The sequence below is a fragment of the Meriones unguiculatus genome, chromosome 8 (genome assembly GCF_030254825.1).
Source record: "Meriones unguiculatus strain TT.TT164.6M chromosome 8, Bangor_MerUng_6.1, whole genome shotgun sequence".
NCBI lineage: Eukaryota > Metazoa > Chordata > Mammalia > Rodentia > Muridae > Meriones > Meriones unguiculatus.
Genome location: NC_083356.1, coordinates 6,480,378 through 6,545,000, shown reverse-complemented (window position 1 = coordinate 6,545,000; position 64,623 = coordinate 6,480,378). Strand labels below are relative to the sequence as shown.

At 39.9% G+C, this 64,623-nt stretch overlaps 1 protein-coding gene across 3 annotated transcripts; it reads right to left on the bottom strand.

Moving 5' to 3' along the window:
• Positions 1 to 6,839: 6,839 nt before the first annotated feature.
• Scaf11 (SR-related CTD associated factor 11) lies at positions 6,840 to 53,888 on the bottom strand. Of its 3 annotated transcripts, none has more exons than XM_021632835.2 (15): positions 53,640 to 53,888; positions 38,682 to 38,763; positions 35,840 to 35,997; positions 28,069 to 28,146; positions 25,813 to 25,913; positions 25,205 to 25,269; positions 20,014 to 20,072; positions 19,788 to 19,894; positions 18,481 to 18,582; positions 16,741 to 16,847; positions 12,963 to 15,602; positions 11,725 to 12,065; positions 10,610 to 10,828; positions 10,150 to 10,269; positions 6,840 to 9,913 (listed from the first exon to the last, which is right to left on the bottom strand). In XM_021632835.2, the coding sequence occupies exons 2-15, from the start codon at positions 38,740 to 38,742 to the stop codon at positions 9,767 to 9,769; spliced, it is 4,305 nt and encodes a 1,434-aa protein (XP_021488510.1). In that variant the 5' UTR covers positions 38,743 to 38,763; positions 53,640 to 53,888; the 3' UTR covers positions 6,840 to 9,766. The 3 variants fall into 3 exon arrangements, with proteins under 3 accessions (XP_021488510.1, XP_021488511.1, XP_060244729.1); XM_021632836.2 differs by having other exon boundaries at positions 10,658 to 10,828; XM_060388746.1 differs by lacking the exons at positions 35,840 to 35,997; positions 38,682 to 38,763; positions 53,640 to 53,888 and adding an exon at positions 31,763 to 31,900.
• Positions 53,889 to 64,623: the final 10,735 nt, after the last annotated feature.

Sequence of the window (64,623 nt, the reverse complement as noted above, 5' to 3'; positions counted from 1 at the left end):
TTACGATCAGCCACACAGGGCACCTCACACTTGGTTCTTGGTTACCTTACAATGCAGTAAGAGAAGCGAAAGGCAGCCTTTCCAGCCAGCTGATGTTAGTCACTCTCATACTGGACAACGCTTATCTGAACCTAGGCACTCAAATACTTGGAATTAGCTTCCTTTCAAGGCCACAGAACGGGGACTGCATCGCCGGCTGATTCCATCAGGGCCAGTAAACTTGCTCTAGCAAAGATTCCCATAACTTACTCCCTGCACTGGTTTAAGAAAAGTACAAAACCCAGTATCAAGTATGCAGGTAAGTGGATTCATTTTCCTTGATAATGCAACCACACTTAAACATTAGGAGGGTAGGATAGCTTGGTCTGAAAATGCTTGCAGCCCAAGCATGAAGATCTGAATTAGAAGCTCAGAACCCGTGTTAGCAAGATGGAAGGTGAGGACTAACACCCAAGGTTGTGCACACACAGAAACTAGCAGGTGTGTGCCTGCACTCCTAACATGCCGTGGCATGCACACACAGGAAATTCACTGGGTTTCCACCTACACCCAGCATTTTAAATGAACTAGGACACAACAAAAACCGTAAAACAGTTTCCACTTTACAGCAAACTGGAATCCAAATGCTGTTCACAGGAAGGGGGATTGCAGTGAGAACTCTGGAATTTTGTTTTTTTTTTTTTTTTTTTTTTGGAAACATTTTAATCCCAGGTGTGGAGGAGGACTGATTTGCCTTTGCCTTGTGCTCTAGCAGAGGTGTGGTTTTGCCAGCTGCAGAGTTTCTGCCATTGTGTGACCTTTGGAATTCTGGGAACTTTTCAGAGGGTATATAATTGCTAGAGCCCTGAGAGGTGGGGTGGTCAAAGAAGAAACAAGAAAATAGATTTAAAGATCTCCCTCTCTCCACCTGCCCCCTAGCCTTTCTCTGTCTGGTAATAATGGGGGAAATGGGTGTTGGGGGAAACAGGGTGGGGAAAAACCCACAAAGTAGCAAAGACCAGTCACACAGTCAATCTTAAGAAGCTTCATATCACCCTCTGCCTCAGCATTCTCATTACACCAGCCGGCCACAATTACCCTGAATCACTTGGCAGCGTAAGTATTTATCTCTAAATACTATGTTTTTCGCTTTATTAATTTTTGAGTTTAAAAGACAATAGTATGACTCGGCAGTTATGCTGAAGTATTAATACAGCAGCTGAGTAGTTCACTCTTGCTAGTAGAGTTCAGGCTGTTTCTTTCTGTCTAATATAAAGGATCCAGTGTATGCTTTCTGGCACGCTTGGGCATGTGTTCCTACTGGGTAGTTCCTTGGGAAAGGACTGATTACTGTCAAATAAATTACTGCCATGGAGCAGTTTGATAAATTACAGAGTCCAAATTGGCTTCTAGGCACTTACGATAGCTAATGCCAGAGCAGTCCTTACCCCCCTGAGCAGATCATTGCTGTCACGGTTAAAATTTTAAGTTCCTTTGGGAAGCTTATGACGGCACAGGCCTTTAATGCCAGCACTTGGGAGGCACAGGCAAGTACGTCTCTGCATTTGACGCCAACCTAGACTACATAGTGAGTTCGAGGACAGCCAAGGCTACAAAGAGCCTGACTCAAAAAAATGAATGGAAGGGCATTCGGGCAGTCGTGTCCCAGGACTCAGTAACAAGAACTGATGATCCCTTTAGCAGACTAGTTCTGGGGAAGAGTGTGGTAAACAGGAAGGCCATTGGATCTGCTCATGTGGGATTGTTCCTTAGCCACAGCCTAAGGCAATGTCACTGTGCAAGTGACAGATCTATCTGTGTGCTTTGAGATGACTGAGAAGGAACCTAGCCTCAAATTTTTCCTATTAGGATGCTGATAAATGGAACCTACCTCTCTCTCAGTAAGATGAAGTGGTTACAGGGAAAATCTCAGCACAAAGGCAGTAAGCACGCAGACAGGCAAGGACGATGTGCCATGGCCCTTACAAGATCTCAGTACATTGGAGGGTGGGGCCAAAGGCCTGGAGTCCAGCACTCAGGAGGTGGTGGCAGGACAATCAGAAGTGCACGTTCATGTTCAGCTACATACCAAGTTGCCAGGTCTGCGTGGAACACGAGTCTGTGTCTAAGGAAAAAAGTGATTTGCAGGTATAATTTTAGAAGCAATGTTGCAAGGATTTTAGAAGGTAAAACTCCTTTAGACAAACATAAAAGTTCAATTAGTATACACACCCTAACGCGCTTCTCTACAGCAGTTACGTGCACCAACTGTTCAAATACCCTGCAAAAAGTTTGCCATCACTTCTCTAACCATGTTCTTTTTAGTGCTTAGTGGGGTCTAAACCCAGGCAATTAATGAGATTAGAATTTGAAGAATTTATGTGTGTGTTCCAACTATCAGGTGTATGGCTGCCATCTAGAGCATCTGCAGAGGACCCAACCAGGTTCCATTTGGCTTTGCTCCTTGGCTGCACACCGTGCTTGCCTTGCACCCAACAGGCAGATTAAACTGATCTGTCTGGGGTGAGCTTAACAACTGCACTCTTTTAATTTTTATTTTCCTAACACCTAGGTTTCAAAGTTATATTTCCATGCTTGTGCAAAGGGATGAGAAAACCTGTGGTGATTACACAAACTGGAATTTTCCAAGGAAATGTCAAGCCACACCATTGAGTCCTCACAGCAACTCTGCAGGGCAGGCAAGCAGCGCAGACACAGAGCTGGGGGGCTGGTTATGCGCTGCACTGGACCCTAGGTTCCTAGTTGTAATGCCAAGATTCCCCACTTACCTTCACTCAATGTGATGCCCTCTAAGACTCACATGGCTGAGGATAAACTCCAGCTGCTTATGACATGGAACCACCTGACCAGTAACAGGTTTCTCAGCCACAACCTACTGAGTCACAACCACCAGCTGCCAGGTCCACCAGGGAGTTGCAGGCTAAAGGACAGGCCTCTGGTAGGAGTGGCCAGCTCTGCAAAATGCCTCCCCTCCTTTCTTCCCTGACATTCTGACCTATACAGCTTGTACTTTCCCAGGGGGAGGATTATATTTTGATCCTATTTTTTTCCACTACGGTAAATGTAGAAACCAAGGAAAAGGCATGAAGGGTACCATCCCAGAAGTAATGTGTAGTTATGGTTTGAATGGGGAGTCTTTTCATGAAGCTTACACTTGTAATCCAAGAATGTGTGAGACTAATGCAGGAAGATTGCTGAGGTGAGGAGAGCCTGTGAGCCTGCAAAGTCCTGTCTCAAACAAGAGCAATGTATATTGTTTGTACCCTTTCTCCATTTAGTGTTACAGAAGTACCAATCTTTGCCTTTCCTGCAAACACTTAAAACCATTCCGAAAGAGCTTAATAAAAAGAATCCACGGCTTCTCTTGACCCTACCCCCCAATTTCCCACTACCTAGAGAGGAGCAGGTGACGTGGGGGAGGAGGTAGCCCTGGAAGGAACCATAACCTCTGTAAGGCTTATACTTTCCACCTGCCTTACAGGCTTGCTCCCACCCTCCACGCTTATGCTGCTGCTGCCAAAACTAAACCAAGGTGGATGAAATTTAAATATTGACTTGTAGAGGATTTTACACTCAGAACATGGCTGCTCTGGCAAGAGGTCACATCCAAATACCTTCTAGGTCTGTGTGATTCAGCTGGAATACAAATATGTCTTTAATCCAGAGCAAACAGATCTCAGTTCAAGGGCAGCCTGATCCAGAGCAAGTGTCAAGAAAAGCTCCTGTCAAGGTGTGATGGTACATGCCTTTAATCCCAAACAATGAAGGTACAGTTAGTTTGTAGAAGGAAACACCTATGTTTGAAAGTGATGTCTAATTGAGTGGCAAAGAAAGTGACAAATCAGAGATTTGGCAGAACAGGATGTGCCCAACTCTTACAAACACAGAGTAGAAAGGGAAGCTACTTAAGGGAGCAAAACAGAAAATGAGAGAGGCAGTTTTACCGAGAGAGGTTGAATGAGAGAACATGCTAGGCACAGGTGAAGACCAAGTGCGCCAGAGAATGAGCCAGAAGATCAGAAAAGATTGCTAGTGTTAGTTTGAGGCCAAGAAGCCAGATTGAATAAGCAAGCTGGGAGAGGAGGTTGAGCCAAACAGTTGTGTTGAACCAGCCAGCCCAGAGTTGAGTAAGAACAAGGTGAGCTCAAGTCTCAGAGGCTGAAAACATTCTAAGCCTAAATTAGATTGTACAGAGGCGAGAAGCTTCCAGGACTAGGCCTAGGTTAGCAGACAGAGGCAGTAAGCCTCCCAGAAAACTTAAAACAGGTGAATAAATGTTCCTTTTCACATGTAAAAAGGACATGTAAAGTTGAGCAATTTGACTAACCCACTTCTATTGAGTACTCAGGGATGATTATCCACGGTGGTTTCACCCCGACCCTCAGTGTTGCAATTCAAACCCCAGATGACTTCATGGCTGCTAGGCCAGCCTACCACTGAGCTCAAACTCCAGCATGCTCGTTCGTTTGCTACCTCAAAGGGGAACTCCAACTTAGAGCCACTTCTTACAGATCTTCATTGCAGCCACTTTAGGCTTGGGATTATTTGATATATTTGGCCGGAAATTCTATGCCACTCCAACTCATTGTCACTGCCTTGCTGTCTTCTGGCACTTTAGTAGGGACTTGCCCTGTCTTGCCCCCCTTTGGTTCTAATTAACCCACCAGGTACATTGAGAGACCACACCACCTCAGACACAACACACACACAAGCTAGGTACTAGTTCCCTTCCAACACACCATCACACAAGCTAGGTACTAGTTCCCTTCCAACACACCATCTAGCTTCTTGCTCAGTCACCTCCACTGCTTATTAAAGAACTGTATAGTACTAAGTTACTATTCCACTGCCTAAGATGAACTGCACTATCAAAAGACAGCACGTGGAAGACAGAATCACGTCACAATTTTGGAAATTAGAGGAGCTGGATTACTGCAAAATCTAGACAGATGGAGACAGCTATTTTGAGAGAACTGAAACCAGTTTCAAACACCTAAACCAAGGGGCCTGTACTGTGACCAAGAAACTGGTCCTTAACATAGAGGGTTTTCAACAGCAGCTATGGCTAAGCAGATGAAAAGAATTATCTTGCAGGGGGCCAAAGGTAGGGGAAAGGTGGCTTTTAGAATCTGGAGAAAGGTTACAAAAGACTCTTCAGCCACAAAGAAGTTTGAGTAGTTATTCCTGTGTTTCTCTTTTCCTTTCATAAAATGTAGATGCTATCTGGTCAGTAACAGACTTCCTAGAGTATTAGAAGACAGCCCACATAGCAGGGTGCCTTCCTCACTCACCTGTGCGAATCGAACTGCATCCTCTTCTACCTCATTCACTTGTTGCAGCTGGTCTTCCTATCTTGGCATTACATAGCAGTCAAGCATACACTTCAATGTCTACAAATCTGAATCTTGCCTCCATCACTAGGTAACCATGAAATTAGAAAACGGTTCATTTTTATAGTTCAATTTTCATAAAAATACAATTGGCTTTATAAATTAACTACAAATTATAAATTATATGAATGCTGCAGGCTAACACAAGTAAAAGGCAATAAATACCTGTTAGTACACTGTGCCAAGATCAAATTTAACAACCTGTGAACAATCAAGGAAATACTGACACACAAGAGATATGTATGTGATGATGAATGACCAAATATTCATAAGACTCTTATGAAGACTTAATTGTATTCAGTACCAATAGATTTAGGGTCAGGAGAGAGAGATGGCACAGAAAATGCTTTCAGGACTGGGTTTGGAGTCCTAGCACCCATAGATAGTTCATTACCAACTCTTAACTCCAGTTCCGGGAGTGTGATGTCCTCCTTCTGGTCTCCCTGAACAACAGACATGCATATGGTGCATAAAGACTACAGACACAAACACAGAGGAGATTCAGAGAAGTTAACCCAGACTTACAATATGAACGCACCCAGTACATAAAAATAGAAGGTACAGTGGACAAAAAAGGTGTTCCCTAAAACTGTTAGAAACCAACTGTACATGACGTAATGCTGCTTTAACAGAGAATACAGCATACACACAAACTGGCTCCAGGATGCACCTTTGTCCTATGAGGAGGCAGGCACTTAGCAATTCAAAGCAGTGTACACACCAGGGGAGGGACATGAAACCTACTTTGCCACGGCCTTACAAAACTAATTTAACAATGGAAAGAAACACTTTTCTGGTAGCTCTCTATAAACAGAAACATTGCTTTAAGTGAACAAGACTTATACACTAGTAATAGCTGAAAATATACAAACTTACACTTTTTTAATCTTTAAAAAGATTTTTTAATCTTTAATAAATCAATAGCCAATTCTTCAGGAAATTATTCATAAATAACAATGTAAAGTAGGTTTAAAAGACTTCTCCACAGAAACGTTTTCCTACAAACAGCTTCGAGTTGTTTTTTGTTTTGCTTGTTCTTGAGAGTATCTTGTAACCCAGGCTGACCTCAAACTCTGCTGATGATCATGAATTCCTTACCATCCTCCCTCTGCCTCCCAAATTCTGGGATCAAAGCTTCATGCCCTATCCCTGGGCATAAGCATCTTTAAGTTAGTTAAACTCTGCACTGCGCCAGTTTACTTTCTCTTGATGTCCAAACCACCTTGGATGGTTGTGCACACCTTTACTCTCAGAACTCTAGAGGCAAGGCAGGGTCTCGTGAGTTTGCGCCAGCCTGAGCTACGTAAGCAGGGTTAGGGTAGCCAGGGCTACATATCAAGACCTTGTCTCAAACAAACCAGCAAACAACACACACACACACAAATCCAACAATAAGGGACTGTTTTCAAAGTACATCTATGCAACAGAATACTATGCAGTCACCAAAAGTCATGCTGTGAAATTAATTTTTATTAAAATGGAATTTCTCAGTACATTAATTGTAAAGAATAGGTTATAACATAGCAATGTGCATTGTAGCCAGCCTTAAAAGTTAACTTTGGTAAAATTACAAGTGATTTTTTTTCCTTTGCTTCCCAGTCTCTTCCATCTTTAGTAATTATTAAATGTTTTAAATTTCCTACAGTGATTACATAATTATGAAAACTACTATTAAAATATATGCGTATAGCTAACTCTGACCTTGTCTTATTGCCTGGATATTAATGTAATCATGATGCTCATTACTTTGGTAAAAATCCAAGAAATAATTCAACACATTTGGAAATGGTTTAAATGATATAAAAGACATCATTTCCCAAAAAACTTAATAAAAATTTAAAGACACTAATTTGTTTAGCAAAAAAATTTATTAGGATATATTACAGACCACAATCTGATTCTTTCAGAGTGTTGTTTCAGCAGACAGCACTGCAACTCATACTTCAACGTCTCAAACTCAAGGTAGCCACTATGCTTCTGAGGCCACATGTCTTTGGGTGGAACGGTCGGCAGGACACAGCATGGCACTTAAAGGCAGGTAATGGAGAAGATGTGGTGGTTGCTACCAGCAACAAACAACTACAAAACCTCTGGAATGTTAAAATAATGAGTAACTACTACTGGGCATTTCTACAGCCTGGAATACCAATCAACGTGACTAGCAGGGTAAAGGGCCCACGGTTCCAAAGGTCGAATCAATACCAAGTCCCGAGCAAGAGGAACCTACAACTCCATAAACTTACACATGCAACTTATGTGAACTTTTGATAAAAAGAAAAAGCAAGAATGTAAAAGCAATGCTATTTCTTAACACAAAGCATGCATTTTCTAACTCATTCTTTAAAAGTGTATATTCTAATCCAGTTAGAATATATCCTAATACTAGAATATATGAGAATAGTTAATGTTCATTAACTATTCTGACGCGCTCTAACCAGTACCCTACCAGATACGGAGCACACACGTTTACTTTCAAGAATAGTGCAGTTCATCCAAAGACATGAGACCTTAACACCTCACTCATCACCTTTTTCTTTTAAACTTGTTTTGAAAGAGACAAATGGTATACAACAAATTTTAAAATGTCCTCTACTCCCCAGGAGTCAGCGGAAACAATGCCAGGACAGCACACGCTGCATTACTGATGAGCACAGAAGTATCTCTGCCATACAAGCTAAAAGCAGGACCACAAGTTTAGACCACTGTTCATGGGATCCTGTACTGAAAGGAACAAGGTGTGCCACTGGTATTTGAAATTCTCTTCCAAACTTCTGACATGATTAACCCAAACACACTTTAACTAAAAATTTCTGTAAGACACTGCATCATAAATGCCCAGAAATGTAGAAATGAAAATAAAAACTGTTTGAAAATATTTTAGGACTGTAATCATAACCTAACAAAGCTGATTACCTATGTAGTGCAATCACTATGAGGTTAAAAAAAATCTCAAAATTACTCTATCTGTCAAAGCTAGATGCAGAACTGAGAACTGAGAAGCAGGCTGCCTGTATCTAGAAACACTAGCTCCCACAGAGCTCTGCTCTTGCTAAGTTAGTGAATGGGTCGGCCTCACTGAGCGTGTGTACATCCTAACCCATTGCAATTTTATTGAATCGCCTTTTCAGCTATTTCATGGGTACTGAAAATTGTAACTGGAATCAGCTTATCCTAAAGAAGTTTCCTTTCTAGATGCCAAAGAATATAAGTGCCATAAGCACTCTGAATTTACCTTTCATAAACATTTATGTATCTCAGTGCTAAAAAACAAAAACAAAAACAAAACAAAACAAAACAAAATAACCCTCTAGTCCCTGATAACCTAAGCAAAAATATCATTACTTAGTTTTTCTCTGCTTCTGTCAGACACATTATAATACCTAGATTCTGCAGCTTGGCTACCAATCACCAAATTAAAACTTTCTTTACTGTAAACCATTAGGCAACTTCTGAAGTGCGAGAATTTCACTATGATACTACCACAGATGAGTAACAACCTGAAGCCGGGAAATTAGGTCTTGTATTGAATCTTAGTCTCCAAAAAAGGTAGGTCACCACTTACTAGCAAATCTCCAATTGGCACAAATAATTTACCTTCATGGACAAATAGACAGTCTAATGAAAGAATATAGTTTTTGAAAAGCTAGCCTTTTCCGAAATTGGTCTTCTAAATTCAACAAAGCTTTGAACTGGCAAAGTTGTGATGTAGCAAATCAAACTACTATTTTTTTTTTTCCTAGATTGAGAGAGAAGAGCACAAGAGCAACACACACAGTGTGACCTTTTTCTGTGATACAACAGGTGAGGAGCACCTGCAGGTTTGAAGCTAATTCTTACTCATGACAACTTGCTTTCTATCTAAGCAATGTGCTTCAAAAATATACATTAGGGACCTGCACTTGCCATGTTCTATTAATATCAGAAATATTTAATGGCAATACATTGCTTAAACTTCTACAGTCAAAAGGGGGAAGGTCATAAAGATACTTTGTCAGACAGACAGACAGAGCAAATGTATTATACATAGATATAGATATGTCTTCCAAAACCAGCACTTATAAGAAGTTTGATTTATGCACTCCTGTTCTCTTACAAAGCTATACCTCTTTCAGTATCCACATCAGAGCACATTTCTGATAAAAATGCACATTCCATTCCACCCTTGATTTCCCTTGAATTTGTTTTATTGGGAGTGGGGGTTAGATATAGAAGTTGCAGTGCACAGCTATATTTAGAACAAAACATTATATCCTACAATAAAAAAAATAATTTTATCAAAACCAGACTTCAATCACAGTTGTGTATTTTTCAGTAAGGGTACACGTTGAATTGCACTTTGCAGATTTCTTGACAGTGTCTTTTACAGCGCTCCTGAGTCAGCCTACGTTTTTTTCGGTAGACACAGGTTCTTCCGGGGCTTTCTTCTGGCTCCCCTTCCGTGAATACTTGTACTTGTCTACATAGGCTTTAACCAGATTTGCCACTTTAGTAGAATTTACTTCTCCACTCTTACTATGACAAACCTAAAAGAAAGAGGGGGAAATGTTTTTCATGCTCAATGCCAAATGATAGCCCGATGAATGAATGAATGCCAAATGATAGCCCGATGAATGAATGAATGCCAAATGAAAACCCGAAAGAGCAGCCTGTTCTCATGTGCACATCTCGTATGACCCCCTCAGGGGTAGAGGAGCAGACTAACAGGTGTTCTTTGTTACAGCAGCAGTGGTTAAACACTCCATGCTGGAGCGACACTTACTTTGTCCACAGCCTTCCGCACAATCTCTTTGTATTCTTCCTTGGTGATGTCTTTATTTTGGTAAAATGGCTTAATAGCCAGTTTCACCTCCTGTGCAGCTTTCTCCTGAATTTGCAATTTCTGACGAGAGGAAAATGTGTGGTTATTATCTGCCAGTCTTATATCCTCAAAAACTTTCTAGAATTATGAAGCTGAACAGTGTGCTTTGACACTATAAAGAACTTTTCAAATGCATAAACAAAAATTACATTTAATAACACAAACACTTCTAAAAATGATCATGCAATATTAGCAGCAACTCACCAAGAAACAACACCATCTAGACAAATTCCTTCAGATAACATTTGAACTTCAAACTCACAATAGTAAATGCCCTCCATCTCTCATAAAAGCAAAGCTGTTATTTGTTCATCTTTATTACACACAGAACTATGTAGGTTGCTCTCAACCTTGAACTTGCCTTGTCTGTCTTCGAGCTATCTGCGCTGGCTTCCACTGTGACACTTACTTTGCTTTCTGCCAATCTGACAGCAGCATTAGAGGCTTGGGCGTGACTGGATGACGAGGCATTACCAGAACTTGGTCCCTGAACTGATCCCGGGTTTCCTGGGGCTGCTGATGGAGCAGGCAAGACTTGTGCAGTCATGTTATTACTTACATGAGAAGCACTGGGAAGGCCCTGTTTTAAAGAGTTAACATTTGTCAGTTAAGAAGAAGTATTTACGTCATGTATCAGGCATGACATTAAAACACACAGTGATTCATTCTACCTTATTCTTTGGAGAAGTGCTTTTTTAGGAAATGTATACCTAAAGATCCAGTTGAAGGAAAGTGAGTACATTCTTAAACACAGGCTTTAAATTATATAAGTGGAGACGGCAAGATGACCCAGTGAGTAAAAGTGCTTGTTGCACACGCCTGAGAACCTAAGTTGAATCACTGAAACCCACATGACAGGAGACTCAGCTCCTAAAGTTATCCTCGACATCCACATGCCCACATGGGTCTGCACCGTGTCTCCACACACAAACACATAACAACAGAAAGACAATCTAGGCAAAGCTATAAGCACCACAGCATTTGCAAAGCATTTTTTGTCTCCCACAGGGATTCATCTCTTCTTACTGCAGTAAACTCAAAATGAAAATAAAGCAGATGGTAATGGATAACATCTTCATCCAAGGTTTACCCAAGCAAGACAGTAAGCGTTGGCACAAGTATTTACTAGTTCCCAACCACCTTGCTCCCAAAAGCCTTTAAAATTTTAGGGAATTACTTAAAAGCAAACTCAAACTCGATTCTGACTTGAATTCACTAATGTGACCAAGCCAAACAACATTAAGAAGAAATGCGTTAAGATATAAATAATGGCGAGCATGTAGCTTGCACTTTATAATGTATTTTCTTCTCTGGGGATGGGAATGGGATAGATTAGCAGAGAATAATGAAAAGGGATTATGATGAATAATTAACCAAACATCACTGTTTCTAAGCACCAGAAAGCCCTTTCTTAAACATCTGCCCCTGCTTTGCTGAATGTTTATAAAGACTGTTGAACTCAAGCTAAGAACATACCTGCACTTGTTTGCCATCTGGTTGTGAGGCGACGTAGCTGACCTGCTGGGATGGCGGGGGTGGGGGTGGTGGTGGCGGTCCCTGAGGTATACTGGCAGGGGCAGCTACCTGCATGAGAGGCACTCCTGTGTGGAGATGCAGGGGCAGTGGAGGGTGCATGGTGAATGGGTTCCGCTGCATATTCATCAAGGGGGCGTGAACGCCCACTGGGTAAGGGAACATCCCCATAGGCTGATGCTGGGCATTCACTGGTGGCTGAATTACACCCATGTGTGGCTGCATCATATTTACAGGTAGCTGAGAACCATCTACTTGGTTTGCTTGGTCCTTTAAGTTAGAGTCTGTCAAAAGAAAAAAGGCTTTGTTAAAAAAAAAAAAAAAGTTACACTTACTATAAACACAGAAGCAAACAGCAATAGGCTCAGAACAACAAAGCCAAAAGCTACTTAATGTTGTCATTTCTAAATAATATGCAATCGTTTTCTAACAAAAGAAAATGCTCAAATTTCCTAACGTAAGGTCACATAACATACATCAAAATTAGCAAAGAAAGCTAGGAGTAGCTCACAGTTTTTGTTTTTTTAAGACAGTGTAACCTTGGCTGTCCTGGACTCGCTTTGTCTGGCCTCTGCCTCCCAGCAAAGGCATCACCATGCCTGGCTCACTACAGTTTTTAGTCCCAGCACTCAAGTGGACTCTCTCTGAGTTTTGAGGGCATTCTTTTCTACTTAGCAAATTCCAGGCAGGGCTACATCGAGAGATGCTGTCTTTAAAATAAATAAAAAAAGAAAATTAAGAATACTAATTCAAACAATTAGTTTAAAAAGATCACATAAGTTACAGAAGTTATTCCAACTGAGTATTTAACAGCTTTTTATTTTTTGGAAAAAAATGAAATACAAGTTAAATTATGTGTAACATTCCAAACTCAAGTGCAGCAAACGCCACATAGCATATTTAAGCCTTTGGTAAAATTGGTGCTAAAGAAATACTGATATAGCCAAGTATAATGGTGCATGGCTTTATTCCAGAACTCAGGAAGCAGAGGTGAGTGGATCTCTGTTAAGACCAGCCTAGTCTCTGAGAGTCACTTTTAGGTCAGCCAATGTTACACAGCGAAAGCCTGTCTTTAATTAAAAGTGACATAACTATTGAGTTAAAGATCATTTCAATTCAAGCTGTTACACTCACAGCCTTTTCCTTCAAGTGAAATATTAAGAACAAGCAAAAACTGTTACCCTGTTCAGGTGTTTCCTCCTCTTGTCTCATCCACCCAGACTGTGGACCTGAAGAATTCCGCCCGCGCCGAGAATAATAGTTTTGCACATCTGCTGGCAGAGTCTTTCTTACAGCCCAACTGGATGCAGATGTCCACCCTGACCTGTCTGCAGCCGTGCCAAATGACGGCTCTTGCTCACTTTTCCGCTTAGAGGGCTGTTGCTCCACAGACTTGAAGGAGTCACTTCCTGAGAGTGGTGTGCGGCTTTGCCACCTGTTCTCACTCTGGTCACCGTAGGCAAAGTTACCTCTGTAAGCACCTTTCCCACGGCTTCCTCGACCACGGCTGGACATCCAGCCTGGGCCAAAGTTTTTAGTCCAAGAATTCCCTGAATTTTCATTTCTAGTTTCTTCCCAATGAGAATCTTTTAATTTTTCTGGATTTCTGGTCCTTGGATCTGGCCCAGAGTTTATTTTTTCTGTTACCCAAGTAGGACAGTCATTTCTATGCTTATCTGTAGAATTTGGATCATTAGTATCTGCAGAGATGTCATTTTTTTCTTTTCTTGTATTTTCGTTCTGTTTCTCTGAGTCATTCCTTCGGTACCGGTCATTTCCTCGCGGACATCTCCAACCATCATTTGTCCATCTTTCCTTCCACCGAGGAGGGTAATTATCTCTTTCATTTCTACCAAACGACGAACTCTTACTTTTGGTTCTCAATCTTGATGGGGATCGGGAGCGAGATCTGGACCGGGACCATCTTCTGGCTCTCCTCTCTCGATCTCGATCTCTCCTCTGCCCATCTCTATCGCCTTCTCTTTCTCGGCTGCGGGACCTAGATTTTTCTCTTGAGGAAGAATCTTTCACTCTGGACTGAGATCTCTGGTTCTCTCTAGAAGTGTCTCTTCTTGGGGATCGTGACTCAGACCTTTTGGCTTCCCTAGCATTCTCTCTCTTTGGAGACCGAGACTGCCTCCTTTCTCTTGCCACATCTTTTTTTGGTGAGAGAGAACGAGATTTTCTCCGTCCTCTGACAGACTCTCTCTTGGGTGATGGTGAGTGAGAATTCTTGCTTTCTAATACAGTCTCTCTTTTTGGCGAAGGAGATTGAGCCCGCCTCTTTTCTTGTGCAGCGTCTTTGTTGGGAGACCAAGTTGTAGATGGAGAATGGAATCTAGATCTTCGAGTACGGGGCTTTGTGGCTTTATCTACCAGGCTTTCAGCTGGTTGAGCTACAGTTTCAACCTTTGCAAATGCAGGATCAGAAGATGGCTTGTTGTCAGAACTCTGAGTCACAGAATTTTCACTTAGTTGTTTAGAGTCAGTATTTGCAGATGATTCCATTTCAGACTCATTCTGGTCACTGCAAAAGGAATCACACTCCATGGGTATTGTTTCATTATTATCTTCACTAAAATGTTTCTCACTCTGTTCAGTCTGTGTGTTTGCTAACTCTACAGGTTTGGGATGTTCAAGTAGAGGTCCTGTCATTTCTTCTGAGGCTTTGTCCAATTGGGTGTTGTCAAGATTATGTTTTAATAAATTGTCTTCACAATCTTGAATAGCACCAGAACTTTCATTTTCTGAAGTGTCACATGTTGGAATTATTCCTGTATTTTCGGTTTGAACATGCTCAGGCAACTCAGTGTCTGAGCTGGCAACACAGTGTCCGTCCAGTGTGTGTGTAAGTTCACCCTCAGAAGATTCCACTTTGGGGCTCTCTACAAATGCTTCTATGTTTACTGCAGACTCTTTCAAGTCAGTACTTTCTACTGTGAGACTCTCCTCTATTTTCTCATCATTAACCACTGACTCTGTATTTTCAGGTGTTTCACCCAAGGGACTGGACACTGGCTGGTGCCCATCAATGTCAGAATGTGAACAGGAGAGAAAGTCATCAGGAGGGCTGTCTGTACACACAAGTGCCTGTTCCACTGGCTCTGAACTTCCAGGCACCTGCTCTTCATTTTCTAATGAATTACTTACATTTACAGCAGTATCTGTAGGACTATCATGGGCTGCACATGACTCCTCAGCCTCTATCCCTGTATCCTCTCCAACAAGTACAGGAGGCTCCTGAGTGCAAGATTCAAAATTTAAAAATTCTACTTGTTCCTCTACGTCATGATTCTTCGTTTGTTCACTTTCTTCTGTTTGCTCACTGCAACTTTCCAAGCAATTAGCCAAATGCTTTTCTCCGTGTGTTTGAACAGAACAAGCTGCACCGGGCTGTTGTTGTTCTTTCTCCAACGTGGGTGGGTCGCAGTCTGCCATTTCTTCCTCTACAGAGTCACTTGATGTTGTTTTCTCAGCAGGCACACATTTCCGAACTTTCTTCTTCAATAAAGGCAGTTTTCTTCCTCTCCTTACAGACTTCCTTTTTGGAGCCTGCCTTGTTTGCTTTTCTGATTCAGCTGGAGGGGAAATACTGACAGAGGAATTACTATTCCCTGGGGCATCACACTCAGAATTATTTGACACTGGGGACTTCGGGGGCTGGCTGACTGTCTCAGCTTTTGTGTTTCGTGTGGACCTCCTTGTAGGAGCAGTTGTTGTAGGTTTTCGTCTTGATCCTCTGGTATTTGATGTGCCAGAAGTCTGCTTTTTTTCTCCTCCTCCTTGGGTATGTGCTAATGCACATCCCTTATGAGAAGGACCTGACAATGTTGAAAAATAAGTTTTTTAAAAAATGTATTTCAAAATATAATTTGATTATAGCTAGTTTCAGAATAGTTAAGTGTATGAAAAATAATAAAACAATATATTGTGAATTACATTATTAAGTGTATCTCTAATAAATGAACAATAGGTGGTTTCATCATTATTTGGGGGACAAGAGATTGAGATAATATTTTGTATGCCAGGTTAGTCTTCAAACTCTTATATGATCAAGGATGGCCTTGAACCATTGGCCCAACCTCCAACCTCCCAAGTACTAGGATTCCAGGCACATGGCACATGACGCCCAGCTGGTCATCAGCATTTTAACGCTGCTAAAATAAAGTACAGCCAGAGGTGTTGCCTTAGGTACAAACTCTTTACGGACTCTTACTCTCTAGGCGAAGGGAACACAAAATGTTCCCCATGAGTGCGCGCAGACCACCTGTCATAATGAACTCACAGATGTTATTTCTAAAGAACGATGAGCCCTAACAAAAAACTTCTAATCAGTTTCTCTAAGTCTTACAAATGTAGAACAGATTTTCTAGTTAGAAAATTAAAAACCTTTGTGAAGCTATATATATTTTCCATGTACAACATGATATTTTAAAGAACATATATGAAATGATAAAATTTATCTAATTAACTACACACCATTATCCACAGTTATCGTTGTGTGTATAGTGTGGACATTTCACACAATAGCATTTTCCAAGATGATACTATTAAATCACTAGAATCACCATTTACACACTAGATCCTTTGCCCTTATTTCTTCCTCAACCGTTTAAACACCAGCTCACTCCACTTCAAGATAACTACACGGTACCCTCAATTTCATAAGCGTATAATTATGTTTGCTGTCATTCTATGCCAGGATTATGTCACTCAGCATAATGCCCTCCAGATTCATCCATTACAACAGATGGGATCCCTCCTTATCATGACTGCATGATAATCCATGGTGCACATAAACTATAGTTGTAATAATTTTAAAGTCAGACACACATTTACAGAAATATCCAAGAATCCCTCTAACTTACAGCTATTCTAAATAAACACTCACATGTTTATGTAGGTAAAAATGGAGCTAATAATTATTTTTATAACAAAAAATAAATCCACAAACTTTACCAAAATTTTCTAATGACATAGTACTTGCTGGAAAAATAGTCGTTGGCAACACAGAGGAGATCAGAGGAAGGACTGTTGTTTCAACACTCCAGGGTACAAAACCAACTCTGAAAGTTTAAACAAAGACTTCTTCAGTTATGTGGTCTAAATCAATTGAGCTAGGAATTAAAAGGTACTATAGTCTCCAAATTAGATTAGCAATATTAACATATAGTTCTTATGCTTTTTTGGCTCAGTAACTAAACATATATGCTCAAGGTTATTCATGACCCAAATACAGCTAGAAATTGTTTGCAAACAAAACAAAAAATTCTTTAAAAGGCATATTTTATGTTACTATAACAGCAAACAAGATGAGTAATCTAGAACACAGGCATCTCTCTTTTCAATAATGGAATATTGTATACAGATTGTTGGGAGTGAGCACAGTGATGGCTTAATGGTTAAGAGCACTTGCTGCTCTTTCAGGACTCTAGCTCAGTTCCCAGAATTCATGCTTGTGGCACACAACTACCTCTAACTCCAGCTCCAGGAGAGAGATGCCCTCCTCGAGCCTCCAAATGCACCCACACAGATGAGTACATACTCACACATGGACATACACACTTAGACATAATAATACATCTTCAAAAGACAAAATAATTTAGTCTTAAAAAAAAAAGATTTTGGCCAGGTAGTGGTGGCACACACCTTTAATCCCAGCACTTGGGAAGCAGGCAAGTTTAAGGACAGCCAGGGATATACAGAGAGACCCTGTCTCAAAAAGCAAAAAACAAAAAAAAAAAATTGAAACTTTTTTTTCTACTACTATTAAAAATTAACAACTCTAAGGTAAAGCTGATGTAAAATATAAGTTCCTTTTGAGTATACATTAAATATACAATGTGATAACTTTTGACCAATATGTGTATATGTGGGAAAATGTGTGTGTGTGTAGAGGAAGGGAGGGAACGAAAGGAGGGAAGGAAGAAGGAGACAGACAGAATATTCTCATCTTCTCAGTGAGCTTCCTCTCACCCTTCTGAACCCTTCTCCCCTCCCTCAGGTTAACTACCGAAGGAATCTTTATACTACATTTACACTTTAAAGTCCTTAAACTTTTCAGTTCTCAGTAATGGTGTGGACCAAGTAAAGTCTCCAGATTTTCTTCATTCAAGCCCAATCCACTTCTCAGGCATTTTCTAAATAAATTTAAGTCTCCTAACACAAGACAGTTTTAATCAGTATCAGGCTAGATTCTACAGGAAAACACTTGAGGGAAAACTGGTCTGAGCTAGCAGTATGTGGATGTCAGAATTTTACTTTAGTCCATATCCTGTCATCTGCATGAAGGTGCTGCACACACCCGTCACGCTGACAAATGAAGCCTACACTGTAGAGAATGGACACAGCGCTCCAGGGACCCCTGCTCAGTATAGGCAGGGCTTAGGGCAGCCATCTGTACTTGGCACTGCACCAGCTTTGGGACTACTAAAGAAGGACCAGATTATAGAAGTCCTGAAGTCCATGGCAGAGCAAGCATTTGACCAAATCTTTACCTAGAAGAATATGTTTGAAAACAAAAATACAGAAATAATGCTTTAGCATATAGCTCATAGTTAATCTTCATTAGGCATCTGCAACACCACAGTTTAATTTATACATTGTCTCTTTAGGAAGTATAGAAGAACCTATACTTAAGAATTTGATGATATTTTGTGTTTGTATTAGCATATAAATTTTAGTGAACAATTTTTTTACCTTCCAATTCCAGGTAATGTATTAGGAAACCAGGACAACTCCAGTTCCTGTCGTTTCTGCCTAATCAATGCACTGATTTCACTGACTTCTATAGATTCTGTACTAAAAAAATAAATGTAAACTTTCATTAGATTTCCAGAAATAGCAAGTGTAGAGTAAGAACTGAATTATGACAAGAATGGCAATAGTTTCCACATCCAGGATCATAGACAACACTTTCAAAATAATCTTATTCCTACAATAAGTAGAATTCTTTTTTTACACAACAAAACTGTATTTAAATACATACTACAAAGAATGCTTGGAATTCTGTATTAACTGGCAGGATGTTGTTGCCCTTGTGAGAGTCACACTAACCATATAGCTCAAACTGACCTGCTGAACTGCTAAATTACAGACATGCTCCATTATGTGCTAATTCTGACTAGGGCTGACAAAGAGACATGGATGCCAGGGCAGAGTGGGCACTTGACTGAAGACTTACTGAGACAACTTTCTATTCACACATTAACTCCTACTGCTGAGAGAAATTCTTACTTGGGTCAATCATGTTCTGCATTAGCACAAAAGAAGACAATAGGAATGGGTTTGCTTATCTTAACAAAAATAGATTTAGCTCAGCTTTTCAAAAAAGTATTCAGATATAATTTGTTTCTTGAGTACTCTGCCAAGCCCTAAAATATCACAATTCTGTTCTACTTTGTTGGTTCAATTAAGTCTGTATGACTTTAAAACCTCAATATTTAAATCACACAAATATATATCCAACAACTACTTGTCAATCACTATGTATTCAAAGATGACAGAATTAGCTCTAAAACAGGTCTGCTTTAATAGGTACTACTCTTATGATTTCACGTATACCTTATTTCCCCTGAATAAAATCAAAATTTTACTCAGCAATTTTCTACTAGCACAGACAACAAGCATTGTAAAATAAAAAATAACTCACAAAAAAATAACAAATTTTCTCTTTGTTGGAACTAGTTTTTTGTTTTTTTGTTTTGTTTTCCAAAAGGAATAACAAAATGAGTTCCATCACTTTTATCGAGCCCAGTTTAAGTTTCTACCAAAAGTTAGTAACAATTAAAACATGATGTGTAGGCTGGACTATGGTGGTACACTCCTATAATTTCAGCACTCAGGAGAGAGAGGCAGGTGGATGTCTATGAGTTCGAGGCCAGCCTGGCCTATAGAGTGAGGTCCAGGAAGGCTACACAGAGAAACCCTCTCTCAAGAAACAGGAAAAAACAACAAATATACACACGATATATGAAGACCATCAGCTGAGGGCAGAAAGCACTAACCAGGAAGCTCTATAGGTTTGAGGTCCCCCACTGTTGCTGCCACATGAAAACACACCAGACATGTCGTTTCTGATACAAGGATCTGTACACTGATTTGTTCTTTGAACCTAAAAATATGAAAAGTTGTTAATGAAAACAGAAAAGTATTTGTATTCACCTTAAGCAGCAAATCACTAACTATAAATGTTATTATCTAAGAAAAATGTATATCTTTACTTTAACAAACCTTATTTGTCTTTACTGTGGCATTTTTCTTTCCACCCATTTTATTGTTTGAAAAGTTTCCTATAAAACAAGCAAACAAACAAAACAGAGCCTGGTTACTTGCCTCAAATTTTATTTCAGAAGTCTGTACACCTTTGACACTGATAAAGAATGTCAAAGTATCAAGGAGTGTTGCTTCTCTAATAATATTTGCATTAAAAACTTCCAAATTGCTAATTGCGTATCATTTTAGACCACAGGCGAAAGCAAAACAAACATATAAGGTTACAATAAACAGAACTGTTCTGCTCACAGCATTATGGGTATAATTCCAGTCAACACTTTCTATCACCTTAACTAAATGTTTAACTTGTAAAAAATGTTACATATAAGCCATTAAGCTTAAAGTGCAATTAACATATTTAGGGTTTTTTATACAGCTATTACTTAAGATAGTTAGGAGCTGCCCAAGAGAAAGTGGGGTCTTTGGCCTGGATAGCCATGTCACGGTCAGCCACTAACCTTTCAGAGCCAAGTACCCATTCTTCCTCAGACCTTAGTGCTACTGGTATTGCTTCTGCTGCAGCAATGCTACTGCCATGTTGTTACTGCTCTCTCTCTTTTTTGCCTCATATGGAAGTTATTTCTGTGTAATTTAATGTAAAGCATCTATTTCTTGTATTTAAAGATTTATTTTATGATTTTTAAACACATAAAATACTTAAGAACATGAGTGGGTCTATGTGAATGGGTATGTGCACATGAGGGCTGGTACCCAACGCTGGAGTTACGGCATATGGAAGCTGAATGGTGGGAGCCAAACCTGGGTTCTCTGCAAGAACAGTACACAATCTTAACTGCTAAACCACCTCTTCAGCCCTTTATAAAAGATAAATTCCCCTAAAAAGATACATTCTATGACCATTTTTATAGCTTATTGTACTTAGTTTTTGTTTACCTTTAAGCCTCATGTGCCTGTGTGTGAACGTGTACAGAGACTCTGGAGGATGTCAGGTTCTTCCTCTATTTCTGCCTTATCTCCTTGAATCATGCTCTCTCACTCAATTTGAAGTTCACCATTTCAGCTAGGCTGTTTGGCCACTGACTTCCCAGGACCTGCCTATCTCCACCCCACACAGCAAGGAATACAAGCTACACTGCCAGGATCTTGCATGGCAGCTAGAACATAAACTCAGGTTTTCATGTTTGCACAGCAAGTACTCTGACCCACTGAGGTATCTCCCCAGGCCATGAGACATATCAATGTGTTTATGGCTCATCATAAACTGTGGAGGTAAATGTTCTAAAATATCTACTTTGTAACTGTAATCTAAGGTTTGCTTGTTTCACAAAAGGTTTAATGATCATCCCATCACCAAAAAAACAAACATAAACAAAAGCACAGAGACAAAGTAAGAGACCTCTTTCCTGCTCAAGACCATTCCTCAGTTTTCTTCTGTTAATACTGTTGGATAAAGCGTATTTCCTACTGAATAGTACAATCATTTCCTTTCCCATTACCATCAACATGCTACACACACTGCTGGTATAACAGATGTAATAAGGATATAGGGGTCAATGGAGCTGGCTAAGATTTATCAACTTACTATTATGCAACTTGATGTATAAATAAAAGATATATATATATAAATAAAAGATATATAGATATAGATATAGATATATAGTTTTTCAAGACAGGATATTTCTGCATAGCCCTGACTATCCTGTCCTGGAACTCGCTCTATAGGCCAGACTGGCCTCCAGCTTAGAAATCTGTGTGCCTCTGCCTTCAGAGTGCTGCAATTAAAGGCGTGCGCCACCACCATTCAGCTGAAACAATGATTTTTATATTTTTTAAAAAGCTAACAGTAAAAACGCTAACTGGGTATTCAGCTGCAGCTTGCAAATAACCATGTTTGTTCAACCAGATAATAGAATTGCTATAGTGTAGTTACACTCATGCCCTAACCGTAAAGGTGCTAACTTGTTTTGATGCATTCACTACTTAATGAATATGTATAGTTTATATAATGCTGTTCTCTTGGAAGCCTCCCTTGGAAAGCTGTCAGACAAACTGCTCTGTGGAAAAAAACTGTTCCTTTTCTACTAACACTAAGTATTGAGACTTCTAATGACACTCTCATTGGACTCAACGCTGGTTAATCTCTCTGAACTGGGGCTGGAGAGGGGGCTCAGTGGTTAAGGGCACTAGTTGTTCTTGCAGAGGGCTCAGGTTTGGTTCTCAGCACTCACATGGCAACTCACAATCAACCAAAACTCCAGGTCCAGGGGAACCAAGGCTGAGCTTCAAAACAAAACAAAACATAAATACACATAAAATAAAAACAAATCTAAAAAAATTTCTAAATGGTCATTTCCTAGAAATATTTTCACATATCCACTCAATTTCTGCTCATCAAAAACATTTATCAAATTGTATCATGTCTTATGCAATGTTTATTTCATTATTTTGTCTTGTTTTGAGAAAAAATATCAACTCTGTATCCCAAGCTGACCCTGAACATAAAATATACCCCATGAGAGCGTAGAATGTATAGCAATTCTCCTGCTTTGGTCTCCGAGTCCTGGGATTATAGCTATGAAGCACCTCAGCTTTACCTTTCTACTTCTAAACAACATCCGGGTCTTGGTTTCTTTGTGCCTTTGTAATCGTGTAAGACGCACACCTTTACTGCTCATGCCCCCCCACCCATCCCCTTTGTTACCTTCGCTTTACCCTACCTGATATGTCAACACTTGACACTGCAGGACAAACCAAACAATTAACAGGCACACCAGGAGCTGACTTAGGATGTGATACTTTCCTTTCTCCTAATGAAGTACACATATCCTCCAAAAAATGTAGATGTGTAGAAATTAATGTAGAAGACCTAACATATTTGCTATGTATTTTTATTACTATCCTTGACAGATCACAGCAAAATTTCCTAGATTACTAATTATTTTTCTCAGAATTTCCAAGGTATAACTCCATTATTACGGACACTCTCACCCCTAACCTTTTCAATTTTTTGGTGATTTTATTTATTTGTTTGGTTTTTTTTTTTTTTTTTTTTTTTTCCGAGCCAGAGTTTCCCAATGTAGCCCTGGCTGTCCTGGAACTCACTTTGCAGAGCAAGCTGAACTCAAATTCAGAGATCTGCCGTCCCAGCCTCCCAAGTGCTGGGAATCAAACACATGCACCACTACTGCCTGGCCAAGGAAAGAAGATTTTTGTTGTTTTTAAGTCGGTTTCACTAGGCAGTCCTAGCTGTCCTGAGCTCTCTGGTCTGGAACTCAGAGACCTAGTTGACTGTTTCCCAAGTGTTGGCATCAGGTGTATGCAACTATGCCTTGCCTGTTTAACAGTTTTTAAAGGTACTATTCATCATGTCGATTCTACAGAGGGAGCTCGAGGCTAACCAGAGCCACACCCCCACAAACAACCCATCCCCCAAAAAACAAAAACTAAAACCTGTTTCTTGTTACTACAGCTCATCTGTCTTTTTTTAAAATAATTTATTTAGTTTTATTTTATGTGCCTTAATGTGAAGGGTGTCAAGATTCTTTGGAACCGGTATCACAGACAGCTGTGAGCCGCCATGTGGGTGCGGGAAGTAGAACCCAGGTTCTCTGGAAGAGCAGCTGGTGCTCCTAAGAGCTGAGCCATCTCTCCAGCCTCCCTCACCCGTCTTTAAAGTAACACAAGCCTCCAAACCTGTAGCTGACTGAATCGTACTCCGCAAGGCTGAAGTCTCTACTAGGACACTCTGCCCAGCTCTCTCAGAAAATCCCTTTCAAGCTTCTGGCTGCTTCGCTTCTTAGTTACCAGTGTGTATAAACAGGTGTTCAACCTGCTGTGGTAAACACTAATCCCAAAGGCTTTTTATGGAAGCATCCATCTGTGGTCTTAGGATATAGCTCAGTGATAAAGTTCTCTCCCAGCCTACAAAATTTTCCTGGGTTCAAATCCCAAGCATTCTGGGGAGAGTGCAAAAAAGCGTCCTTTGGTACAATATAAACTACGATAATAAAGACTCTGAGCTCAGTGCTAAGCAGGCATTCAAAGTCTGACTGACTGATTCCAAATAGTGAACTCATAATGAAAAGACAGCGTGTACTTAAATGCCTGAAAGGAGCTGGGGAAATGGCTAGGATGGTAAAGTGTCTGCTGTGCATGGGGACATTTGGATCCCTAGAGGCCACACAGAAAGTGACCATGGAGTAGATGCCTGCAATCCAGAGCGGAGGAGGCTCCTAAGGGACTACTGGCCAGCCAGTCTAACTGAACTGATGATCAAGCTGCAGGCTTACTGAAAGACTATGTCTCAAAAACTACAGTTGAGAGCGATTAAAGAGGAGACCTAACATCAACTCCAGCCTCCAGGAAACACTCATGTACTGGCACATTTTAATTAATACAAAGCCTTAATGTGTATTAGCATAACCCTCTCAGATCCTCTCAGTATCAAAAAAGAAATAATCAAGACTGTCACTTGATTATTTAATACTATCAATTTAAGTGTTAAATTCACATTTTCCTTCTATTACTGAGTCAACAACTTGGGAAGCTTTTATTTACACATTTATTTAAAAAGGTACTCTGACACACATGCTAACACACATCTATACATACACATTATACATACGCATTCACAATCACACATATCTGATCTGTATGTGCCATATACATACACCACCACCGACCCCCAAAACAGGGAGATGCGTGAGACTTTTCTTATAGACTGTAAATGATGAAAACAAATGATGTCACCTCAAGAGACAAAATACAGGTAAAACATCCCTGAGGTGATACTCAGACAATCCATGCAAATACTCCAGACCCCAATGTCTGAGACCCACAGGCACTTTACCACCTCCCCTAGATTCTTGGAAGATGACTACAATATAGGCTATGAAACACCAGGTCATCAGGAAATGTTCTTTCTCTCAACACATGCTTCCTTTCCTTCCTTCTCCCTCCAAGCTAAACAAAAAAAAAACAAAAAAAACCAAAAACAAACAAACAAACAAACAAAAAGAACAAATATGACCTCCATGAAAGCAAAATAATGTAGAGCACATGGTATATTGTGGAGAGATCTAAGAAGTTCCATTATCAACTATTTTCAAAATTAAAAAGTTACTAAGAAATTTGGCACAATATGAAGTTACAACACAAAAAAAAAAACCACAAAAGCAGAATCACTTACTATACAACACCTTCAAGTTATGAAATTTTTCGCACAATAGATCTTCTCTTATGGTGTTTCTTTTTCTGTAGATACGAATAAAAGTTTAAAAGGATTAAAAAACTAAAATTTTGTTCACTATTTTTAGTTTTCTGCACACCACAATGAAATGTATTAGGCACAAATTTTATTAATAATACTAAAAGTCACTATGTGGTTGAATATTCTCATACGCTCAGATCAAACAGTCATAGGCTAAGCTGTACCTTAATATATAGTGAGTTCTATTATGTTATTATTAAAACAATAATCTTACTGATTTTTATGACTGGCTACTGAGCCATGTAGAATGAGAGGTTATTCCTTTTTTAAAGAAGCAGCTGAAAACATCTAGCAAAAAAGCATGCATGAGTGCCACCTGGCATTCACTTAACACTCTCCCATCTAATCATGTTAACCGGAACCCTGCTGCTGCAACCCTCCACTCAGCAGGAGGGGAGGGGGAATAACAGGAACAGGGATAAATCCCACCCTAATATACTATACATCTATATGAAGATGTCCAAGTTCCTTTTTTACTCACTCATTTATGGTCCTACTGAATCCCACTTGTAAAGTTCATCACTAACCTTTTGTCGTTTTTGGAACTTTCATGAAAAAAGAGTTGTTTCTTAAAAGAACTTTCATTTTTGTTGTCTTTTATTTGTCTCAACTGTCTTTTTACTTGAATCTATAAAAAAAGCAGAACTACCTATTAGAGAAGTATACGAACCTTGCAAACAGTGTTTCAATTCTCCCTCGTCATTACAAAATTAAAAACAAACCTGTCATACTGAAAAGTGTGGTCATAGTCTGACACTATGGCACACACCATTAATCCCAGCTGTAGGGAGATTCAAGAAGACAAATCAAGAATTAAAGACCAGCCTGGGCAGCAGACCAGCATCTTCAGAGACATAATTTTATAAAGATGGTTGGAAAATAGTTTTGTTTTCCAGAGAATCAATTTTGACTTTATTATATTAACACCTGAGTATCTGTTCTGACATATGGTAATTTGATAAAGAAATTCTGATATATGATAAAGAAATGAGCAGACCATTTTGCTCCGTGTATATGTTCATGCCCATGTGTGAGAATGCTAGTGGAGGCAGAGGAAGACCTCAGATGGTTTTCCTCAGGCACATTTCTGTTTGCAAGGTCAAGTCTCAGCTCATAGGCCTTGAACTAGTAACTAAGAAAGCTACACTGCTGGCCAGCCAGGGGTCACAAGAACACGCTACCCCTTCCAACTTTTTAAATTTGGAATGAAACTCAAGTACTCATCCTTCTATGGCAAACACTTTACTGACTGAAGAAGCTCCCCAACCTTTCTTCTTTATTTTTTATTTGCATTTCAATAGTTTGTACCTTATATCAAGACTCACAAATAAAAACAAGGTAAAAATGCATACACTAAGAACTATTGTTGAAATGGTTGTTTTTCTCTACCCTCCCCTCCAGGAACCAAGCTGTCATTGACTGCAGTCAGTTCCTCCCTTAGAGGTGTCACATATATACATATATATGTATTGTCTGTGGTTTTTCTTAAGCTACCTGTCAACTATTTTCATGTATTTATTGTGTTTCTCATACATCTTACTCACTATTGTCCTGTCCTCTTTTTCTCTTTTTCTTATGAACTCAGGAATGTTTCTATGTATTTTCTTTTTTGTTGTTGTTTTGTTTTCTGTGTTAGGGTTTCTCTGTGTAACAGAGTCCTGGCTGTCCTAGACTTGCTTTGTGGACCAGGCTGGCCCCAAACTCAGAGATCGGTCTGCCTCTGCTTCCCGAGAATGCTGGGATTAAAGGACTGTGCCACATGCCAGGCTATTTTCTTCTTTTAAACAAGCCAAAAAATCAACAATAAAAATATTAATCATTTGTAAGAGCCAAAAGAATAGGATGTGTGCTGTGAGACTGAGTCTCCTAAAAATGTCAGAGGAGCTAAACCCACCAACATGGCTGCCTAAATAAGACCTCGAAAAGGACGGCGCAATAAACATGCTAACGTGGAAATGGGACATCTCGTAGGCCTTCACCCCTAGTGACTACAGCCACCTAAGGGATGGTGTTCCCCAGGGAACATTCGCCCAGTTGGTGATCCAACACCAAGGGGTAAGCCCTGAAATAATATACATATATATGTAATATAAATATGTTTTTGTTTGAATCCTAAGTGCGGGTTTTTAGTTAGGCTGGTTTGTCCATAGATGTTAAATGTCTCCCGTGGGGCGTGGCCTTCCATGTGTGGCGCATGAGACCAGAGATGACAGAGTGGCAACTGGAGTAGAAAGACGGAGAAAAATGCTTCAAGGCTCAGGCTCTTGGAGGAGACTGCAGGCTGCATTTGCTGTTGACTGAGACTGGTGTATTCCCCCAGAGACCCTTCGACCCTAAAAAGCCAGGAGAAGTAAAGAGGTCTGTGGCCCTTCTCCCCACTAACCTTCTCTTTCTCCTACCTAGGGTTGTAGGTTTGTGGAAGGGAGGCAGAGGCCGAACTCCTCAAATAAAGTAGAGGTTTAAAAACACGTGCTACACGAAGCAATCATGTTGGTGATATTCTGGAAATGTAAGTATTCTACAATTAAATATAAGACTTCTTTTAAAGCCTCAAATCTACATCTGTACACTATCAGTAGGTGACCACTGTGGTGTGCCTTCTCTAGAAGGCAAAGGGAAAAGGTCCAGTATTTTAGTTACTGGCATTAAAAATGAATGATAACACACATTAAACCTAAAGGTGAATAATTTTTTAAAAGATATTAGCTAACAATCTATCAACACAAAATAGCTGAAGTTAACATTATGAAACTCCTAAACTCAAAATAAAATCTCAGGCTTACCTCAGCACACCCTCCAAAAGCACTGAGTTCAAACACTGCCTGAAAAGGTTTCCGGTCAATTGGACACAAAGCCAGTATCTGAGAAATAATTAGAAATTATGCATTTACAATTGTCTCTGGAAGAGGTCACAATTAACTTATACTAGATACAGTTATAATTTTCCACTATCACAGAAACTATTTTTCTAATTTCAAAATGAAGGAAAAGACATAATCTCAGACTGAGCCACATCACAAAGCACCAATCACCTTAAATTTGCTTCATTCGTTCAGATGTTAACTGACTGATAGGGAACATGAGAAGTCAAGTACCCACTACTACAACCCAGTTAGGATGTGCTACTCCAATGAAGACTACTGTAAAATCAAGACTCAACTTCAAAGCGACTGCTCTGTCATGTGCAGCTGGCTATTAATGAGAAGCTTGTGTAATTCTAAGTCAGCTATAAAAAAGAATGCCTTGAGCAAACTATTTACATATTTTAATATTCTATGATTTAACATTATTGCCAAATTATTTTGACTAAATAGTTGTGCTAGCAATGAAAATGCTTAAAATATGGAAGAATGACGCATTGGCCCAGTTTCCTTGGGCCTAAATAAACGCTCCAGAGGTAAGTGCTTACATACTTTACAGCTACTCAACATACACTATCTTTTTAATATTACAATTCATAGGCTGAATTGCTTTTTATTTTTTCTTCTAAATTAATGATCATACATTGGTGCACAGTAACTTTTCTTAACAGATGGTGTTAAGACTAGCTTTAGTTTTCATTTTCTTTAAAAGACACATATGGTTAAGCATATTTTATTTTTAACAGCATAGTCAAAAGTTCCTTTTTAATCTATCCACACTCTTTGCCTATGTTTTTAATTAGGTTACTATCTTTTTCAAATTAAACTATGAGTGTTCTTTATTTTGTACAGTACTTTGTCTTTCAATTATTTTATTATTAGAAATCAACCTAACTTTGATATAATTCCTGTGCTTTCAAAAAAATTTGTACATATCAACTATAATTTTCTATTATTAGGTGATGTAGGAAAATGAATTTACATTATTAAAGTAATTTAAGATGGGCTGTTTTGTATTAGTATAGGAGAAAAAACTATACCATCTAATGGTGACATTAATACGTATAGTTACACAAGTAAAAAATAATCTTAGCAACTTAAAAAACAATTGTATAAAAGATCAAAGAAATTTGGGAATTTAGGTGATTCACTTTCACATTGTTTCTTGCTGGAAAAAAATGTAATTTTTGTCCATATGTAGATGAACTTACATGAGTACACATAGAACAAAGAACTTTGTGGCCCCTAATCATGTAACATACTTCTATAAAAGTCATGGAGTTATTAAAAAGCAGCTAAAATATAAACTGAGTTACTTCCTACCTCTAGAGTAAAATGTGAATTTCTACTGTCAGAAAGCAGGCTCTAACAGTGCAGTGTTGGGCCACCCTAACAAGAGAGAGCACAGCTGACAAGATGATACCTTAAGGTACTTCCACATTCTCAGGAGTTAGGATGAAGGTAATTTGCTACCAAAAATGTGTTTTAGAAGTAGCAACAAAGGGCCGGGTGTGGTGGCACACATATAATCCTAGAACTCAGGAGGCAAAGGCAGGCAGATCTCTGTGAATTTGAGGATAGCCTGGTTTGCAAAGTGAGTCTAGGACAGCTAAGGCTATACAGAAAAACCCTGTCTCTCAAAAAAAAAAAAAAAAAAAAAAAAAACACACACAAACCAGAAGTAGCAATAAAGTATTCTGTAGCTTACTAAAAATGCACTACAAATAGCAATTTTAATTTAATGAACTGGATATCTTAACAATGCAAATGCTTGTTAGCATGAAGTATAAAATTTCTCAGGTTATATTTTTACATTTATATTGAAAATTTCTAAATCACAATCTGTCCAGTATTTTCCAAAGTTTTCAAATATTTATATTTTAAAGGTAATTCTGAAAATTTAAACAGTTAACAAATGAAAATTTGTTTTTAAGATGCATAGAAGCTCTGTATTTACTGTCTTTCATGTTTTCTTTGTCTAAACTCAAATGGCCCTTGTTACATAGATTCTTTGTTTTTCAAGTACCTAATTCGTGAAAACAGAAACAAGAACTTTAAGTTTTTTAACAGTAATTAACTGTTAACAATTCTTAGGAGTATGTGGTATAAACTACGTCCTACATAAGGTCCCGTTAAACTACACTAACAAAAATCTTTGTCAACTAACAAAAAGTCCATCTGCAATGTGATATATATATAAATGAGAAACGTGAGTCCTTAAGTGATTTATTTTATTGACCTATAATAAATTTATTACCCAAAGAAATATCAAATCAGCCAGTAGTTGAAATTATAGTCTCACTGTTTTCCTTAGTAGATTTCCTCTTGACATCAGCTAACCACCATTCTTTCTTTTGCTATTTTTAAAGTACAAAATTTTAACCTGATCCATTTTGCTTTGACCTGTTTCAAATATGTAAGTTTGAGCAGCATCTCCACTGTTGTTTCCCCTATGGCAACTACTTTGAATCTGACTAGACTCATCTGAATAAGGATTTCCACTGCTGAAACAAAAACACACAAAGGAAAACAGGGGGAAAGTAGCAGTAATGAGAAATGCTACTGTATGTTATAATATGGGCACACTGATCTCTCCGAAAGATCATTTAATTAACATTAAAAAAAATAAGCTAATTAACTTTGGCCCAATCTTGGCAAATGGGGAAGAAAAATAACTTAAAATTGCATTATTTTCTTCAGGTATGAAAAGTTTATATACAGAAGTAAGCCCAGAAAGGTAGATAAAATGCCTTTACTGAGGCTAAGAAAAAAATGCTGTTCATATGTAATCTTAAAATATACATATATATATATACATATATAATAGACGAGTATTTCAGAGAGGAAACAGAAACCTGGTATATATATTCTCCATTTTCATAGAACACAGTCAGTGCAAAAACATCAAAACGTTTTTAAAATTAAGAAATGTAATTGTCCTTAATATAAATTCTTAATATATTCTTTACTAACAAAGTTCAATAATATGTACAAAAATCAATTTACATACCATGTGATGATTGCATAGCTTTAACAGAAAAATTTTACAGTTTTTTGTTTTGTTTTTAAATGGCTTAGATTGGTTATTTTTAAGACATTTCCAAGAGACTATCATCCCTACATTTAGCAGACAGTGAGAAAATCAAAAGACACTTTGGTCTTCAAAGTACAGTTTTCAAAATAAAGTTTGTCTAGCTAAAAATACTGACTGAATTTTTAAGCTGCAACGTTTTAAAAGCTATTTAAAGCTAACGTAGATAAAAATATTTTAAATGAGTTTAACTTTAAAGACTAACAAACTTTTTATATGCAAAGTTTAATGTTCACCATTTTGATTACTTATCACATAACAAAAATATCATTATTCAACTGTTTAATATGATTTTAAATAATTTTTAAAATATCTAATTAGTTCCATAATCAAAGTATCTAAGAACACCATTCAATTTTATGATACAACTACAAAGTTAATAGAACTTGTTCACTGTTTGTTTGCAGTGTAATTTACATTAAAACAGAGCACATATCTTAGAGCAAATGCTCTGTAGTACTGTTATATAAGGAGGCAATTTTGATAGAAAAAATAATCTTTCCTAATGATTTCAGTAAAACATACCCTAGTATTCTGAAGCGTTGTAAATTCCCAGCTCAGACAAACTCATATTTAAATGTAAGAACAGGAAACCTTCCTTATTTGGGAATTCAGGATTCTTGGTTTCTAATATTTCTTGCTTCCTGATGCTGCTCTATCCTCAATCACATAGGCTGCCTACAGATAGCCCCTCCTAGAGAGAGAGAAGCAAGTGTTAAAGGAAGTGTTTGCAGACTAAGTCTCAACACCTGTGCTTACAGGTAGGTTTTCCTGTTCACAGCTGTCTACAACACCTATCTCTGCTACTAAGAGATACAGCATATTATGCACAAAATGACAGTTCAAAATCGAAGATGATTGAGGGGTGCATACCATCGGAGGTGGGTGCTTACTTTCAACTGGTGACCATTATTATCTCTGTGTCAGTGATAGTTCCAGCCCAGCTGGCTCTGAACCTCTAAAGTGCTCACCTGCAGTCAAGCTATGTTCCCTATCACATCTAAACATTCATTTAAAACAGCCTTTGTCAATGCACATTTGGTTCTTTACAGCAGCTTTCTGAGCATATCCACAAAATTAATGGCTGTCAGTGATAAAATTATCACTAAAAATGCATTCAGTATACCCAAAAATTCAAAAGGAATCTTTTCACATTCTCCAAGATACACTGTAACAGTAGGGTAGAATTATACTTTCTCTTAATGTCTTCTGACATCTAATGATTAAAGCTTTTTTCCTAGTACAAAAACAGAAAATTCAAAAAATTGCCTGTGTAAATATATAAATATTCTGACATTTACAACTAGCCTATATGGGAATATGTATCTATATACTAATTTATGTGACCAGTGAAAAGAATATTAGATGGAGAGGCTCACAAATGTTCTTATATTCTTTAGGTAACAAGTGTCAAATGTTCTGAGATCTGGCCCTTTGCCAGCTAATCAATCTGAAAACACTTGCACCTGTCTGCACTCAACACTGCCCTTCACGAGTTCTGGGTCACCTTGAGAGCATCATCAGTTCTGTTCTCAGGAGAATGCCTTTACATGCTGTCCAGTTCAGCTTCATTAACCTGTCATTCTCAGACTGAAGAAATAAGAGGGCTGAGTTAAGTAAGTTCAACCATTTCCTCATGTGAAGAAACTAATCACATAAAAAAATACTACTTAAGAGACATATGTAAGCTGTAAAAGGAAGAGCCTCAGCAGTTATCAAGATTCTACTGGTCGCACGCAGAGCCCCTCATGTCCTCTCACACACGCAGCACACCGAGCTGAGGGCACCGCATGTGCGGAGTGTGCTCAGCACACGTTCTTGGTCCAACCGTCAGCACTGAAAGCATAGCAACAGCTACTAACCTGTCAGCATGCATCTAAGTTCTCAAACCATAACTATAAACACCAAAATTTTAGCTATCTTCCCATGACTGTGCCAAGGTAAAAACCCCTTATTCAGTACATGCAGGTGGGGTGTCTTGTCTATAGAGCATCATAAATACGACCAGCTGTCACTACTTCTACTGATACAAAAGACTTTTCTAGCCTTCATCTTTGTATGTTAAATGTGCAACCTCAGATAAAATTACGTTTCTGTGAAAAACATTCATTGGTGTGCGCACACGAGCACATGCACATGGGAGCATGTCTGTGTACCCTGTCAGTACAAGAGCCCACAGAAGTCACAAAATGGTTTCAGATCCCCTGGAACTGGAGCTATATAGACTACTGTGAGCCTACAGCAACAGCTATGTTCATAACCCCTGAGCCATCTCTCCAGCTCAAAGTTGCAGATAGTGTGAGACAAAGAAATCCCTTAGCAATTATCAGTACAAAGGCCTTCTCTCAATTTCAAGATTATTAGCTCCAACAGTGATACTTAATAAAAAAGTCAACACAGCATTCCTGCCAATTACATTTTTGTTAAATATTTTATTTCCCTTTCTTCTATTCCCCCTTTCTCTTATTTGATACAGAATCTTGGTGTACAGGCCTAGGTAGCCTGGTACTTGCTATGCGCCCCATGCTGCCTACCTTCTAACTTACGGAAATCCTCCTTTCCCAGCTTCACAAGTACTGGGATTGCAGCTGTACAGCACCATGCCAGCTTTTCAGAGCTCTATGTATCTTGGTTATACATCTAAGCTAAGAAGCTTGTGACCTGTGAATCTCTTATCTGGCGTTCAATCTGTTCTAGTGTACCTACGGCAGGCCATTAGGTTCTGGGGCCCTCAGCGTTGGTATAGAGAATATTAGGCCGAAACATGTTTCCTGAGTAAATTCTATGACATACCTAGAGACCATAAACAGTCAATTACTTGACCACTTCAATTTTGCTTGTTTGTTTAAATAACCACAGAAACAAGACTTTAAGAGCATGGAAAGCTCAAACTAACTTCTATTTGAAGAATATAGGTACTTTGGGGACCTGAAAAATTTAAGGACTATGCACAGAATAAAATTACTACACTAAAATACATTCAAACCTTTCTAAATACCAGTTTCTCATAAGAATGTCTTCAATGCTTAAAATAAGATGGAAAAGTGAGGGTGTGCTTGGCACCCTTTCTTAATCACACATCAGTGAACCTCAACTACAAACTGCAGCACAGATAAATCTCTGAAAAACACAAAAATCTACTAAAATTATCCAGAACCACAGCCTATGCTTTTTCTTTTCATACAGATTTCCAAGTACACAATTTCACTTTGCTATCTATACCTCTCCTAGAAATGGACATTAGTAAAAATTTAAAGTATAGATTATTAAAAACTATTTTAATTTTAGACTAATCTTGAGAGGTCTGGAAACAAGTTATTGCTAGAATAAAAATTGCTTTCTACATGAAAACAGCAAATTAAGTGAAAGAATGTTCAATATAACCTGCAAAGGGTCTCTAAACATAAACATTTATTTCTAGTACTGAATCTGAAACAAACTGCATACCTCTCTAAACAGGAGGTTGAAAAAGAATGAGAGGAAAGGCCTTTAATAACAATGAAAAAAAAGGATGAAATTGAAATCTGATTCTGTTTGCCAAAGCATTTACACACTTTAAAACCATCTAATTGTTATCACAAGAGTGAATGAAAATTTAGATGCCTAACTCCATAGGCATGCACTTTATTCACAATTTATAATGAACATTGTATCAGTATGATTGTCCTGTTGTTAATGGTCAACTTAATGTAGAGGTCCTCAACCTTCTTAATGCTAAGATCCTTTGCTACAGTTAGTTCCTCATGTTGTAGTGATCCACCACCATAAAAAAATTTTCATTGCTACTTCATAACTGTAATTGTGCTCCTGTTACGAATCCTAATGTAACTACCTGTGTTTTCTGATGGTCTTCAGCAACACCTGTGACCCACCCCCCAAAGGGGTGTTCTTTGACCCACCTGTGACCCACCCCCCAAAGGGGTCATGATCCATAGGCGAGAACCACCAACTTCATGTGGCTACAATCTCCACTAAGGAGAAAGAAATAGTTCAGAATGTTCTCCCTTCTCCCCTTCCAAGGTCAATTGCTTTGTTAAACAATAACACAAGTCCACACTACCCTGTAATCACAACATAAGACAGCAGTACAATATACAGAACTTGCTTTTAAAAAGCAAGTTCACTTTAATAAATTGTTTATTTTCAAAAGAACAGCAGGAGCTGGAGACAGCTGAGCTGTTAGGAGCATGTACTGCGCTCTTGCAGAAGACTCTGCTCTCTCGTTTGGTTTATTCCAGAGGTTGACATAAAGAAATCAAATAACCTGTGCTAAAATTCTCTGAAAAACATAAAACAAAAAACAGACAGGATTAGCAGCAAGGAGGTAACACCCTCTAAGAGTCAGAAAGCTGTTTGACCTGCTCTTCCCATAGTTTTCTCCAAAGTATAAATTAAAAATTTTCAATTATAAAAGAACAAAAAGGCTGAGTAAAGAAACAATTAGAGGGAAATTACAAACAGGTAAATCTGTCTAAAGTAGTAGGAAAATACCTCAGTATGAAATAACCTATGAAAGGCAGAAGCAAATTTAAATGAAATAAATCATAAGAAATTAAATGCAGTAATTTATTACCTATGGTTAATGTTTATTCTCAGACTTACCTCTGCCCACTTAAGAATACAGGCCATACAGAAGACATGACTACAATTTTCTGGAAAACCAACTTCCTTCCCTAATAGGCAACTAAGACATATTGGACACCTGTCCACTTCATTATACAATAAGCCAGAGGTATCAGCATTATTTCGGTTTTCTTCGCCTGTAAAGAAAAATAGTTGTTTTCAAAAGCCCCAAAACCAATAATTTATGCTTATAAGCAATACGGCTGCCTACATGCGCAAAAGGCCAGCCCTGATAATCTGCAATAGGATCTTAGATAAGTGTCCAACATGCTTTGTAAGTTCAAATACACCAACATTTACTTTCTTTTGTGCATTGTGTGTGTGTTTACAGAAGGAGCAGGGAAACACTAGGAAACTAAATGTAGACCTTGTATATACTAAGCACATGCACTTCCACTTAGCTACATTCTCAATCAACTTTCTTATATATTTGGTGGGGGAAGGAAAACATAAATGAACCATAATTTAATTTTAAAGTATTATTTACCTGGTTCAAATTTCTTAAGTAAAAATAACTATAGTGAGAATTTTGGTGTCTTTGAAAACCCAGTTACGTCACGTGAACATGTTTTTGTTTTAATCCCAGGTGTGGGATGTGGGGCTGCTTCAGACTGTCCACAGCAGCTGACTATCTATCTCATGTATGCTAAAGAGAGTTTAATTCTGAGGGCTCTAGAGAGGGTATACAAAGACCAGAGCTCCAAGAGAATAGGCACAGCTGTCCTTCCTGCTGCTTCCTGTTCCTGCTGGTTTGTCAAGTGGTCATGAGAAAAGAAATGATAAAAAGAAACTGAAGATATCCTGATGAGACAAAGATTGGACCTGCCCCAAGGAATTCAACACCCCTAATCAGCATGAAGTAGTCTAAAAAGACCTGTGTCCCCTCTCCCCACTAATCTTCTGTCTGCCCTATATAGTGTTGGCGTGTTGGAAAGGACTGGGGTGGAGAAAAAGGTAGAGATGTAAGAACCCAAATAAAATAGCTTAAAAAAAAAAAAGCCTACAGATGACTATGGTGACAAACCTACTCATAAAACCCATCAATTTCTACCAAACCCAACAATAACTCTTAAGTTTCTTTTGTTACTCCACTATAATGTATGGAAAAGCAATTCCTTCCTCATCCTCACAGTTGAAACACGGTTTCTCAGCCAGGTGATGACTGTGCATGCCTTTAATGCCAGCAGAGTATTTGAAAGGCAGAGGCAGGTGGATCTCTCAGTTCAATCTCTCAGCCTGGTCGACAGAGTTCAATCCAGAACAGCCAGGGCTACACAGAGAAACCCTATCTTTTTTAAGAATGATATTTAAAAAAAAAAGCTTCTCAATAAGGTAGGCTGGTTTCAGCCTCCAGATATTCCTACCTCAGCCTCCAGGTACTAGGATTAGAGGGCTGAGCCAACAAGCCAGGATAAACCCTAATACACATTCTTCCATATTTCTTTTCTTTCTTTACACAAACACCAGAATACTGTACACACTAATCTGCTTTTTAAAACAATTTACTAATAGACATTCATGTGTTTTAAACCAGTGGCTATTACAAACTATGCTGAGGATGGAGCCCAGAATACCACATGTCCCACAAGCACTCACCAATAAGTTTATATTGCAACATAATTATTTCACATTTCAAAAACTACACCTACAGATCAATTCTTATAAAATGTAATTACTAGCCAGGTGGTAGTGGTGCACGCCTTTAATTCCAGAAGGCAGAAGGCAGAAGGCAGAAGGCAGAAGGCAGAGGCAGGACAGCTAAAGCTACACAGAGAAACCCTATCTCAAAAAACCTAAAAAAAAAAAAAAAATTTTCCGGGTCAACATGTCCATTTATAACGCGGGAAGAGACAGGCTAAATCTGCCTCTATGGGCTCTGTACCAATTTAAACTCCTAATAGTAACCAACTTACAAAAAGCGTGTATACTGATTGGGTCATAAGCAAGCAACAGGAACTGTACAATTCAATATAACCTGGAGCCTTCCCAGCCAGTGAAAAACACTAATCTGAAAGATCAGTATTAAGCTAAGACACTCAAATGGAATTCAACATGGTTCCAGGGTAAATCTAGGACGAAGGAAATTCAAATTCTATAAAGAATAATTGAATTGGGCACTTAGGATTTCAGATTAAACTTAACAAATACAAACTAGTACTTAAGTACACAGACATACAATGCACGGAAAATGCCCAAACACATAAAACAAGCAAATAAATTTAAAAAAAGATTAACTTTAGAGGGAGAAAAAATACTGATGCTAACTATTAAAACTTTAAAAAAGAAGACCAGTCAAATAGCTCAGTCAAAAATGTGCTTGCCAATTCCCAGAAAGCACATTTTAAAAGCATCTGCTGGCCAAGTAAAGCACGCTTGTAATCCCAGAGCTGAGGAGGCAGAGACAGACCAATCTCTGGAGCTTGCTAGCCAGCCAACTTGAAAAGTCCCAAGTCAATGAGAGACCTTGTCTCAAAACAAAAATAGTGAATGGTGACTGAGAACAACACTCCAAACACCCAAGCTTGTCTTCTGGCCTCCACACACTTATGCACATGTACACATGTGCCTGCGAAGGAACCAAAACACACACCACACACACACTCTCTCTCTTCTCTCTCTCTCTCTCCTAAACCAGGAGAGGGCAAAACAAAAAGAGCAACACAATTCAACTAAAAATGCTCAATGAAAACAAAAGAAGGAAAAGTGTAATTCTTCTGTAGTTTGTTTCAGAATATAAAATAGAAAAAACTCGAGACCTTAATTTTAAAGTCTAGTGACAATATTTGACCTTCAACACACAGGCTTTGTAAAAAACAGTTACCTCCAACATCTTCACACTCCTGATCACCCACATTATGATTATATACAGATTTTTTCTTCATCTCTCCTTGGGAAGAAGTTTCCTATAAGATAAATTGTAAGAAAATGTTTATGTTTGCCATCTCCAAATTATGTCTATTTTAAAAGATTTTTAACTGTAATAAATCATTTTACACATACAGAATGAGCCAAACCAATCAGTCTGAGGACAGCCCAGTCCTCTTGTTAAAATCATGGACTCATCTATTATTACCTGTGGAGGGTGCATCATGTTTCAGTTCAGGTGCAGCTGGCAGAGGACAGCTGTGTAGAGAGCTGTTTGTTCCTCCCACCTTTTAGGTGGGTTCTGAGGGTTGAACTCAGGGGCAAGGTTGTGCTACAAGTGCCTTTACTCAATTAAGCCATCTCACCTACTCAATAATCCAGTATCCTTTTACAGTATGGACATCAAGAAACAAAGAGTTGCTTAATTGCAGGATCTAGAAATCACCTTGGAAGCAAATCCCTAGATATGTCTGGCAGGAATGACCTAGATGAGGGTAAAGTGGGAAGAACACCCTAAATGACTTTGGGCAGCAGTGTGCTCTGTATCATATAAAAATGATGCATGATCCCTGCTTCCTGGCTTTGGAATCCATGTGACCAGCTGGCCTCCTGCTCATGCCACTTCACCTTCCCCCATCGTGACGGCGTCTACCCCCTTAAATTCTAAGCCAAAATAAACCCTTCCTTCAATTCCTTCTTCTCAGGAATTTTGTCTCAATAATACCTAAAGAAATACCTAAAGAAGTTTTATATAACTATTAATTACCAAGGGTTAAGTGATAAATTCCATAACACAAGCCTAAGTATAACCGAAGCCTATGGAAAAGAGATCAACTTAAAATGGAATTATCTGGTAATCTGAGGTAATAGGCGGAAAATAAATTCACAGAAAATCTATACAAAAAAATCCCCACACAGCATCTGTAACCACATGCTGCTTCCCTATCATCAGCCTTCAGCAGAGCAGTGTATTTGTTCAAATCAATGAACCTGGCTTGATAGCATATTATCATTCAAAGTGCCCAGTTTCTACAGAGTACACTCTGGGTCATGCACACTCAAGGATTCTGACACATGTGAGACTGCTATTAGCCGCTTACAGCTGTGGTGTCTAAGTGGGTTCACTGCCCTACAGCTCAGTTGTGTTTTCTGCCTATTCATTTCTTCCTACTCCAAGTCCCTGAAAACTACGGATCTTTTTAACTGTCCCCATAGTTGTATCTTCGCTAGAATATTATCTGGTTACATAGCTTATATCCTTTTTTCAACTGTTTCTCTTAGTAAAACATGCACTGAGGTGCTCTTTTTACCAGCTTATATAATTGTATAAGACAATGAGGTTCAATGTATTTTCCTAAATGCCTACTTCACACTGTAATGATCATATTCAACCCCCTTCGTTCCAACTTTTATCTTCCCACTAACCCCTATCCTCTTTCCTAACAGTCCCCTTCTGGTTTTATATGCCCCTTGCCCCACTTTTCCCAAAACCACATGAGTGAAAACATGTGAATCTGGCTTTTCTCACTTAACATGACTTCCAGATCCATTCATTTTCCGTAACTTCATTTTTCTGTTATCATCTCTAACTTAAATGACAAAGTCAAACCTAAAGCCCTTAAATTTTATTTTTAAATCAGTAATTCCGATAATGCTTGTAATGTCACTTGAAGAGAACACTATATGTACAGAAAAGAATTCACATTTAGCACACTAAGCATTATGTCTATTAAAGATAAAAAACAAAAGACCACTGAAATGTTATTTATTTCATAACCAAACACACCACCCACCTACCCATACACATACGTACACAGGTACATACATACAAGCACATATCAAGAGCAACATTAACCTCACATCTGGGAAGCAAAAGCAAATGAAACAAGAGAAAAAGGTATTGTAGATGACAGTATAGGAGAAGATTTGTTGATTTCTGTTGTTGTTAAATCCTCTTCTAATCAAAACAGGCCAATGAAGAACTAAGTGTAATTCCTTCCTCCCCACCAACCTTCCAACAAAAAAGGAAAACAGATAACTACACAGGGCACAGGAAATAAACAAATCTGTCTTATTTCATTTGTGCTGCAAAAACACTTGACATTGTGTTCTCCATAAAGAATTGAAACCTATTCCGCACAGTGCTGTTCTGGAAGAGCTGCATTTGGTAAAGGATAGTTCTTGCTTCTAAGCTGGTGCTTTACTATAGTGGCCTCACATGGCATAATGGACTGATGGGCAAAAGTGGCCCAGCTCATCAGGCCTTTCCTACCCTTTAATAAGAGGTAACCAATCCCACCCAAGGGGGCACAACACACATGCCCTAATTGCCCCAAGTCTCCACCTTGTAAGACCACTACACTGGGAACCAAAAGATGCAACATGAAAACTGATGGGGACACACATACTTAAACTACAACTAAATCCAAGCGCTCAAGGTTAAAATTAATGACAATAAGTGATCAAATTAAATGATTCTAACGAATGAGTATAAACTTCATCTACAATAAGGGGGAAACAAAAATGCTCAAAATGCTGTTTCTGAATTGTACTTTATTCTTTTTAAACAAAACTTCTAAATCTTTTAAGTTTTAACTTTCAACAGTTATTTTTAAAAGGTTTCTTGATACATGATCACCTTCGCAGCAATCCCTTAAAAAGTGATACCCATTGCTACAATAAATAAACTTTAGAAAAAGTCATTTTACATTGTAAATAAGACTTTCTCTTCTTAGTAGGCCATGTGAATTCCTTAAACTCCTCTTCCTAATTACCTCAAAATAAATGTATTTGATTATGTTCTTTAAATGTGTCCTTAACTCAGTATTTCACATTCCTTAAATAAGCATTTGACAATTGAACTCCTATGAAATGCAATTATTCTAAGCCAGATATCATTATATAACATACTACATAAACTTAAAAAACAAAACCCACTACATTAGTACTAGGCATGTACACAGGTACTAAATTTTTCTACTGAGCATACTCGTTAAAAATGTTACACACAAGTGCCACTAATCTGGATTTCTGGATAAGATTTTCCTATTACTTTTAGCTAGCTACTACTTCCTAACAAGTCATAAATTATCTCCCTGACCTCCTTTAGTGTTCAAGAAGACATCTCCATTTTACATGAAATTAAGGAACTAACAGAGCAGAACAGATGCTGGTCCATGTCCTTCAAACAACCAAAGCTAAATAAATTTCTTTCATTCAGTACCCAGCTCAGGTATTTCATTATAGTAGCAGAAAATTGACTAATAAACATCCAACAACACAGAATAACAGCTCTTTATAGCATTTAAATACCTATGTAAAACCACCATTTTACATAAGTATATTAAATTAATACAATGATGATAACAAATAGCCATCTCTTGTCCTATTCCCTTCATTTTGTTTTGTTGACTTTCAAACCCTTTCAGTACAAAAATGTGAAAATTAGTAACTAAATCAAAACAGTCCTGTTCACCAAGTTCCAGCATGTCACAAGCATTTTTGACCCTCAGAACACAACAGAAAAAAATAAACCGATAATGGTGACATACCAGCTACTGGGCCAGGATGCAGTTAGGTGGTCTACTCTAGTACTTGCCTAGCATGTAGAGAAGCAAGGAGGAGGAAAGTGGGGAAGAAAAGCTTAGTTTGCAGACAGGTAGTGGTGGTGGTGGTGGTACACACTTTCAATCCCAGCATTTGGGAGGCAGAGGCAGGGCAATCTCTGAGTTCAAGGCCAGCCTGACCAGCCAAAGCTACACAAAGAAATCCTGTCTCAAAAAAAAAAAAACACACACACACAAAAAAAAACCCACAAAAACAACAACAAAGCTTAGTTTGCAGTATCTTTGCTATAGGAAAAAAATTTAATTTAAAAAAAAAAAGGCCAAATTTTGTAAAACATGTCTCTAATCCCAGCCTAGGGAGACTGAAGTGAGAAGGCCACCAATGCAAGGCCACCAGAGGCGATGGGGGAAAGGGAAGGATAGTAATCGGGGTTTGTCTTAGGTTCTGCTTGGGAAGGTATGCTGCAGGTCTAGTAAGATCGGGCATGTATTAAGCCTCTCCCCTCGCCCTGGCTCAATGATTTATAAATTAATGGATTATATACTAGACTAAAAATACAGCTTTGTTAGTAGAGTGTCTAGCGTGTATGAAGGCCTGTGTTCTAATCCCAGAATCACATACCATACATTAGTACAAGCCTGTAATCTTAGTGCTTGGGAGGTAAAGACAGGAAGATTTAAGTTCCAGGTCACCCTCAGTTACACAGCAAGTTCAAGACCAACCTGGATAATTCTGGCTTAGAAAAAATACACTAACAGTTTATTTTTTGAAAAGTCCAACACAGATCATAAAATTTTTTAGAGGTCACGAAATATTGTGAACTAATTCACTACTAAATATAATCTTACTTTCAATGTTACAGATTGTGAAGTGGGTTTTCAAATTAAATCTGGTCAGTCTTTCACTAAATGTTCATTATGACTTCAACAGCCTTTGGTGAAAAGTAGTAAGGCATATTTGATAGAATAAGGTATGGCAATAAAATGTTAATAGGAACAGGACAGAAAAGTGTAAACTGAATTCATTCATTCCTAAAACAAAATATTCTAAGTGATGGGATAATTCAGACAACACTCTACAAATTGCGGTGATCTTTTTGTACATTGTGTAAAGGTTGTCTTTGTATTATTCAAGTGCTGATTTCTGTACAGGCAGAGATATGATTAAGGCCCAACTTTGGTATTGTTGTTCTTTTGGCTGCATCATGTTTTGTAAGCACTCTTTCCAACACCTTCTGACTGGTTTAATAAAAAACTGACAGCCTATAGCTGTAAAGGAATGTTAATTCAGAACATGGCTGTTTTGGCAAGAGATCACATCCAAAGACCTTCCAGGTCTGTGTGATCCAGCTGGAACGCAGACACACTTTTAATCGAGGCATGCAGGTCTCTGAGTCCTACTGCAACCCTGTTCAGCGAGTCCCACTGAGTCAGGGGTTAAGGAGCACTGAAGTGGAGTTCGTGGCAGTTTAGTTCATATGAAGGCAGTCTTTACCCTGGGGAGCTTTACAGCGAGAGGCAGAGAGAACGAGCTAGTCACAGGTGAGGACAGAACAAGCCAAATATCAGAAAGAAAAAGAAAGGGTAATCCTATTCAGCAGTCTCAGTCAGAGGCTAAAAACATTCTAAGCCTCGATTAGATGGTACAGAGGCTAGAGGCTTCCAGGACTAGGCCTATGTTAGCAGACATAAGCCTCAGAAATGACACTTCAGTCAGGGAAATAAAAATTACTTTTACAGATAGCAAAGACAGGAAAGGAAGGCGGGACTCTGGGAAAGAATCAGAGGCAGAAAGAGTTGCCAACCAGCCACAGAGGAAAAAACAGGTGCCAAGACTGAGGAAAGGTAACCAGCCACATGGCAGAATGTAGATTAGTATAAATGGGACAGTTAAGAGCTGGTCGGGGAACAAGCCAAAGCTAAGACCAAACTTTAATAAATACAGAAAAGTCTCCATGTCATTATTCAGAAGCTGGCACTCCAAAGACAGTCAGCCATAACTGGCACCAAACGGTTCTAATAACCAAGAAATTATTAATCCAAGTTCCTTAAATGTGTATCAAAGCAAACCCTAAATAATGAGTCCCGTAAGGTTCAGAAATCCATACCGCCAAAACAAAAGTATCTTTTTTTTTAAGTTTTCTTTTTTTTTTTTAGAGATGGGGCTTTGCTATATAGAAAAGATAACCTTTTCAACAAATGAAACTGAAAAAACTAGACTTCCATATGTAAAAGCAAGTAGATCCATCTTTTACCCTATACAAAATCATCTCAAAATGGATGAAAGAATCAAAACGGATCTTAATATGAGGTTTCAAAGGGCTAGAGCAGTGGTTCTCAACCTTCCTAATGCTGTGACCCTTTCATACAGTTCCTGATCTTGTGGTGACCCCCAACCATAAACTTATTTTTGTTACTACTTCATAGTAGTTCTTTTGCCACTGTTACAAATCAGAATGTAAATGTCTGATATGCAGGATTATCTTGTATGTGACCCCTGTGAAAAGGTCATTTGACCACCCCCCACCAAAGGGGTCATGGCATATAGGTTGAGAACTGATGTACTAAAGGAAAACATAAGCATAACACTTCAAGACATAGGCATGGGCAAGGACTGCTCTGAAAAGGCCTTCAACAGCACCAGAAATAATCTCAAAATTTAATTAACAGGATCATATGAAAGTAAGAAGCACAGCAAAAACAAACAAACAAATCAATGAAATGAAAAGAAAGTCTTCAGAATTGGGGGTGATAAATCTTTGCCAACTAACCACATGGAGGCTTATACCTAGGATACACAAAGACCTGCAAAGTTGAAACACCAAAAGAACCAAATCATCAAGTTACCAATGGGACAATGAAATAAATAAATAGCTCTCAAAAGAAACTCAAGTGACCAACAAATGCTTGAGGAAGTGTCTACCATCCTTGGCAATCAAAAAAATATTCAGGAAACAAATGACAACAAACACTGCCCAGGGTTTACAAAATGCAGAACCCGTATTTATTGATGCTAGGAATGTAAACATGTACAGCCAAATCAGAACTCCATATGGAGGGTCACCAAAAACGGAACCACCCACAAAGACCCACCACATAACCCAGTAACACGACTCTCAAGTACATCCCAAGGACTCCTAAGTCAACATGCCGAAGAGGTTCTACTCGTCCATGTTGACAGCTACATTACTCACATTAGTGAAGAATGGAGCAAGTACTGATGTTCACCAACAAGACAACTGAAAAAATACAGTACATATACAGAGTGAAATTCATGCAGCCAGTCATTATGAAAAATAAAATGGCATATGAAGGAAAATGGATGCAACTGGAACCATTATGTGAAGTAATATAAATTAGTTTTAGACAAATAGCATTTTTTTTCTCCCTATTTGGAATGTTAATTTGAGTGTTTGTGTGTCTCTACATGTCTTCACAGGTCAAACTAGAAAGGGAATCAAGACATGAAAAGATCTAAAGGAAGCAGGAATAAGGTAACGAAATAGATGCAATAGTAAACAAAAGAATTAACTAAAAGAAAGGGAACTAGATGAAGGAGACAGAGAAATGGGGAAGGTTGTTAGGAAGAGGAATCAATGAGAACAAAGTATAAGACAGACACATACATGCCAGATAGAACTTAATATTTTGTATGCAACCTTAAAAAAATAAGATTATTTTCTAAGTCCAACAAACTATATAGAAGGGAATATACCTCTATCAAGTTTAAAAACGTCTGTATCGTCCTGAGAGAAGCTACTCCCTCTCAAGATGCACCTCCTGAGTGCTGGGTTACAAGCATGTGCCACCATGCCAGGCTCACCATAGGGTTTTCAAGTAAATGACAGCTTGCAAATTTTACTGAAGTTATTGATACCTATTCTCCTTTAGAAAACTAGCTTTACAGAAATATTTTCTTACAGGTATTCAAAATATTGCTGCAAGTGTTATTTACAACAAAATACCATATATAATTTGTAAGTTTCATTGCTCTGGGAATTTTCAAAACAACGTGTTGTCATAATTACTTTTTAATGTTTTCATTTACTTTATACTACTGTGTTAGTCATGGTTTTGAGCCTGACATTAGAATATAAATGGTCAATGTAGATTAAGATACTGTACACTTTTCCTGTATATGGAGAGAAACAAGATACAGAAAATGAAAAAACTGCATATGTAAAGTGTCAAATGTTTGATATAGGTAAAAGAAGGGGTTAACAGTTGACTAATTAAAGAAAAAAATGTTTTAAAACATTTTCAGGGTTAATTCAGTTAAATTTGCTTAAGAAAGCAGCAGGTCCAGGCCAAAACCAAAACAAAACAAAAAAATATATGCAATGAAAACTGCTGGCTTTGAGATTAGCACAACAGCAAACAAACAAACAAACAAACAAACAAAAAGAGTACAGAAAACTTGAGAAAGAGGAAAGAGCACTGATGACCATAGACCATAGCCTGATTTAAAACTAAGCTCTTCAATGGTATGAATTATGCTTTATCCTAGACCTAACTAACAGTCAAAAGAAAACTGAACCAACACTAATCATTAAAAGATGAATGCAGTGAGTGGTTTGTAGCTGACCTTTGCAACTCTGTGGGCTCTTCTTTTTCCCACCCTTTATCCCCCTCCCTCGGTTTTACCCCACACACATACACACAAACACAAACAAGGATAGATGGGAGAGGAAACAGGGAAATCCCTGAGCCTAATTTCTTTACTTTTGTTCCTTCTTTGATCATGGCTACTAACAAACCACAACCAACCTCCCTAAAAAACAACCAACAACACCGCCTGTCAGGACTCTTAGCACTTTTGTACCCTCTGAAAAATTCCCAAAATCTCAAAAGTCACACAATCCCAGAAACTACCTGCATCTGGCAAAACCATGCTTCTTCTGCTAGAGCAAGAGGCAAATCATAGTCAGCTGTGGCAGAGAGCCCAAAGAAGCCCCATCACTTCACCTGGCATTAAAACCAAAGCATATTCTAATAGTATTTCTGTGTCTTTAAGAGACAAAATGCCAGATTTCTCACTGCATTGATTCACAACCACTGCTTCTTATGACCCTTTGATACATTCATGTTGTGATGACCCCATCATAAAATTATTTTGTTGCTACTTCATAACTGTAATTTTGTTACTGTTGTGAATGTAATGTAGACAGCTGATATCTGACACGTGACCCCCACAGGTTAAGAACCACTTCACTGAGCGCTCAGGACATGTCTTAACTATCAAACTGCTTGCCTTACAAGCACTGGACCTGAGTTTGAGTCTCAGATTTGTGTGATGAGTGAGTAAATTACATTAAGCAAGAACTGTTTTGAAGATTTTCCCCCTGGTGTTAAAATACAAGCACCCTTTCCCACATTGTTAAACCCTTATGTTTTGTTTGCTCACAGCTGAAAGTTGAGAACATATACAACAAAGCACTTTTCAAGTAAAGGACAATAGTTCATGGTATGCAAGATCCCCAACTTGTTCTTCTCTTTTCTTTCTCACACCCCCAAGTCTTCGACATACTCAAAGCAACTGAAAAGAAAAGCTACAGAAACTACACTAAAGGACTTTCAGTGCCCAAACCTGGACAACTGAAAATAAATATCAAGTTTGTTAACAAAGGACCTTTCAATCTCAGAATACTTTCCTTCAAAATATCTATTAGTTACTAAAAAGAGTTAAGGATTTTTCTAAGTTAAGAGTATAAAAAAACATTAGAGTGAAATGTAAACCAGAATGCCTTTGTTACAGAACTAATTACAGCCCAGAGTGGTGGCATAACACCTATAATCCCAGCACTCGGGAGGCAGAGGTCAACCTGGTCTAAAAAGTAAATGTAGGACAGCCAGGAGTGATAAACAGTGAAATCCTGTCTCAAAAACACAAAAGCCAACAAACAAAGAAAAACAACAAAATTACTAAGGAAATTGGCAAAACATGAAGTCTGAGGTTAAATGCTGGTAATATACCAAGATTAATTATTTGACCTTGATATTTACATTGCAAGTATTTAACAGAGCTGGGAGCCTTTAATCCCAGCACTTGGAAGGCAGGGCATCTGTGAGTTTGAGGTCAGCTTGGTGTGCACAGTGAATTCTGGAATAGTCAGAACTACATAGTGAGACCCCTCTCTTGAAAATAAAACAAAAAACAAATTAACAATAACTAACAACAACAGAGTAGAAAGTCCTTGTCCTTGTGTTCATTTAAGATAATTAAGATTTCATCTGCACTGAATCTCAGTGGTTCAGGGTTTTTAAACAATGCTTAAACTAGATTTAACAAGTCTTCTGAAAGTCTGTGATTGTTTAAATGACCCACAGAATTTACAGTATCTAAAAGTCGTATATAATTAAAGCAGTATGTTTAGGGCAGTGGTTCTCAATCTGTGGGTTGTGATCCCTTTGGCAAACCTCAATCTCCAAAAGATATTTACATTACAACAAAAACAATTATATGTTTGGGGGTCACCATGAGGACCTCTATTGAAGGATCACAGCAGCAGGAAGGCTGAGACCGCTGTTTTAGAGTGAACATTCTCACTTTTCCTGTTTTGGAGGGAGCTAGAGCTAGAACCCTTGCTCCTGTTAGCAGGTCTCTAACCCTGACCACATCACCAAGCCTTTCGAGTCTACTTTTCATAAGACTGTATTTATGGTTAGGAGACACTCAATGACATCTAATCTATAACCACCATGGTTCTGTTAGGTAACCACTCTTTCTAGTTCCCCAGTTACCCTGGCCAGATTCACAGAAATGCCTTCCAGGAAGCAATGATGTACTTGTTGAAAGGGTAACTGATATAATGTCTACCTATAAGCCAACATCAGATAGTCCCAAATAAAGATATGAAGCTAATACTTAATATTTAATTACTCTAATACTTAAGTCATTTAATCTCTCTAGACAATCAAGTCATTTCTGTGAAACAGACTAATATATTTAATATTACAAAGCTGCTGAATGAAATTTATACAATATCTACAACTAAAAGGTAAACTATCTACAAAAGTACAAAAGATTGGCTAACAGTAACTATTTAATAAGCATTAGGTGTCTTCTATAGTGTGGGTAAATAATTTCTTAAACTGATTTCAGTACTTTTAGAACCAGTCCAGCAATTACACAAACACCAATGGGGGGGGTTAATACTTGCTCAATAAGCCAGTGAGTTCCATTCTGTTATATCAAACTAAACTGCAATTCTCATCTAGGCCCTTGAGACACTGTGGCTTCAACTCCTGCTTCTCTGACCTTCACAGTGTTCTCTGGGAACTCACATTCTCCCAGTAAACTTTTTAAGGCTACTATGTTTCCATTCACGGGCATCTCTCTTAGTGATAGTCCCTACCCTGGGCAATTTCACCCATGTCTACTGTTTCACTTACCTATTCAAGGTTCTTCATCTCATCCCCATTACTGCTAAAAAGCCTCCCATATCTTCCCATATCTACTATTGCTGCTTCTCCTTCTTTTCAAGACATTTCACCAGAACTCCAGTTCTACCTACCCTACAGACCTACCAAAAATACAACCAACATAGCTTCTAAAGTAACTTTTCTTTTTTTAAACAAAAGGTCAGTTACACCACTTTGCTTTTCAGCTAAGTACTCGAGGGTTTCTATGTTTTGACAAATGACAGAGTCAAGGTCATAAAATGACACTCTTCATTTTAAAAGGACTCCTGGGCTAGAAAGATAACTCAACAACAGCAAGTAAAAAGCACTTGCTGTTCAATAATGAAGACCAGAGTTCAGGTGCCAGCACCCACGTGAAATGGCTCACAAACAGTTGTAACACTGAAGTTTTAGCCTCTGCAGGCACCCAACCGCATTTGTGAACACTTAAGAGACACATACATGCATCAACAACAAAAGAAGTTGACTCTTTATGTGAACATGGTCTAAATGCATGAATGTAAACGTTAATAAACTTTAAAAATCATAAAACTAGCTTGTTACAACAGAAAGCATACAAATCCACTAAAATTCATCATTTTCCTACTACAATGCTGAACATTGTTCACATTTTTAGGAGTAAATCATTGGCAAAATGACAATCCCTGGGCCAGTGAGATGACTCGGAAGGTAAAGGCACCTGAGACAAGTCTGGGGATTTGGTCTGACCCCTAAGTTCCGTAAGAAAGAATCCACTTTCCCAAGAATGACATCCAGTCATGGGCTGTATGCACACATGCACATGCAATATAAATGAAGGGAATAAGGGAAAAATAAGACAAAACCTGATCTCATGGAGGCTGCCTTAGGCTAAGAAAACACAATAAACTTGCTAGTAAATTAACAGCAGTATGTTAGAAAGTGATAAAAAGTCGTGGGGAAAACTGGCATAAAACAGAATGGGAAACAAGGGGAAAGGGGATGTTGTTGCACATGAACAGTCAGAGAACACCTCAGTAGCACTGGAGAAATGTAGTTGGAGAAAAGGCAAGAGGATGAAGACTGCTAAGTAATATAAAGGCCACAGTGAGAACTATGGATTTACTGGGACTAAGAAAGCAAGCCATTCGAAAAGTTAAATAACATGATCTAATACAAAAGGCTCATTCTGGCTGCTGAGCACTAAATACTGTGAGTTAACAAAAATAAGTGGTGGTGGTGTTATTCAGGGAGTTACTTTCCAAGTAAGAGACGGTTCTTTTAAATTCTTACACTGAAATTCTATTGTGCCATAACTTAAAAAGACAAAATCCAAAGGTAACCCTTAGAACTAAAATGATACTGGGTTTATTTTTCCAATTCACTTATTACCATTGTGCTGCGGTGGTACACTCATGCTGAGACCAGAGAACAACTTCCATCTTCACGGGCCTGAGTTCCAAGGACTGAACTCAGGTGGGTAGTGTCAGGTCCACAGAGGCCTCCCACTAGGCCATGATACTGGCTATTTTAACTCTACAGTTTACTACAGTCACCACTGCTCAGGTGTGAAACAAAGTGCAAGGTGAGAAAGAGACTATTAAGAGTTTAAGTGTGGGGACAAGATGGCTCAGCAGTGAGGAGCACTTGCTGCTCTTCCAGAGGATCAGAATTCAGTGCCCAAGAACCACAATGGTGGTTCACTCCTGCCTGGAACTCCAGGAGACCCCACACCTTCTGGCCTCCATGGATATACACAAATAAATAACTTTTTCTTTTTTTTTTTTTTTTTTTTTTTAATGATCCAGGTTTTAAAGCTAGTATAACTGCAATCCCAGCAATTGGGAGGTGGAGGCAGGAGGATCAGAAGTTCAAGGCCAGCATGAACTATATAAAACTTTATCTGCTTTTCAGGGGGCAAGATACGGGATGCTGGGATGTACGGTGTATATCACTTTATAACTAGCTTATTACTGGGAGACACACTGCACTCTTGGAATGGTGGCACCTACACCAGGCTGATGGGTAGTGACCATTATACTTCACGACTAAGGGTGCTGCTGATTCTGAGTCAACAACAGCACGTTAAGTGCGCTTTGTCTTAATTTCCTGGCTAACAGAACAAATTTTCATGAAAACTGCTTGTAAACTGATTCGTGCGCAAGGATGATAGGAAAGTTGAGCACACCTGATAGGCGGCCCAGAAGGAATTCCAGGAAGAAAACTCAATTTTATACTTTCTTCTCTATTTTTCTCCTTGGTCATATTGAAGAATGTCTTTTCAGTGTAAACATACTTACAGAAAGGCAACATTTAAGTTTTACTCAACTAAAAACTTAAAACGTACTTCAATCTGGAAGACAACTATAATGACTGTTTAGTTATTTGTGGGTGGGGCCAAAAAAACAGCTAAAATGAAGCTACGTTAAGAACGGCTAATTTTTGAAAAATTAACTGCAAGTAAGGCAGTAGTGGCACCCACCTTTGATCCCAACACTGAGGAGGCAGAGGCAGTTGAATCTGAGTGTGAAGCCAACCTGGTTTACAGAGCAAGTTTCAGGTCCCCCCAGAATACAGAGAGAGAATTTGTCTCGAAAAAGAAAAAGAACAAAAGAACGAAAGAAAAAGAAAGAGAAAGAAAGGAAATGACTGACTAAACAAAATGCAAATTAATTCATATAATCTGACAGACTAGTATAAAAAGATATTTTCAAAATTTCATTTCTCCTGTCTAATTAGGTGAAACAACAATAATACAAAAACTACCAACTTTTTCCTTCCGGTTTTAAATAATAGTAAAATGATTAAACCAAGACCCAAAGTAGGGGGGGAGGGGAGGGAAGCATGGTATGGAGAGACAGGATTACACAATAAAATTTAAAGACCAAGAATCTATTACCTTCACTGTTCTGCTGCTGCAGGAAATAATCATATGAGTTATTTTTTCCTTTAAAATGAGAAAACACAAGTTCATACGCTTTTCCCAAAATTCAGAGAAAATGAACCAAGCTGGGGGAAGGAAGTTTAACGCTTCCATCTATTAGTCAAGACATGCTTAAAACTTTTTCATTAGTTAATGCTTAAATATCTTACTGCACTGCTTATACAAAGATAGTATCCAAAACGAAACAAGCCGTGACCAGACACAGGAAGACTACAGTAAGGCTGTAGTTTTACACAGTTAACATGTAAAACTTCCATTATGTATTGTTTACCATATCACATACGAAGATGATTATATACTCACGTAATACAGTGTTATACATATTAATAGACTTCATTTCAATCCGGGAATGTTTTCCTCAATTACCACCAGGTGTCTTTTTGATTAATTTTTCGAGATACGTGCAAGACAACCGCGCATATGCAAACAACCTTTCCAAAGGCACGGACTCCCTAGATCTAAGGCGGGCTGAGTGACCAGCCTCGGTTTCGACCCCCGGGCCGGTGACTCCGTGGTCAGCCCAGGCAGCAGGTTTCCAAACCGAGGTGGGGGTGGGGAGGCGGCCGCGGAGGGCAGCGGAGGGGAAGGCCCGGGCCAGGCGCCGGCTCTTCCTCATTCAGGCGCTGGGGAGGTCACAGCCTAGCGAAGTTTGGTTTCCCGAGCGGGGCCGGGAGGCTCGGCGCTCAACGCGAACTCCAGGGGTGAAGCCGCCAGCCTGGGAGCGCCCGGAAGCCCGGGCGACACGTTTCCCCCCGGGGCGGGGGGGCGCCTGCGGCTCTGGCTGGGAGCCCCTTCCCGCCGCCGCCGCCGCCGCGCCGGCCCCGCGCCTAGGCCCCGCGCCGAAGCGGGACCTCCGGCCCGCGCCCGCGGCTCCAACTTTGCTCGCCGCGCAGGCCGCCGCCCGGGCGGCGCGCGAGCCCCAAACTTTGCCCGCCCGCCCGCCCGCCCGGCCCCCTCCCCGGCCGCTCGGGCCCGGCCCGTCCACTCCGGGCCCCTCTCCGCCGCCCCGGCCAGCCGTGTTTACCTGAGGCCGAGGTCCAGGCGTCGCTCCGGCGGCCGCGCCAGCGCAGGAGGCCGGGGCCCCCGTCAGTCCGCCGCGAAGTTCCGCACCATGGACTCCTGCGGCCGCTGGGAAGCGCGCGCGGGCCCGCGGGCTCGGCCGGCCGGGTCGGGAGCACGCAGCCACGCAGCAGCGGACCCGGGCAGCGCCGCTCCGCGCCGCCGCTTGCGCCACCGCCGCTCCCCTCCCCCGCCGTGTCTGGCGGCGTCCCTCCCTCCCTCCGCCCGCCCTCCCCCCCTCCCTCCCACCGCGGGGCTCAGCCGCGCCGCCACAGGTCGGCGCGCTGTGGTGACGACGCGGGCGGGCGGCCGGGGCCGCCGCACGCTGCCTGTGCGCGGGCGCCGCAGTGCCCGACCGGACCTCCAGGCGGCGCCGGTAAACTACGAGGCGGTGGCGGGGGGGGGGGGACGGGCAGACGCGGTGGGCGGGGCGCGCCGCGCGCCCCGAGAGCGGGAGCTCGGGCGGCCGCGAGCGGCGGAGGCTTCTGGGAAACCTTCCCGCCCCGCCCTCCCGCCGCCCGGAGCGCGACGCGCATGCGCCGGCCGCGGGCCTCCCGGGTCAGCGCTCTCCCGCGCGCCTGCCCGGCGGCCGCGTCCGTGGGGACAATGATGTCTTGAGTCGCTGCAGGGGTAGCTCGGGAGACGGCCGTGCGCTCTCGGCGCACCTTGCCCCGCCGGCCCCGGGCGCCCGTCCACGTCCTAAGCCCGCGCCACGGAGGCCGAACGAGCTTGCTTGGCTTTAAGCGCTTCCGTTCGGTAGAACGTTCCCAGATTTTTTTTTTTTTTTTTTCTACTTCAGAGGTGTTTTTACGGGCTTTTCCTCAGTTGCTGGCCCTTTCGTTCTTCCTCCCCCGCGCCCCACGCTCTCTGTCGCCTTTCCTCGTTGTTCTCCTGCTGTCCACGCGCGCTGATGTCGCCCGGCCCGAGCGGTGCCCTCCCCACCTGGAGCCCCGTCGATCACTGATCTCCCCCGCGTTCTCCCCGACTGCTGGCTGCCGCGTCCCCTCCTGCTCTGCTTCCCGGGCACCTTCATCCTGTGCTGCTTGGCTGCTCACTGCCCGTCACGTCACACTGAAGGTTGGGGAGGTGTCTCTCCAAGCTCTCGACAGAGCCGAGCACCTACAAATGACTGGTTTAAAAAACAAAACAAAACCCGCTTGAGGAATGCGTGAATGGCAGCCTTGTCTCTCCCAAAGGCTGCAGCTTTGGGGTTTTTTTTTTTTTTGCAGTGACCCAGAGGTGTTAAAAATACATGGTTCTGATGAAACAAAACCTTCTGAAGGACCTTTCTCTTGTAAAGAAGACGATTGAGGAGAATCTAAAAACCTGTTGAAACAGTTGTGTGACAGAATCAAATCAAAGGCTCTGTTAGCCATTCAGCAGAGACGAAGCTTAGCTTTCCTGTGAACCGTCAGGCTCTTGAGATCACCCTAGAGGATCTTAGCGGTGAAGGTGTACAATCCAATATCGTTTTGTATGTGTTTTATAATTTTTTAATCATTGCCGGTCACTCCTGGCATCAGCTCCTTTCACAACCAAGAAGATACAATAGCCGCGCACACCGAAGACAGTTTTTTAAAGGCAGAATCTCACGACGCAGACCAATCTATCCTCAAACTCCGGGTCCTGCTTCAAATATATTGCTATGCGTGTGTTCAGAACATTCAAAGTCCGCTCTGTAACCATCGTGTTGTGTAACAGAGCACTGCCTAATTAACACTGTGCCCATTGACCACCTTCACCCCTCTCCATCCACCTCCCACCCAGACAGTACTTTTTTTTGGTTTGGTTTGGTTTGGTTGTATTGGGTTGTTTGTTTGTTTGTTTGTTTTGTTATTTGTTTGGTTTGGTTTGGTTTTTGGTTTTCCAAGACGGGTTTTTTCTGTGTAGCCTTGACTGTCCTGGACTCCATATTTTGACCAGGCTGGCCTCGAACTCAGAGATATCTGCCTCCCTGAGTGCTGGGATTACAGGCGCGCGTCACCATGACCCGTTCACACAATACCCTTAATAGAAAACAGGGTGCATCGTAATAGGATACCCTTGCTCCCCAGGAGAGAGACCGTGTCTATTTCTGTAGCTAGTATTCTCCTCTTTATTGTGTTGGCATGATAAAAATGTTTTGTTTCAAGTTTTTACATTTATAAAAGAGGGTTGGTGTTTTAAAGGATAAACTATAACATGGACGAATAAAGTAGATGTAATTGACATACTTGTTAATATTTTAGACTTAATTATAATCATAAAAAACAAATGAGGGCTGGGGAAATGGCTCATTAAAAACAGCGCTTTCACACAAGAACGAGGACCTGAGGTCAGACGTCAGGACGAATGTAAAGCGGGGCACCACTGCCACACCTTTCGCAGCCTCATATTTGTGCTCTGAGTCCTAGACCACACCCCTAAAACCTTGTCTTAGTTCCTAAACACCTGAACGTAATTGTAGCGAGACTATGATTATCTAGTATTCAACCCTATCAGAAGCCTTAGAAGGAAATTATATTACCTAACCATGTAGAAAGCATAGAGCCAACAGTTTCTAGAACTATAGTAATGACAGAGCTAACTGCCTGGACAGTCACCAGAGGTTTTTCAGTGTTGGGGCATCCAATCTTCAGCCTACTAGCCAAGAATATTTGACATGGTTTTCTGTGATGAGGAAATTGTTAAATTTTATTTATTTATTATGTAGACAGAGTTCTACTTACATGTACACCTGCATGACACAAGAGGACACCAGATCTCATTACAGATGGTTGTGAACCACCATGTGGTTGCTGGGTGTTGAACTCAGGACCTTTGGAAGAGCAGCCAGTGCTCTTGACCTCTGAGCCATCTCTCCAGCCCCTGTGATGAGAATTTTGAAGGACTGACCACGTAGCCTCTGCAAAGTTGAACAGTCCATTTTCCAGTGACCTGCCTGTTCACAGTTTGCTCAGACAGCCTGTAATCAGCAGTTGGAGGACGGTTTTCCCCTAGTGGCTATCTTGCCACATTTGTTCTTTGATGCCCATCATCTCTGAAGTAGATTAGAGGTGCTGCCAGGAACAGATGTGTCTCTCTGTCAGAGAATACTTTCATTATTAAAGTATCTTTAAATGCCATATTCTGTGGATATCTGAAGTATTTGAAGACCATCTATCCATCTATCTATCTCTTTATCTATCTATCTATCAATAGAGCAATGTTGCATGTTTCTAGCTATGTACTATCTACTTAACCTTGAAAATATATCCAAGAGACTAAATAAAGCGTATTTCTGTAATTAATTAAACTAATATATAACAAGACTACAAGTGAGATTATTTATAGGTGGCTAACTACTAATTTGCATCTCCAATCATCCTGAACAGTTTGCAATAGTTAGCATTCATAAAACTAGAACTTGACATCACATTTTCAAAAAAGTTGCTTATGTACAATACATTAAGTGTTGGAGGTTGGTCTGATGCACGTCACTAGCCCTCAAGATCTAGGGACACCTATCCTTGTTGTGTAAAGCTACCTGATTGGGTAATTAAACGGCCTGTACCTGGGCAGGGCAGAAAGGAGTAGGCATGGCTAAGATTGTCGGGCTTTTGAGGACAGGATAATCAAAGGAGACAGAGGGATGGGAAGAGAGGAAGAAGGGGGATGTCTTGATGGGTTAGCGTGGAGAAAAGCCACATGGGCAGAGAGAAAGGAGCCCAATAATGGCATGAGAAGGCCCAGGTGAAGAATACAAGCAAGTACCATGGGATTATGTATGGAAGGTAGACCAGATGAGGAGGATTAAGGTAGATGGCACTGGGTGGGGGCTGGAGATTGATGGTGAGGTTATTAAGCCAACGTAGGTGAAATACCTGCCTGGCCCAAGGTAAATAAGGCTTTTATAAAATCAGATCTGTGCTATGTTATTTGTGATAGTGGATTAAATAATACCGCCATGATAATTTTAGGGCTAGTAATAGACATAGTCCAACACATTTTTTTTCTACAACAATTAAGCAAAAGTTGAAACATATAGGCATCTTACAGTGTTTGTTCTACCAGAGTTAACTCTTTCTGCTTCAACTGTTAGACATCTTGGGCTGTTTAAATCTGAATCTCTTTGCAATGTTGGAAACATTATTCGACTCATAAGTATTTAATTCAATCATAGGCTTCAGCCAGTTAATATCTCCCATTAATTTTTGAAAATGTTTAAAGTTTGCATTTGATACCTATGGATCTGTACTTTTTGTGGTTGAATTATTTTGATGACTTATTTTATAACACAGACAGCTATTAGAATCTCCTCTCCGCATTTTTTTCTGGAGCAATTTGTAACCCCCAGCATGGCAGAATTCTTTGTGTTTCCTTAAACATTTTCTCTAAAGTATCTTCATCAGAATCAGCCAACAAAATACCATTCATGTAATGATAAATAATAGATTGAGAAAATTGTCTTTGAATTATTTCTAGCGGTTGTTGCACAAAATATTGACATAAAGTTGGACTATTTAACATTCCCTGTAGAAATACCTTCCAGTGGTATCTCTTTATTGGACGACTATTGTTCAGAGAAAGGAAACCTTTCCCTTTCCTGCTCACGCAAAGGAATTGCGAAAAAGCAGTCTTTTAAATCAATTACTATTATAGGCTATGACCTAGCTAACAGAGAAGGTAAAGAAATTCTAGGTTGTAAAGGACCCCTTGGTTGAATTATTCTATTTGCTGCTCTTAAACCTGTTATCTTCCTCCATTTTTCTGATTTCTTCCAGCAAACAGTGGGGAACTCCTTGGGCTGGTGGACTCCTCCATATATTGAGCCTCCAGCTGCCCTTGTACCAGCTATTCAAGTGCCTGCAATTTCTCTTTTGTTACGGGCCACTGCTCTTGCCACACAGGTCTGCTTGATAACCAGTTAGGGGCAAGGCTGTTGGTATTTCAGCAGTGGCCCCTCTTAGAAATTTGGAAACTCAGTCCTTGTGATGTCCTGTGCTTGGACAGCAGGAAAAGCTTGCGATTGTTCTTGATGACACATATTGAGACCTTCCCCAGGAGCATCACCATTTCACCCCTAATTTCATCACTGGCTGTCTCTGGGATCGCAGGAATATTAATGTGAGTACCCCATTGTTGTAAAAGATCTCTTCCCCACAAATTTGTTAATATATCAGCCACATAAAGTCTCAACCTCCCTGTTTTCCCTTCTGGTCCCACACATTTAATCCACCATACACTTTGTCTTACTTGAGATAAATTACCAGTTCCTATAAACTGTGTATAAACCTTCTGAATTGGCCGTTTTGGATTCCAAGACTTTTGGGAGAGGCTACTGACATCAGCTTCTATATTTAACAAACCTTGTATTTCAACACCATTCATTTGTACCATTAATTGGGGTCTCTGATCGTTAACCACTGTTTGCCAGAAAACAATGTTTTTTTCCAGTACTCCCAAATGCACTTGTTCTTTCTGCTGGAGCTGCTTTGCCCTGGATGTAAAGAAACAGTAACTGCTGAGCAAATCTATCCCTTGCATTAATTTGCATCTCCTGTTTTACATCATCCCTACTGTTCCTGAAGGCAAAGGATCATAACCACCAGTGGTTATTTTATAACATCCAACTCTTGGAGACAGTGTAAGAGAAGTATCTGTGATAGGATTCCAAAACATCGATGCCTTCAGCGGCATGGGTAAGATGAGCATTCATATCAGCATTCATCTCCTTTATTAAACCATCAAGATGTGAGAAGCCTCACTCTATAAACTCCAGCATGCCTTCCTCTTACTTTAAACCATCTTAAACCATAAGCCAAAATAAAGCATTTCTCCCTTTAAAATAAACAGGTAATGTTGACAGTAAAATAAAGACACTAGGGCAAACAAGCGGAAGTTCATGAAGCCAGCACTAAAGAAAACATGTAAAGGAATGTTATACAGAGAAGAAGACAGGTTCAACAAGCAGAACACAATAAAGAAATTTCATGAGAAGAGACGCACAAATACCTAGGAAGGAATCCATCCTATCTAAATTCATGATACTATAGATGAGAAAGAAAAGGATAAACAGTAATCTAAACAAGCAGCAAAATTATAAGAGTAAATATCTTTCCGAAATAACATGAAATGTAAATGGCCTCAACTCACCAATAAAGAGCTGCAAACAGACTGACTAGATTAAAAACTAGAAATAACTATCTTATGTCTTCAAGAAACAACGCCTCAATGACAAACACCTACAGACCTAGTGTGGAAGGGCACAAAACATTCTGTCATGTATAATGGCATGGTCTGGTGCTCTGTGTTTGATTGTTAATTATTCTGTGCCTTCCCCTCAGGCCCACTTGCTCTTTTACAAACACTCATGTACCCCAAAATGACATTTGTAATCCCTGATTGGCTGAATAGATGCCTACATATCTGGGCAGGGCAGAGTGAGTTAGGAATGGCAAAAGTTCTCAGGCTTTGAGGAGAGAAGGAGCACGAGAAGGAGACAGGTGGAGGAGAAAGAAGGAGAGAGCCACCATGGGATAGGTAAAGATCCCGTGGGCCAGAAGGAGTGACCTCTGAAGACCGGCATGGAGAGGAGCAGCCCAGACAAAGAGCATAAGCAAGTATTTGTGAACTTATGGATGGGAAGAAGCCCAGATAGGAATGAGTAAGGCAAACGGCGTGGGAAGTGGGGCTGGGTGGTCATGAGGTAGCGCAGGGGATAAGGTCTGCACAGCTCCAGGTGAAATAAGGCTTACTTAAAATACAACAGCTACCTGCATCTTTCATTGATATTGGCATTTAGGGTAGTGGGTTAATAATAACCACTGTAATAATTATAGGCATTTAATAATAAACACTAATTGCTATTTATATTTTCTACAACAACCAAGTGAACGGAAACTAAACAGTTGGCATAGTTATCGTGTTAACAGATAAAGCAAACTTCAAGCCAAAATAAGAAGGTTGCTACATTTTAATAAAGGGAACAGCTCAAGAAGATGATGCTAAATACATATATGTACTAAACATTGGAGCTCCTCCCTATTGCATAAACCAAGCTCTAACGGACGTAAAAGCTAAATGCTGATGTAATATTGTAATAATGGTGGGTGATTTTAGGCGCCATTGTGATTCTCGACTTGACAGAGCAGAATCACCCTCGGGTTGTGTATGATACGCCTCCTAGTTGGGTTAAATGAGGCTCTCAGGAAGATAGTCCCTAAATTCAGAAAGCACCATTTCATGGGCTGGGATCCTAGACTGGATAAAAACAAGAAAGCAAAGCAGAGCACCTGTTTTCTTCTCTCTGCTCACTGCCTGCTGGTGTGCCAGCTGCCTTCCTGTTCCATGATGAACAGTACCTCTTTCAACAACATTCCTAAACAAACCCTTTCTCCCTGACGTTGCTCTTGCCATGCATTTGAAAATGGCAACAACATTGCTATAGAGGTAATATCCATGTCTGTCCATAAGTCATCCAACTAAGTCTCAGCCCCCTCTAAAAAAACAGCACTACAAGGTTTTAAACTATACCATACATCAAATGGACTTAACAAATATAGACAGAATATTCGACAAGGATGGAATAAACGCTCTTCTCAACAGCCCATTGGACCTGCTCTAGAATTGGTGACACTCTAACCAGAGTAGGGGATCTGGAAACTTTGAGACAAACATGCTTGGGTCTAAAATGTGAAGGCCATGTGACAATACATTTTTATTATTACTCATATCCAAAAGGCAATTGTTTCTTTATAACTGAAAAGTAGAAACAAAAAACAAGAGCACCCAGGCTTGGTTGGACAGAAACAAAGGCAGAACACAGGTACAGCACAAGGCAGTCTCAAGAACAGAAGGAATGTTCTTTCTCAGTCAGAGGAAACAGGCATGGAGACCCAACGGATAGGACCTGCATAGCTTCTATCTTCAATCTCCTGCTGAGGGTGCATAACAAAGAGACTTTCTTGTACAGAAAAACTGGGCATAAACCCTTTGGCCACTCTGAGGTGGGTCTCGAGACTCACCAGTTGGCAAGGGAGGGGCTGCTCCATTCCTGCCCACATTGCAACTCCAATTGTAAGCCCCAATTAAATGTTCTCTTTTATTTATAAGAGTTGCAGTGGTTCTGGTGTCTCTCCACAGCAATGGAACCCTAACCAAGACTCTCAGTCACTTCAGCACCCATTCTTCTTAGAAACTGTAGTGACATTATTGAGAATTCTGGAATTTTTATTTCTTTTTAAAAAACCCAGAAGAATTACAAGAATGTGCCTCCGTTTTGATCCCAGGTGTAGGGATGTGGGTCTGCTTCGGACTGTCCACAGCAGCTGAGTATGATTTGCCTCATGCTTTAGTTGAAGCGTGTTTTTGCCAGATATAGATAATTTCTACGATTGCTAGATGTTTGGAATGCTGGGAACTTTTCAGAGGGTACATAAATGCGAGGGCCCCGAGAGGAGGGGTTGGTGGTTGGTGGCTGTTTAGGGAGGTTGGTTAGTTTCTTAGTAGCACCACAGAAGAAACCAAAGAGAAGAAGTTGGATTCATGGATTTTCTTAATTTCTTTCTCCCCTCTATCCTTGTTTCTCTCCTATCTAATGTTAGGGAATAAACCAGGGCTGTCGAAGGGGGGAGAACAAGGGGGGGAAGGACCCACAAAGACTAGCAAAGACTAGCCACAAAAAACAAGTGCCTTTTACAATTTATTCACTTTCCAGATCGATCCATGTTCCTGAAAATTGTATGATGTCGTTTTTCTTTCTAAGCAGAATGTCACTGTGTATTTCACTGCTGAGACTAATGTGAAATGTAATAGACCGTTGTGTGATGACTTCTTCACAAACATTGTTGTTAAGTTGAAATCCCAAATCGTAAGGTATTCCATTTTTAAGGAATGTGCTCAGCTGGATGTCTTTGTGTGTTAATTTCAGGGAAGCTAGACCTCTGTCATGCGAGGGGATTGTAAGAGGTCTGGGTAACAGTTATACGAATCAGCATGAAGCTGACTCAAGTTTTTTGGATGGCAATTGTATATAGGAACTAGGACCCATGTCCACAGGGGGAGGAAGTATCAATAATGTCACATTTCCACCATTGTTTTAGAGTAGAAAACCTCTTTAAGTTTTCTGTCCTTTCTTACATCTTTAGCAAATATTTGTTTCTTTTCATGTTTCATCACCTAGTTCATCTTTAGTTTTCTTTCTGAAACATATTTAATTAATTTTTCATAGGTTAGAAACTACCATGCTTGGCAGTTGCTCTAATTCTGATGTGTATAAAAAGATAATGTTCAAGATATGGAGCAAGACATAAAATAACGTGCACAAAACTGAAAAAGCAAACATAACAGGAGGATTCTCCTTTTGTGAGACTAATTCTGAAGCTACAGGACCCAGCTAATGTGCTACCTGTGAAAGAATAGGCACACTGAAAAACGGGAATAGGACAGAGAAATGAGAGACAGACACAAATGCAGCAAATTAAGTTTTGACAAAGAGGCAAAGTCATTTCACTAGAGAAAAAAAAAATGGAGTTGTCACAAAACAGTACAATAATAATTAGACATTAAAATTTCATCAACTAGTGAATGCCTACCCCATTCTGCACTGCAAAGGTACTGGCCGTTTAATCAACCAATCTGGTAGAATGTCTTAGGCAGGTGTACAAAACAAGGATAGGTGTAACCTGATCTTGAAGGCCAGGAACACGCATCAGACCAACCTCCAACACTGTAGCTACACGCGTGGAGCGTCAGAGCTCCATGTTCTATCAGGGAACAAAGCTGAGGTGACTTAAGCACTGGCCTTAGGGTTAGGGTTATCTGCCTCTGGTCAGATAAGTTCCGGCTGGCAGAGGGCCATATCTCTTCCGTATCCTGTTTGATTGGAGCCTTCTGATGTTTATACCTTCCGACCGTCCGTGTTCCTGCCCTTCCCTCCCCACTGCCCTTCCCTCACCCTGGAGCTCTGGTGAACTAAACTGGACTAGATTTGACTTCGGGTTGTTCCATGGTTTCAGGCCCTGAGGATAGCTAAGGCTCTACCAATAGCTTCTCTCTCAGGATGAAACCTGGCCCTCACAGTCAGAGGGATTTATCTTCACTGCTGACCTGTCTGTGAGAAGAATCCGTCTCACCAAAACCTATGTGTCTTAATTTGGGTTTTATTGCTGTTAAGACGCACCATGACCATGGCAACTCTCATAAAGGAAAACATTTAACTGGGGCTGATTTACCGTTTATCATCATAGTGGGACACACGGCCGCGTGCAGGCGGACGTGGTGCTGGAGAAGGAACTGAGAGTTCTGCATCTTGATCCACAGACAGCAGAAGGGAAGAGTGTGTGTCCCACCCTGGGTGCTTGAGCATTTCTCCAACAAGGCCACACCTACTCCAGCAAGGCCACACCTCCTAGTAGTGCTGCTCCCTATGGGCCAAGGATTCAAGCGTAGGACTCTTTGGGGGCCATTCCTATTCAAACCACCGCACTGTGATTGGCTCCAGGCTTGTGGGCCTGTCCCGAGGGCTTACTGTTTGAAAGTAGCTGCCAGTGAGCAGCAGGGTTGAAGCATCAGTCTTCAACCAGTGTCTCTGGCCTTTGCTTGGCTCTTTTGAGGTGGCCTTTCATTTCCCCTGTGAGTTTTGAAGCTCTTCTTCTCTTTCTCTCTTTGGAGTAGAGCATTTTGGTTTTTTGTTTTTGTTTTTACTTTATCTCTCTCGTCCTCACTTACTTTCACAGTGGCAGCTTCAGTATTCTACTTCACCTGTAAGTCCCAAGTTTAACACTTTTCTAAAAAAAAAGAGAGAGAGAGAGAGGTGAATGTAATCTCATCACATGCTCCAGCAACTGTGCTTCTAAGTATGTAACATCTAAATTTGAAAACTTGTGGCCACACAATGCCTAAAAATAAATTCATAGCAGTTTTATTAATAACTTTCTAGCAGAGTAATCAATAAGTACATCCTCCAATAGATGGATGCATAAACAAAT

What these genes read in the sequence shown, in the direction of transcription:
- Scaf11 (XM_021632835.2), bottom strand. Translation starts at nt 38,742, where the DNA reads ATGAAGAAAAAATCTGTATATAATCATAATGTGGGTGATCAGGAGTGT. An exon ending in TAACTTGAAGGTGTTGTATA is followed by an intron (nt 20,073 to 25,204) that starts GTAAGTGATTCT and finishes CTTGTTTTATAG; the next exon opens with GAAACTTTTCAAACAATAAA. An exon ending in CAAACCTATAGAGCTTCCTG is followed by an intron (nt 18,583 to 19,787) that starts GTTAGTGCTTTC and finishes TTATTTTTTTAG; the next exon opens with TACAGAATCTATAGAAGTCA.